Genomic DNA, 70,720 nt, shown 5'->3' with positions numbered 1-70,720 from the left:
CTTGTTCTGCATTTACCGTCTACCGCACGTAGACAGACACAGTAGAAATGAATGAGATTTTTCTGGGATTTTGTGGATTAGGGATTTAAGTAGTGGCGGAAGAGATGCATTGTGAGCAATAAGGCTTTCACTTCTCCAGATTGCCAGTTTTTAATTCACATGAGCCCCAAAATCGCTTACTAATGTGAAAGAAAAGAGGACGTGGGTTAGGGTAAATATGTAAGTTATGTTAGGATTGGGGTGGATTCATTTCTAGCTGTTTGCTTTCAATTAAAAATGATATATAAATACTGGATTTTTGACGAGGGAAACCCTTCTGTCAGCTCCTCCGACAAGTGGCTCAATTCTTATGGCCAGTGGCCAACGGGCGTGAGCAAGAATCAGACAGGGAGTTTTTAGGGTGGAGGTTATTTTGTTATGTATTAAGGTGCCCTCATGACATGGTCACATCATGACATCATACGTGACCAACAAGCCTAAAGGGAAACTTGGCAAACTACCTAGGAGGTGGTGCCAAAGACAAAGTTCACACTGGGAAACCTAACGGGAGAACTTTGCCCAGCAAATTAAATCTGGAAGCTGTGCCACCTGAGGGGGGACCTAGGGGCTGTAGGGGAATAGTGTGACCTGTAACAGGTAATGATCACTGGGATTGCACGCAAAAGTACGGAGTCAAGGGAGGAACAGAAACCATCATACTTCAAGAAACCTCGTAATGAGATTTTCATAATCTAATGACGCAAAACACACATGTAGTCCTTCATCCAAGTGCCATTATGATTCAGTATTGTGTACACATAAGGTGAGGCAGTTCTTTATGATCTAACTTGAGCTGCCATAAAGTGCATCTCGGGGTCTGATAAAACAAGCGTAGAGTGTCTGGCAAGTACCTAAGATATTCGGATCACCGATTTCAGATAAATCAGTAATCTGGGATGAAATATGCTCACTTTATGAGAGGCGTGCACAGGTTACGGTCCTAGTACAGCCTTGGTGTAACTTTGTGATAAGAGGCTCAGAAAACGATTACAGGACAAGGGCTGCACCCAATAATGGTTTGGTCCACTAATGATTCACCTGTGTCAACTTTGTGGTTGACCTGCTCGTCAACCAGACCACATACATTTTTCGTAAAAACTTAAATTTAGATCCAATGGAATGCTAAATAAACATTGACCTTTATGATTTATTCCCAGTTTAAGCGGGGGGGGGCACAGTGAGCGAGTATCCACGGCTCCATGATGTCCGCTGTAGTTTATGGTCATAACCTTGGTTGTCTTTGTGTTAATCTCCATATATCTCTAAGCCGTTGTGTGACCTCAGCTACTAGACGGAGTAAAAAAATCATCTCACCTGAGTATTTTGGTACTGAGTAAATGATTGCACTTGAACGTCTAAGCTATTCCTGGTAAAGACATAACGAACGTAGCCCCTAGTAACAAAACAACCATTCTTCTCATACTGAGATCGCCCTGCCCTCCACTCCACTCCCTACTGACAACTCACAGCATCTGAGATTCAAGAACCCTCAGGATGCCAAGAAGCCACATTCCAAGATGTAAAGTGATTTATTCGAGTCACACCTATTGTCCTCCCCAGGGTTATATTCATCTCCCGCCTGCCTCTTGAACACATCCAATTTACAGACAATGAGTAGAAGTAGTGGAACTTAAGCACGAACAAACAAGACCTTACACCTGATTTCAAATCTTTACTTAGCATCCAGAATCCGGTAACTTAATGACACAGATTTCCCGAGCACGCCTCGGCTTATAAAGTCACAATAAGTCAATTCAAGCTGCATTTTTTTTTTTTTTATAAGCTCTAAAAACTTCTTTGGAATATAAAAATATACTAAAGGTTTATTGAGCAATGGAAAAGGGAAAGGGTCAGCAAGAGAAAAGGTGATACACAGCAGTGGTGAAGGTGACAACACGGACACTGTATGGCCAGGGGTGTTTTGTGGCAGCGGACCCCCTACACAGTAAATTCCACCACCCCAAGCATGGTGCTACCACATAAGGAACTGCTTGAACATTGGAGCCCATCAGAAGATGGTGGAGAGAGATACATGCAGCTGTTACAGAATTTATTATATTACACATGAAATTTAGCGATTCTATTGTGTTCTGGATTTTATTTAAGATGGAATCCATCGCTTGTATTAGTAACTAGGTTTTTTTTAGAGTCACTTAAAAGTCTACAACCACACCAGGTCCACTGTAATGATGAATGAGATGCAATAATGTCTCTTCTCAGAGTCTCCATTTTTATGTGTTTTGTTGGTTGGTTGGTTGTTTTGCAATTCCACAAGTAGCCACCAGGGCGTCTAAACTTTAGGCAGCATTTACCCGGTGACCGGATCCTTTCTTTATAGATTTTCTTAGCATTCTATTTCTGTAAAGGTGTTTACGAGAGGGCTTGACAGGGAACATGGAGAATGTTGTCTGGCAACTCTGTTTTTGGGTGATTGATTACAGGGTTGCTTGACTTACCCCCTGGAATTGTTGCCAGCCCTGCCCTAAAGCTGAAGTGCATTGCTACATGTAGCGTGTTACGTTATATTGAGTATGGGGTACAGATGCTTAGAATAGGAAACTCAGGAACTCTGTGGGTTTGTCACAGGTGGTGGATCTAACTGTGTCCAACTCCACCATTATCCAGACCATCACCTGCCCTTAGGCCAACCAGACTCAGATCTAAATCATTTTATCTATAGGGGAACAATCTTTTTACATGACATGTCCATCAAGGGATGCATTTGTATCCAGGTAAACCAGGGTTGTACCCCATTACTGAATTACCAAATGCCCCCCCATCAATATATGTACGCGTGTGTGTGTGTGTGTGTGTGTGTTATATAACAAATATAAAATTCCATTACCCATAATTTTGTCCACCCCTTGTATGGATTATAAAATTGGAAAGAAAAATGTTTTAACACTTAATACCAAATTACCCCCATAACAGTCCATCTGTGGGGGCAATAGTACTTCTTTTTTATGGGGTAATAGCACAACAGATACTGTACAGAAATACTTGCAAATATATTTACAGGTAACTCAACATTTGCTGCTAATCAGAAAATGCTTCTTGTCACTCTGAATCCTGCTCTGGAGTCTAAAGTGTCAATGCAAGACAAGGGGGCGGGGCCGGCACGTACCTGTAGGTCTTAGAGGAGGCACAATGACATCACTCTGATGTCAGAATACCAGGGCTTGTGCAACCTCTGGGGATGGGAGGAGTAAAGGACAGTGTGAAAGAGAGAGAGTCAGCTACCGAGCACACTCTTACTGTACTGATTAGCTAGGAGCCCTTCAGACTGAAGGTATTACCTCCTTTTGCCTAAAACCAAGCAGCTCACTACTCTTTACCTTCATACCCCCCCCCAAAAAAAAAAGACCCTTCAATCCTACAACACCTGGATTTCTAGACAGCAACTGCAGAAGAAAAACTTTCCAAAGCTGCAGGTAAGAAACTCATGACTGCTGTATGTGCCTGGGGTAGCCCTGCTGTTCTCCCTGTAGGTATAGCTGGTTAGTAAGGGGTTAATTTACTTCCTTTCCAGAATTCTGCAGGAAAAAAAAATAAAAAAAAAGCTGTTTGAGGGACTTGAAGCACAGAGGCACGCAGTGTTACTATGTTTTTTATGTTTTAACTAAGTGTGGTTTTTTTTTTTTTAATACTTGAACAAGACCCTTACTTCACTCCAGGACCCATCCAGGGCATTGGTGGGGATTACAGGGGAGACAGTGTGTAAAGTTTCCAAATATTACAAGAAATAAAGAATAATAATAATAATAATAATAAACAGAAAGTCAGCGATTTATTTCACTTTTGGATCTTTGGGGAATTAAAATGTAGATATGCAGCGCTGGTTCTGCTACTAATGGACCAATACTGGTGGATTCAAGGACAGGGGCTACACAAATAATTGCCCTCATCTGCAAAACTGAGTGATGACCGGTTATAAGAGTTATTGGATTGGTGATTCAGAGAGGATTAGGAAAGAAAATCTATGTTCTCGGCTAGAAGCTTTTCTGGGACGAGATCAATGAAGGATGTATTATTTATCAGAAATTAAGAGATTCCTATATAAAAGTTCTAATGCCTAGTGTAAGAATAGATACAGTCGTCAGGGACATCACCATTGGTTGCTATGGCTACTGCACCACTTTCCCCACTTAGCCTCAGAATACCCATTACATGTAATGATTGGTTTCTATGGCGATTGCTCCAAAATATAGCATTTTGCTTGAAAAGCCCCAGCTTTGTGCTGTGGATCTTTAGTAAATATGGTGCTAATTTTTTGTATGCATTGTTGTTTTTATTGGGGGCTTGAAAACTAATGAAATATTCTTGGCTGTAACCGGTGCCGCAAAACATAACTTTATCAGAAGGGCCTGTTTTAATAGAAATGCGACGGCTTTTACCGTGGTTCTTAAATCGAGTTCGTTATCCTTGAGACATATGCTGGGTATTTAACAAGAACATCCTGGGCTGGGGGTTACAGAAACAAAAAAAAAAAACAAAAAAAAAGGGTTATATAGTCCAGATCTCCGACGTGCGATGACTGCCAGTGGGGTACAGAGGGTTCGGAAAGGGCTGCCGACTCTAGAACCGGGTATAGAGAGCATATTTCATGTTGAAAGACGTGTTCGGAAGCCATTCCGCCATCGCGTAGCCAGAACTCTTTAAGAACACAACGTTCATTTACATTAAACATTGAAAACGGCAGAGTTGGCTCAGACTCCAAAAACCCACAGTCTCCCGATCCACGCAGGGTGCCCTGGGGCATAATCTCATCCCGTGCCACCTCTACATGGTATTTACCCATTACTGAAATCAGGCATTGGCACCCTGGCCACCTGCCTAGCTTATGGCCCCCTGCAAGTGGCCCTAAACCGGGGGTCCTAACCAGTGGGGGGGCCCTTGGATAAAACAATAGCCCCAGCAACAAGAGAGCGTCAGCTTGTGACAAGACGTGGATTTAATTAAAACTTGTGAGTTAGTAATGATACTTTGTGGAACTTTACGAGACTTGGTTAAAATACGTAATTATCATTAAGTTTAATTAATAATGAATTCCTAAAACAAGACTTTGCTTGATTCGTACCCCATCACGTCCTTGGTTTTTCTTCAAGACTCACTTTGGGATCCGATGAAAGGCCATTGGACAGAGGAGGGGTTTCGGGACACTTGGCCAGTATCGGCCTGTCCTGTGCTAAAAAGCCATGGGTATTGTGACCTTTTTCCCAGGGCCAGGGTATTATCCGCCTCTAGACTTCTTCCATTCAAAGCCTTTATTTATTTTAGCCAACAAAACCTTTTAACGGCTACAAATGACACGGGAAGTAACATTGTATCAGCCTTGTAACAATAAGGCAACAATAGTAACAAACGGCTTTCATTGTTCGTGATCCCCTTATGTACATAGCTTAATATTACCTAAACCCGCTTTTAATCCGGACCCCGGTAATTAAAGACTTTGTTATCATTCCCATTATAATCCGTGAGAATTAAAGTCAATTTAATAAAAAAAAAAATCTGTAACAGCATAACCCTAAAAATATATCTATTAGAAATTGGTGTTTCTTTATTTCCATCAAATTATTCAATTATGCTAGTTTAATAAAATAAAATATAGTTTGACGTTCTATATTTCCTTCAAGATGGCGTTTTATTTAATCTCAAATCCGCATCCTATTGCTTTTTTTCTCTAAAGGCAGTATGATCAGGACTTGTCTCCTTGGGGTATCATTTCATTTCTGGGGTTCTATGAAGAATAATCAGCCAAGTGGGGTTTATGAGAAACGGAGTAGTATATCACCCGACTACCAATAATGGCTACTTCCGGACAGGGCAGGACTGGCCCGGTGGGCCGCTGGCTTAGAGCACTCCATATTCACCCGACCTGCGTGACCATCTGCTGGATATGCCCATTGGCCACGCTTACGTCATCAGGTGGCCACCGGCCGTAAAGCGCCGGTCTAATATAACAATTACAAAATGATTAATTTTCCATTAGTAGCAACTGACGTCACTGGATACAAAAGACTAAGATGAGACATTCAAGCCCCCCTTTAAATTGAAAGCCTTCTCCAGCTATGGACACGTCTCCAGGGAACAAGGGGTTAATAGTTATTTTCTGCCCCTGAATAAAACCCTCTTTCATGCCTGTCCTGTACAGGAGCGGTCGTAGACCGAGCGCACTCACGCCGCTTCAATTAAAGCTCTCCCCGATTGACAGGGATCTCCAAGCTCCTTAGGTACTAAGGGCATTAGAAAAGAAAGAGTTAAACGGACTCTCTTCTGGAAACGTTTTAGATCTATACATTGCAGGAGCAGATCTACAAATATGCGTAACGAAATAGCACTGGCTATACAATGCCATTTGTAGTAGTTTTTTTTTTTTTACTTTGCTGAGAGGGTGGTAGATAAGTGGAACGCCCTCCCTGCAGAAGTGGTAGAGGCTAATAAAGTGAGAATTTAAAACATGCAACAGGCATATACCTCCTGAATCCAAGATAAGACCAAGGACAGATTAAGGTTTGAGTCTTAAGAGCAGGAAAAAACGGCAGACTAGATGGGCCGAACGGGGGCCGATCTGCAGCGAAATTCTGTCTTTCTATATGGTGCAGAATGGTTATGTCATAAATACCGATTGCCATGGATACGGGCTATAAGTTTGTTTGCACCCCATCTATGATATCATTGTTTAGCACCAAATATAAAACTACTGTCATAGATCGATCTGCATGCGTTACAAGTCCTAGAGGTTAAAACGTAGCCGTTGTCTGCCATAACGCGGTGAGACCAGGGCTTGTGGATCAGAGCGTTATAGACAAATAAATAAAAAATACATAAATTAGTCGATGTATTTACAAAACATGCATACATTAAGTAGGCAGCGATAACACAACGCCGGGCGATCGGCTTCTTTCTAAGCCCTAATGAGACCCCGTTGGGATTTCGGGTTCCTCCGTTTAACGACGAGGCTCGGTTAATGACGGATCTGGAAGTTGTAAACATAAAAGGTTCAACAGGATCTTGTTACCTTGGAAGCAATTTTCCCCCTAAGGACGTTTTCCTCAACTACCCCCCACCATCCACCACCTCTTCGCCGCCTTCCTGTCATAATTCACATACGCAATCAAAACAGTAATAATTCATGCGCAGATACCAGATATACAAACACAACATATGACGTACGGGGGGGGGGGAAATCGATGCAAGAATAAAATCCACAAATCATTTAGCTGATGAAGCCCCATTAAAATAGAATAATCTCATATAGGTTCATTCACTAAAGGGAGAGTTTGCTGGAGAGGTGTGGGTTAAACTCCATTCATTATAAAGGGCCAACTCCCAATGAGCTTCTGCTGTGGAAACAGCTTGGCTGGCCCCGTATAATGGATAGTTATATCACCGAGATTTCTTCACATTTTCATTGAATTACGCGAATACCTGGAAACTTTCTGAAGGAGCTGACTCTTGAAATATTAACCCTTTAATAATCCATCAAGAATCTGCCCCCTCACCCTGAGATTGGGGCAAAAGCCCCCGAAACTCAGGGGGGACCCCTGAAAGCTTACATTGAGCCTACTCAGCCCCCTCTTGGAAGTATCGGCCCTTCATGACGCACAGTTAAGCGAAAGAGCTGAAACTACAGTAAGGCGATTTAAAAAATGATGCATGATGGGAATAGTTGTCTTCAGAGTCTGAGACGTGTTTTTTGCGACCGTGCTTCCTGCAGTCCGATGACACGTTTGGAGGAAGCCACGGATCAGACAAACAATTAGACCGTTTGTATTACCGGGGAAGCAGGTCGTTAAACGCCTGCTGCCGCTTTCCTGGCCTGCACAAATACAATACCGAACTAAATCGCCCAATGACACCGATACGGCGGACCCCCGTGATCCCGCACCCGCTAGTCATGGCTTATGGGACTGCATCGACTCGCTTTAAAGGTTAATTAGCGAGGCCTGGAAGCCGTAGAACTGTTTAAAACAGAACACCATGAGTTAGGGAGACATTCACTAAACGATGAGCTGTGATGTGATTAAAACGGGAAACGCGCATAATTACCTATGCATTAAAAATGGCAACCCTTGCAGGTCTCTCCATGTTTCCCCCTGCAGACTGCAGATTTAATACAGTGAATACAATAAAAATATTGTAAAAAATAAATAAAATCTTAAATTAATTTCAGATCCGGTGCCGATGACATCATCTACTTGCTTAATGTTTATAGAGAAATATATCATCATACTTGGGAACTTACCCAGATGAACGCAGAGACCTCCGCTGCCTGCTACCTGCCCTCCTTGTGGGGTAGTAATTAGCTGGGCCTGCCTCCTCCCAGCCCCTGAGTGGAGCAGCAGTGTAAAAGCTCTAGGAGAGCCAGACCGGGAAGTTACTGTTATTATTATTATCTATTTATTATGTGAGAAAAAGGGATACAACGTTAATTACAGAGAAAAACAAACATTAAAACAAAGTAAAAAAATAAAAAATATTGAATGTTACTTTTTTCCTGTTTTGTTTCTATACCCGGGAACTTTCTAAATGAGCAGACCCTGAGACTATTTAAATATTAACCCTTTAATGGCCCATCATGAAGATTCTGTGTAGCCCAAATGGCTCTAATACCAGTCCTCATGGAAACCTTGGCTTCTCATTATTATTATTTATTTATTTATATAGCGCTATCATATTCTGTAGCGTTGTACAGTGGGTAGACAGGACATAACGAGTAGTATATAACATAACAATTTTACTGACCGAAACCACCGGCCCTGCTCAAGCTTACAATCAAGAGGTAAACTTCAGTCACCTGCATTCAAGCAGGGGTTTTAACCATAACATACCGAGAGCAAAAACACGAATTAGGAGTCTTAGATAACGTAGAGCAGTCTCACTGTCTGGAGCCGACTAATTCATACTCTACATCAGGGGTGTCCAACCTGCGGCCCTCCAGCTACTGCAGGACTACATCTCCCATAATGCTCTTTCAACCAAGGACCCGGCAGATGAGTATGGAGGGTCAGATCCTGAGAGTCTCCATGTATGGCTGTTACCCCACCCAAAAAAAATGACTTTTGTGTGAAGTTTATTGTATTACAAATATGCCCCCAGGCGATAGATACGGCAGCTGGTAAGGAGTATGCTTAGTTGGTTTTTGTGTTGTTAGATTGCTTTCTGCAGGGAAGCCATTCCATGCATCCACTTCCCTTGTAGCTCCTTATCATAATAGGAGGCTGTGACCCTTACAGGAAAGCACTCAGCAGTTTCCCTGAGAACCGTGTTAGATGGAGAATGGCTTTTTCTTGTGATTGTGATATTTCTGCAGCAGAAACATGGGATTTGGTGGCAGGTCAAGACCCACTCAGCCCGTCTTGTCGCCCGTTTTTCCTGCTGAAAAGACTTTTATCAGTCTTTTGGTCTCGTCTTGGATTCAGGAGCCATATGCCTATCCCATGTATGTTTAAAATGTCCTAAACACTTCTGCTGGGAGGCTGTTCCATTGATCTAGTACACTCTCAGTAAAATAAAATACACACAAAAATACCAGCGCATATTGCTTTCTAGACATTGACTTGGTAAACAATAATATTCTAATAATAATAATATAATAATAATATTTTCTCTAGTCTAGAATATTTTCAGGTGATCGTTTATAGCCTAATAATATAAATAACATCATTAATAATAATAATAAATAAATAAAAGTGACACGGGTCCAAAAGTCCTTAGTGCTTCTGTATTTATACGTTACTAAGGGAAGTGGGCTTTAGGCTGGAGGGAACTGGAAATTCACAATAAACACCAGTAATGTCCAGTCAAGTGTTGCCGTCTCAACAGCTAGAAAAGTAAATGTTATTTTTAACTCTTTGGATCCAGAAGAGTGTTGTGACACAGATCTGTGGGCTTCCTAAACGAGAATGGCTTAAAAAAACAGTTTTTTGTGATTTATTGATAGCTATTTAAGTATGTGAATATAATGTATTTTATTTACATAATTTAACCTACTTTTGTGACTTTTAGGGCTGCAGAAGCCTGCGATCCCCTCACACCCAGCAAACATTCTGAGCTCCTAGAAAAGAGGGGGCGTCTTTCATCCAAAAGAGGGACTGTTCATCAAGAAGAGGGGCACTTGGTAAGTATGAGATTTGTATTTGAGTTCAGGGGGGTTGGGAGGTATGGGAATACAATGTGCAGAGGAGCTGAAAATGCCCAAGAGCTAAAATGTTGAACACGCCACAGCTGCCAGATGATGATGATGAGCAATATATTTATAATCTCGCACACGTGACATGCTAGAATCCCATAAACAATCTATTCCTAACATGAACGGAAACTTTACTTATTTGCTAAGAAACATGTGGTGCCTCCGTTTTTGAACTGACCCTTCAATATGAGGAGTATTCATATTTAAGATAGAACACTTTTTTCTTAACAATAGCCACTCCTTTCATATCTATTATTTTATTATAACTTTTTTATTTATAGGGCAACAGCAGATCCTATAGCGCTATTATAATGACCCAGAGTACAAAATTAACAGCCGTAAAAATGAATGAATTACAAAGACACGAAAAAGAGTCCCAAGGCACAGTAGCCCTGATCCTGCAAGCTTACAATCTATTGTATCTGGATGTTATTTTAAATGTATTTTCTCTTTGTTGGTATATATATATATATTCATTCATTGATAGAATATAAACAACCTGTTAACACGTGTTAACGTTTTTTTTAAAAGGATTTAAAAGGAGGTTCAGATAAGGGCCCATTATATGTAAAGCTTCATAAACAGTTTTCTTGGGCTGTCAATTATTTTTTAGGTGAAAGACACTTTAAACACTGTTGAGTAAACATGTCTTTACATACATTCCTATTGCCGTGTTTTCAATGTTCTTATGACGCCTCTCTCCTTTTTGTTTGTAGATCCAAACATGGCTCTTTTTAGGACTGGGTCTTGTCCAACATTGCCCTTCCTCACCTGCCTTTGGTTCATTTCCAGTGTGCCTCACATGGCCGGTGCCCAGGCACCTTCTGGGTGTGGACAGGACTTAAATCCTCTGTATTATTACCTCTGTGACCTGTCAGCTGCATGGGGCATTGTACTAGAAGCTATTACCAGCGCTGGCATTGTGTCATCTTTTGTCCTCATCATAGTCTTGGCAGCAAGCACACCCTTCATCCAAGATGTAAAGAAGAAAAGTATACTTGGAACTCAAATTTTCTTCCTTTTTGGAACCTTGGGACTCTTCTGCCTGGTGTTTGACATGATTGTCAAAAAGGACTTTGCAACTTGTGCCTCCCGAAGGTTCCTTTTTGGGCTATTGTTTGCCATCTGCTTCTCGTGCTTGTGGGCACATGGAATCAACCTAAATTACTTGGTGAGGAAGAACACAGGAATTCGAGGCTGGGTGGTGTTTGGGATAGCTGTGGTTCTGACACTGGTGGAGGTTATCATCAATACAGAGTGGCTCATTATCACCATAGTCCGGTCAGGCAATGCCCCAGTAGACCCATGTGCCATTCAGAATGAAGATTTTGTCATGGCACTGATCTACGTAATGTTCCTCATCCTCGCAGGATTTGTGACTGCCTGGCCAGCCTTATGTGGCCGATACGGTTACTGGAGAAAACATGGCGTCTTCATCTTGCTCACCCTCTTCATGTCCATCTGTATTTGGATAGTGTGGATTGTTATGTACGTGTATGGGAATCCCATTGTTGGAAACCCTGCCTACTGGGATGACCCCACACTTGCCATTGCTCTTGTCTCGAACGCTTGGGCGTTTATTTTATTATACATTATCCCAGAGATCTCCCAGCTGACCAAGCCGAATCTGGAGCAGACATTTGAGGACGATGCACCAAGGGGAGTTGGTTATGAAACCATCTTGAAAGAGCAGAACACCCAGAGAATGTATATGGAGAACAAAGCCTTCTCCATGGATGAGCCACCCTCGGGTAAGTAGCAAAGCAAGCAAACTATTTTCCTGACCTGAGTAGGCCCTCATTCCCACAAGGAGCAAAGGTCCCTTTACTTGTTTTGTACAAGTAACCCAGTGTCTAGGACACTATCTCTGCTCCTGCTCTAGATCATCAATAAAAGTGACCCCTGAAAGCCCTCTCGTGAGCATGAGGCCATCTCTATCAGAGACCCCCACCACCTTGATGTCAACTTAAAGTTCTGTACCTTAGGTTAATTCTTGTGTTGACCGCCCTTATAAAATATGCGTACACAGAGCTGTTCTATAACTATAATGCCAAATTAAGCCAAAAGTGGTCAATGTGGTTGATACTTATATACATGTCATCTTCTGTCAGCAGCCAAGCGGGTTGTGTCTCCATACAATGGATACGACGGACAAGTAAGAAACAGCATTTTCCAGCCGACGGAAATGACTCTAATTAAGAACATGGTAAGTGTCCCTTCTTTGGTCCTCTGGGTGGTGAAAGGTCTATGGTTGTCTGAGACCCGATCTGAGTGACTGCTCTTTGCGCTTTTTTGCTTTTTGGAAGGTTAGCTGGAGAGTGTTTTGTGGCTGTTCTGTGTGCAAACACCGAGAACACTAAGCGACTGTTCCCGATACATCATCTATGCGGCCAAAGAGGCAGATTTCTTCATACTCCAATAACACTGTTAGCTCTGTCTGTACATTGACTTCCCAGAAGCAGCCAATACTTCCAAGGCTTATGGCTCCCAACAATCATTCCCATCACTCATATCTCTTTAGCTATCTCTGTGTTTTGGAGTTTTACTCATTTAAAGACATACAAAGTTCTAAAACTCAAACAGAATTTTGCCCTTTGAAACATAATGGATGACGAGATAGACACCTGTAAAATATCTCTCTTTATCGCACAGAGTTATTTTCCGCTGACAAGGCTGATTCTAAAGCAGTTTCGTGTGTTAACACATCCCTGTCTTTCCTATCTCTAGAAGAAGAAGCTTTTAAGAAAATAAATAGCTCCTATAATCCCCAGGATTATTTCATGGTGGCTTGTATGCTGTCTGACCCGTTACGCGCAGGACCTCCTGCATTAAACAAAAAGTCTGAACTTCAGATTCCAAATGAGTCTTCTTTGTTAAGATAAGAAAGGCCGTGTTCAAAATCCCCGAAATAATGGTGGCTTTATGTTATAGAATGATATATAGCATGTGCTGTTTGAATGGAACGACCTACTGTCATGGTAATTGTCTATCTCTTATAGTTGATCTTTGTGGGTAACAAAGACTTCGACTCGTAGAATTATCCAACAATGGCCCTAAAGCTCCAGCTTGCTGCTTTAGTTAGGAGTCAGTGTTTTTAAATCAGAGTACAGAGATTCAGCACTAAATATATAACTTCAATAAAAACACCCTTTTAAGACTAAGGGATCTCCAAGGCAGACCGACCTTCACAAAAGAAGTAATACTTTCTAAATAGCAATGAAAACCTCAGATAAAGGTGCAACTGCACCCTTATTCCCCTCGTCAGTGACGTATTTTGCCCTAGGCCGAAATAGCCCTGGGTGGCAGGTCCGGTTTCCACTACTCAATTGGCCAGAAAAAAGGTGGTCTTCCCAACTGGCCCATTAACACTATGAATGGCTGTGCCAGGATATGACTTCATATATGTCATGAAGTCACTGCCCTCCCTCTAATTTTTATATATATATACCATGCAGAAAAGATGATGGCACTATATAAATAAATAATAATCATCATCATCATACAGATACCTATGTATTAGTATTCTAAAAAAAGTGCAGTATGTTTAGCGCAGGCAGGTTCTCTTTAAACGCTAATAATTATTTTTTTTATTTGTTTTTTTTTCCCGATTCATGGAAATGTTGTGCATTTAAACGAAATACTTTTCTCAGCTGTACATTTTCTAAATTATAGGCACCGGGCAGTATAAACGTGATTTATTCTCTTTATATATGTCTTTATCGGATACAGTTGGCTATGACTTGTCTTGTTCTAGGAAACTAAGGTTTTTTTTTTTATGTAATCTAGTTCGAAATTCTAATTTCTTAGCATTAGGACTGTGTGGGTTCTCTTAGAAAAGTGTGCAGTGGCATTCTACATAAAACACAGTACCTTATGTTTCTCTTTGGGGAAGAAACATTCCCAATTTAATAGCCAACGTATTTATTAACCCTTTTTTCTTTCTCTCAATAGCCAGATGTTCCCTATGATGTCATAATTCCCCGGGCCACGGCCAACACTCATCCATCAGCAACGATACGGGCAGACGATGCCTACAATGCACAGAGTCGACAAAACGCAAACAACGCATCCAATGATACACAGGTAAGATTAAACGCAATCGATAGAGGACGACCCGCATAACGTTAAACTAAGTGCATTTATTCAAATAGTTGCATTTGGAGCTATTTTTGTTCGTCAGTCTTATGTAATTATTCTGTAATATAAGAATTACAAAGGCTATGAGAACATTTTAATTAACGATGTGTTTTTGTCCTTTCCTCAGACTCACTCACCATACAAACAATGGTAAAATCCCACCGCTGCCACCAACTATGGGATCCGCAATGGACTTCTCCTTTCTTCTTCTATACAGATGGACCTGGGAAGGAAGCTAAAGCTATGGGGACTTCCACGCTCAGTTACTGAACTCACATAAGACTTCTACCAGAAAACCGTAAAGAGGATAGCCTTCGATGTTGGATTTTATAATAAAGATTCACATAATGAATATGCACAGAGCCCACATAACATTCAGACTATCTTATGTTTCTTCAACCGCAGGAACAAGTCAACAACACAACATGCTGTCAGCCTCTTGTAGGCTCATGTTTATTGATAAGAGGTCTTTCCCACGTTACATTTTTTTCAGTTTTATGCTTTCTTTGCACAGGAATTTCCAAAAAACAATGTCTTTTCTGTCTTTATAGCAGCAAGAGGGCTAAACGCTGCTACCAAAGCCTGAGTGCCTTTAACACAAATCATTATAAAAGTCCATTTATTTCACTTATACACTAATCACCACCCCTCTCTACTTGTTTTAAATTAAAGTGATGTAAATGTATATTTTTTTTGTGTGTATATTTAACTGACATAGCATTCTGCATGAAGGAATAAGTGTTGTTTTTACAATATGGCATGTTTGATTCTTGTATGAGTGAGCTGGTGTTTAAATTCACATGATCGATCTGCCCCTACCCCTTATCAAAATTTGGCAACCATCTCTTCGGGGACTAGGTAGCCTCTAGCCCTTCAGCTAGGAGATCTCATCTTTCTTAGCAGATGTACCATTAGTTGTGATGAATGCCGGGAGGCGAAGTCCGGCACAGACAAGATGCCCTAGGTACTTACTAACAAGATACACCTTGGCACTGAAAAACATGTTCTATTTAATTGGCCCCGAAAAGCTTGTGCAATTTGTACACTCCAGATGTGTCTTGTGGCTTGTTATGATCAACTTTGTCGTCAATAATAATAAAACTTTTATTTAAATTATTTTATTTTTACTGTCGCGCTTCTGGTAATCATTTCAAATAAAATCATTTTAATTATGAATTAAAAAAAAGAAAGAAGAACTGTGTATATGTTTATAAACCCTTCAAGATGCTTATAAAAGTATTTCACAACTTACTTGCCACCAAAAGCACTTTGCCAGGCCTGAAGAACGTTCTTGTGGAAATATGGCTAAGAATATCGAGGTCTTTGGCCAGCTGAACATCAGAGGAGCATCCATAATAGCAGTTTGTTCATGATACAAACAGATAAATGTTAACGAGTCAAGTAAAGTCCCCGTCCTACCCACGTTTTGGCCAGGATGTTGGCCAACGTGTCAGAACCATGTGAGAGTCATAGTTGCTCAGATGTTGTCCGACCCTGAGTTAAAGGGTTAAAACATCTGAGATTACGACATAGGATTAGTATCAAACAAGTAGGGGGTAAGAACAACATGGGGCATGCTGCGATTTTCCAGTTTATTGCTAGTATGGCAGGAGGTCTGCTTGTGGTTAAGGCAGTAAATGTGTTACAATTCTTTAGATCTTTAGTTTTATAGGTAACATACGTAATGTATGTGACGTCTTGCCCTGTGAGATACTACAAACCTTGGGCCACAGTAGCTTCTAGATAACTGGTTAGAGAATCACAAGTTTTGTTGATTCCACAGGTCAACTAGATGTTCATGAGAGCTTCCTCCTGAAATATCTAGTAATGAGAAATGGAAGACATAAAGTTTTATATTAAAGATCAAAAGCATCGATAATTTCATCTGTTGGAGGTACCATGGCTTAGTTGATGTCATTGGAATGGTAGACAGTATATGGCGGTCTTCCAGCAGTATTAATAGAGACAATGATATTAATGAACAGACATGGGGGACATTATTGTGGCTTCCAGGTTTGGAGAACCCTGTGATACCCTCATACTCAGCAAACATTCTGAGCTCCTAGAAAAGAGGGACATCGGGAGTGGAAAGAGAGGCAGAATGATTTGGGTCCCCGAAAGGGGACTGGACAAACCAAACAGGGACACTTGGTAAATATGGGACTGATTCTGCTTCTTGTGTCAGACACGAGTTCTATTCTGTGATCCCAAGATAGATTCCAAAGTTCTTAGCGGGCTGCTTGGGTTAATAATCTACTCACATCTTCAAAGCATGAAGACATCTCAGTAACATTAACATAAAGATTTGGTCCTTGGGAAAGAAAATAATGGCAAAAAGAAAGAAAAAAAATATTTATTGTATATGTATTCTTCATCTTAATCAAAGTATAATCTTTGAAAACACTTTCCAAATTTGAAAAATTTTCTTTTGTTAAATGCACAAATCATCTACACCCCATTAAAATGAATGGCAAAAGGTTCCAATTAACAAATCCGATTTGTCGCCTGGGTTACTTGATGCCCCAGTTTGTCCTTTGGAAGAAATTACGCAGAAGAAGAAGTTCGCATTAATAGAATAAAGCAGGGTTCCCTCTGGATACATGGATAATGTATCTCTTCATAAAAGATTATCCAGAGCCAAAGAGCAAATTGACAAAACATGTTGCCGTCATCGCATTATCACCATGCGCTTTTATCACGGAGTACGCTATCTGAATTTGGTAGTAAGTGTCGTCAGTGATATATCTATATGTTCTCACATCACAAGAACGTCTTATCTTTATTTACCATTGCACTGAAAATCACTCCAGTTCTCTTTATCTCTGTAAAGAGTAAAGGACTTTTGTGGAATTTAACACGTTTGTAATTACGTTCGGCAGTAGAAACGTCATTTTTACTGTTGGGCAGTTCCACGGGAAAATGGTGGCAGTGTTATGAGTGTTAAGTGTAAGCATGCGCAGACACAGGGTACATCTTACTAAAGAAGGCAGACCCTGGGTAAATCAGATAGGCCACAGAGAGCGTTGAATCAGCTCATGGATTACACTGTGATAAGGAGAGTAAAGCTGGTTGAGGATGATGATCATGGCTCATGTTGACGTTGACGTTGAGGGTAAATATTCAGGGCTATTTTCCAGGAAGAAAGGTGTCTTTCTCTTAAGCTCAACTAGAAATTCAGGTGTGGTCCTCAAATACTTAAGACCTGAGTATGAACGAGACATTTATCAAGTGTGGAGCTTGAGCTTGCACAACTATGAGTTGAATCAGGCGACCTTGTTACCTCTATATTACAAAATCAGCTCTCGGAATACTAGGATTGCGAAAACTGAAACTCCAGAAAAGTTGCCATGACATGAAGAAAGCTGAAATACAATATACGATATATGATATATATTAGTTTTTCTGATATTGTGTTCCATTGCATGCGGTTTCCCATATTGCCAATACACAGGTTACCCTTTTTTTTTTTAAGTCCATTTAATCCTAATGGAAAAAGTTAAAAAAAAATGGGAGATGAGTTTAAGGAGGTTGGGGCAGAGACTGTCAATAACGTTGAGTGTTAGTAAAAGTTAATGGACCGTGCGGTTAAATAGAGGCCATCTGCCAGACTTTGAGAAATCAATATTTGCTCAGTGGACACTTCATTTTATCTTTAGAAGATTAGATTTTGGAGGAGTAGAAAGTGGGCCTTTGGCATGGTGTGGGTCGTTGGTTCTGTGGAATGTCAATATAAACCTAGCATTAGAGATTACGTTTAGTTAGGAAAGTTAGGAATGTACGCTTACACCTTCATTGTGTTATTGTCCTGGGGCCTTTCACAAAAAAAACATCAAAACAGAACCTGTGGTACTATTCACTAAGGGCATGTAAAGACCCAATTCCACCCCATCTAGTACACAAATAAACGATAGTAAGCTTACGCGCCTTATGGACGTTCCATTGGAAGTTGATAGACACGGGGTTGACTTACTGGCCCTCAAACTCATCAATCTAAAACAAATCTAGGTACTATGTGAAAACCTGATGGAGAATCCCATTGAAGCTCACTTGGTTTTACCCTAGAACATCGATGAGACCTCTAATATACTATTCATAGAGGGATTACCCTGCGCCTGGCATGTGTACATATCAGCAGGCCATGGCTACTGTAAATGGAGTTTATATATGTTCTTCTACTTTGGTGCCCTTTGGGATCTTGATCCAGCACTTCTACATCAGTGTCGAGGGTGAGTCCCACCAAAGCCATGGTCCTTCTCTTCCAATGAAGAAAAAGATCTGCAAAGACTAGCAAATGTTCTGCCGTATACCACCCCAAGAAAACAATCCAGCTCTTCAGCCTTGTGCCTCCAGTGACCTCTCCATCCTTGGCAAACCAAATAAACAAGAATAGGAACTTCCTTCCGCTTCACTCACTCCATCTTACTAAGGGCTTTCCTGCTTGGGATCTCATTACCTCTCTGTTTCCGTAATAAAACCCCTTTTCTCACACTGGGAATGTTTATCTCGGAGGATGAATCTTGGCACTTTCGGGGAATGCTTGAGACTAATTTGGGACTCATTCTCTCGAATCCGGTGCAGAGTTAGAATAACAGCCATTTCTTGAGACTTGTAACAATGTCTCTTGTAAAGAACGTATCAGCATAATAATAATATCTTCTGTGCTTCGCTGATTAATTAATAAGCCAATAAAACTCTTGAGCCTCCAAGAATATTGACCCTTTACCATTCCACTATTATGATGTCATAACTTACCATATAGCTCTAATAGCGGAATTCCGAAATTGTAACAGATCGGTATCTTGGGTAACCTGAATTCAAGCAGGGATTTCACATACATTTTTTCATAGTATGAATCTAGCATCCAAAGCCCTGTGTTCTCAGCAGTGATTTGAGATAAGGTACTCAGGTCCATTTGTCTTACAGGGAATTAAAAATGGTGCATAGTACTTGAAGACAGCTTAGTTGATACAGCCCACAATAGTGTAAATTGTAACCAGTGGGGTAACCTCAGGTTCTGGCAGTCATCCTGAAGACAGACCTGGTGCCCATGGGCCGCACGCTTTGCCGGCTGGCTCGCAGGAGACCGGCTCATTGTTGGAATCGAGGGATCTCAGCCAGAACGGATATTCAAGGGCATTCAGGAGAAAAGCAGGGGAGGCTGTGCCAAGTTTAAGGATACACAGAGTAATGCGTACTGTGTGGACGCCCCCGCTGCAACTACAATTCCCATCATGCAGAACATCATAGATAATATAAGAATTTGTTTCAGCAACAAATTTGTTGTTTTGTTTATTTTTTTTTCATAAAATGCATTTACCCCGGACACCTATGGATTCTACAACCTGCTGCAGTGCCCATAGGTGACGTTATTAAGCACCACTTTTACACTTCGGCTTCTGTAGGAGAGCTCCATGGATCGATAGGCACAAAGAAACCCAAAGAGAACTTTGACGCACCAGATGATACAACAGTAACCCTAAGGCTTGTCAAGGCAGGCTCCCTGCTTTATTGGAAAAATTGGCCGCAGTTAAAAGAAGGGACTGGAAATGTAGAAAACGGGTGGTTTACATGCATTGTTCTAAATAAAACATGTACATTTTTTTTAAACTTTAGGTTAATCATTAGAGCAATGGATACAGTTAGCGGTAACGTACCCGTCTCTAAGGCTTTTTGGATTAAATTCTCTAATCTTTTCCTGAAATACTAATACTTTAGGCTTTCTAGATATCCCCTTAAACAGCATTAGGGGCAACTAAGGATACTTAGAACAGTATTGTGGGACCCGGAACAAACATCTGATGGGCCCCGGTTAGAGGATAAAATGACTGATGTTCTTGGGTGTTTTTGCTTTACATTCTAGAGACTGAAATCAAGGTTTAGTGGAACAGCACCTCTAAGGACTACCAGTTCTTTCTTAGGACCTAAACACCTGATGGCCCTTTTTCCTCCCCCGATGCCCCTCTTTTCTAGGAGCTCAGAATGTTTGCTGGGTATGTGGGTGTCACAGGGTTCCGCACCCCTTAAATTGTGTAAATAACATGCTTTCCAAAGTTACATAAATAGCTATTAATATGTCACAAAGTCATATAAATAGTCCCGTAATGCCCCGCCCCTAGCCGCGCCCCTATCCCGACAGCCTTAAAACAGAAGTGCCCGTCTGTGGCCGTTTTAAATGTTTGCACCGACATGTTACCGTGGAAATGCCACAAAATGGCACACATATCCAGCACTAATAAGTCCAGGACTGTGTTCCCATCTCGGAGTCTCATCTGTTAATTCTCATGCTAATGGCTTGTGGCAATAAACAGGAAATAATTATATTTACTAATGATGTGTATTCTAAGCCGTGATTAGACAGGCGTGAGTAATTACCACATACACCAGAGGAGTGTCTGGGGATAATAAAATAGCATGTTCTCTGCAACATGTGAACGTGACACATGCCTGACTCATGCAAGGAACGGCACTAGCATGTATTCCGGGCCTCTAGTTCCTCTTGATGTGACACCCAACATTGTGTGATGTCAAACACAGCTCTATATATATCACAAGGGCAGCAGCATGATGTCATAGTGCTCTCTGTCATGGGATCCCCACAGTCCCACACAGATATACTGCCCCACACAGCCCTGTCTTCAAAAGTAGGGGCTTCTCACATGTGTCCCATGAAGAGCTGGACTTCTTTAATGGGGGAGGCTTTGGGGAACAGGAAGGGGGTTTAAACATAAGGGACCTTGGGGAAAGGAGTGATTTTTTAAACAAGGGAGCCGGAGGAGTAGGCTTTTGTTAACATGAAGGGCACTTTGAGGGATTAACAGGATGATCTATTGAGGTTGGGTTGTGAAGACCAAGGCCAAGAAGTTTCTGATGGCGTCTCTGGTCATCATACGAGACTAGGAGTATAGCATGTCGGAGGTGCCTTCGATGGTCTTTATTGCCTAATCCCAGTCCTGTCCTTTGTTTCATCCCCAGGACCAGTAAATTAGTCTTTCTACCCAATATACAGTGCCTATCCACGCACATTAGACACACAGCCCTATGGAATATTTTATTAGTAGTTAATCATTTGGTGAGCTTGGTTAAAATGTCCCTTTTGTTTCCTGCCTGAGCACACACGGTGAGAATTCTGCCAGCATTGTCCTTGGGAACGAGTGGGAGGTGAGGGCCATTGATTTTTGGATTGCGTTTCTGAATAAACCTTACTCAGCCCAAATTTAATTCCCCCTGAAGAATTAGCTGGAGGCACAGAGCTGCCAGCTAATGAGCTCTTTGAACACAAAGTCTACAGAACTCCATAGTATCGCTTTCCTAAGACTTTGAGATCGGTTCGTGGGAGACTTAAATGAGGTTAATGTTTATATTACAGACTCATACGGTGCCTAGAGCCTGCATAGAGGATGCATGAGGCTGTCCTAAAAGACAGCTGGCATGTTACTGGGATAAACCGGACGAGACCCCCAAGCCAGTGGCTGCGGTTCCTGGTGGCCCTAGTTGTGCACAGGCCATAGGAGTCACCATATTTAATTTATTCCTCCTGGACACGTGAGATTCAGACACGGACGATCTCAAAGTGCTGCCCCCTACAGTACGCGGGATGTATAAACGCGCGGAAGGGAACCAATTACACGTCGCAAACTGCAGGGGGCGCCACTTAACCCATGCCGGTCAGAAATATGTGAAAATTACACGGTTGAAATGGTCACCCTACCCGGTATATCTTCCCCCATCTTACCCAACGCTGACGCTGAAACATGTGACCTTTTGGCCACGTCACAGTCCCGTGGACTCTTTGATGCCTTTGGGCACCTGCTCTTTAAATGCGATTCCACCTCCGAGCTCTGCTTTTCCCAAAACACAAGAACCCCTGGTTTCTAGGAAACGGATCCGCGCGTCTCTGCCGAATGTCCCTTGCTGTCACATTAATTTATCCGACGTGACTCGGCGATCGGCCTCCCGTTTGTTTATTTGTAGTAGAAGGTCTGCCTCTAATGAAAGTGCGTTAATCTCTGGCGTGCGCAGAAACTGCCCCCTTCCCCGTTTTAATAAGAGTAACTGGCTGCTGCTCAGGGACCAATTATCCCGTCTACACAAAGGAGCTTAGAACTTGCCCAAACAACATTAGTAATTAACCCATTGCTTGCTTAGGCCGGGTACAACAGATATTTTCACCGCTGGACTCATCGATAAACTCTTAAAGGGGTCACCAACACAGCTTTTAACGTCACTCAATTCATTTATTAAACCTACCTTTGTATTTGCCAATTAATGTTTTATTCATTTATTTTCTAACTCCCAAGTATCCCTGAGAGTCCAACTTTGGGACCAAACACCCTCTTTCCTCCCCTGATGCCCCTCTGTTCTAGGAGCTCAGAGTGTTTGTTGGGTATGAGGCTACCACAGGGTTCTACAGCCCTAAACCTCACAAAAGTAGGCTTATGAATTAAATTGTGTAAATTAAATATATTATTCGTCCTATGATATATAGTAACATAAATAGCTAAAAAAATAGGTCATAAAGTCAAACAAAAAGTCTTTGTAGTGGTAGCGCTAACCACGGCCCCTCTAAAATGTTAGGAGGCGTGAAATGTTTGGCGGCACTAAAATGTTACCTTTAGGGGGAGTATTAATGTATGGCGGGATATTAATCAGTTGGTAACACGTAGATGGGCATTTACGGGACACCGGCTCTCGGCCTCGCGCCTTAGTTCTGTAATGACAGATAAACATCTAGCGGCGAAGGGGGAGAACTTCCAGCGCATGCATTCCTCAGCCCCTGGCGACACAAAATGCCTTTGTTCTGGATCACCAGGTGAAGCGAGTCTACTCCCAAGGCGCCACTTAAAGAAAACACCGGGACATAGAAAAAAAAGCTGTTACAGAGAAAAAGTAGCATTCCTCCCATACCTGAGTCCAGGTCAATACAAGTGTCTACATAAACATGGAGAGAGAAGCCAGGACTAAGTCATTCTTGTATAGCCACCTTTACAATGAGCCGAAAAATCTCTTCCTACTTGATTCTGGTTCAATTAAGTCTTTACTGGGATCGATAAAACCTGTAGATTCAAGAAGCTGAAGAAATAGCTTTGAGGAGTTGGTGGGACAGAGTTGGTGGGACAGAGTTGGTGGGACAGAGTTGGTGGGACAGAGTTGGTGGGACAGAGTTGGTGGGACACCTGATGACCACTCTGAACCACCTGCAGATACCTCTTAATATTCCAAATGACTAAAGAGCGACAATGTTTAGGGCTGGGAAAGGGGTCTTATTGGGGGGGTTAGCCTGGAATCAGGACTTTACGGAGACTTCTTAGGTGACTTAATGACCTCTTGATAGATCTTTATGTAAGTGTGTGAGTCAGTTGGAAGGAGAACAATGTATCCCTTTGAAATAAAACGCAGGTATGTTGATAAGATGTCTGGTATTTCTTATGAACAAAAGCTTCTTTTTTTTGCTGCGGCTCGAGGCAAATCTACAACTAACGTCATGTTTTCAGCGTACCCTTTTTTTTTTTTTTGCATCAGTTCCATTTATTTAAGGCAAAACACAGATGACAGAAATACCTTAAAGGTAAAAGACTGCGATATTTGGGTGTGCTTGATATTTGAGCACGCATGACCTCTCCGAGATACACCCAGGTGTTTGTCTCTGCCACCTCTGCTGGAACTCAGTGCCACCAATTTACCACGCTTTCTCCAGGAGGGCACTACCTTCAAACGTATAACGTCTCTCAATGGTTTGAATACATGTAATTTTCTTTTAATTTACATTGATTGTCTAAAGCAAGATGTATAACCGGACATTATTTAGAACTTAATTGTCCTTGTCCGGTCAGCAGTAAAAGAAATATATTGTCCAAACTGGAAAAATGTTCCCTTTCATGGGAAAAGCTGGGGCTGAAACTGTGAAATGTTTTATTCGTGTCTCCTAGTGTTTAGAATTCTTAGCTGATCACTTGTGCTAATACAATATATTCAAATCCTGTCCCTGTGAGATGCCTGTTGAGGAACATCTCCATGGCATTATCGTCCATCATGGACTATTGGACCTAGGTTTAAACAAAATATTATTTGCACTCTCCAACAGCAGCGTCTACTGGCCAAGGATGGGTCCCAGCAGTTGTGTGAGGAACCAGAATGGGGTTTGGTCTTAATACCCCACTCTACCATCTACTGTCTACATGCCCCTCACCTGTCCTCCTCACCTGGAACGTGAGTTTAGTTTCTGTAAGCGTTGACCGGGACCTTGTCATCACTTGTGACTTATAACAAACAGACTGCTGTGGTTTCTGGGCAGCCTATACTGAAACTTTCCAAATGCAAACATCATCCTTCACCGGTAATCTACAGTTCCAAATGACAGATGGTCCCATTAGGTGCAGTGAATTAACCCTTCCCCTTAACGCTTTGGTGCAAAATTAACCCACATAGGAAGAATTCTACATAATGTAGTTTTGTGAGAGGTCCAGGATACATATGGTGCCAAACACGTCCCACGTGACCTTTGAACATGGTTGTGCATCTCTGTGTATCATGATTACCACCACATCCATAACTGTAAATAGGGATCCCCTTTACCAATAGTAAATATTTACTGAGGATCCTCTAAAGGGTTAATTTCCCCAACGTCAATGGAAAAATATCAGTTATACGGAAACTCCATCAGCAAACTCGTTTTTAACTGTCACGCAACGATAAGTGTTTAAAATTCTAATTATACTCGGCACAAACTTGGACAATGGGTGGTTTTTGAATCATCTCTAGTGAGTAACGTTTCGCATTTGTTTTACAATTCTTGGTATCTCTCAAAAATGCATCTCAGGCGTCCTAAATGCTGCAACACAAGAAGGACCGGACTGGGGATTAAGAGGAGATGCAGGCACTTATATATATATCTATATATTACAATCAGGGGCGGGTTGACCCAAAGGACAGGGAGGCAGTTTAACCGTCACACCAGTCCAAAATTCTTCACAAAGGCCCGGTCCGACTTGGGCACACAGATGGAGTGTATGTTAGCATGAGTGCGTGTGAGTATGTGTGTGGTAGCATGATTGTGTATGCGTATGAGTGTGTGTGTAAATATGTGTGTTGGTGCGTATGTGAGTTACCAGGGGGGCACAAGGGGCAGATGGGGCCGCGTGGTTTAGAAAAACATAGATTTCTTCTTTTATTCATTAGCTCGGGGTGTCAAATGTTCAAACCTTTTTGAAATCGTGTTGCCGATACGCAGGACTCCGGGCCTCACAGGTGTTAGGGGGACGCAGCATTTTCATAAATTATTTTAGGTTTATCGCGTGCCCACCCCAAACCACATCACTTTCCTTCCACAACCACTGCTCAATGGGGGCTTTTAGACATTAAAAAGGCGTCTCTGTTCTTCTAAGACTAAGAGATGGTTGAGTACTCGGATGTTTGAAAGCAACTCTCCACATTCACGTTACCGAGATCCAAGACGCTTTGGTCAAATGCACCATGGAAGCGGATACATTTGTATCATATGTAGGATATATATATATATATATATATATATATATATATATATATAATCTCTACCATAGACTAGACTGTCTGTGGACAATTCCGACAGTGCTCTTCAGCTTTCCTCCCACCCTATTTTGATGGAGACATGCACCTTTGTATATTTTGAGCTTAAAAACTTGCAGAACAGGTAATGGGTTTTTTTAAGTGTCTGATAAAACCAGCGAATACCTTCTCTTTCTCGATTGCCAACTGAATCAGGCCGAGCTTTGCGTCCTTTTTTTATAGTCGTCAAAACAAAAAATCCTTAAATGTCAACATAGAGGGGTTAATTATCTTTTGATTTATACAAATGCTAATGAGTTTGCAAACTTTGCAGGCAGATAAGCGTGTCACCTCGTAAGTAACAGCTTAGTTTTTAATGACCCGCGTCAGACTCCGTGGTAGCCCTATGATCATAATGTAATGTCTTTTTGTAATGTACAGGTGACGTAAACACGCATAAATTATAATAATAATCACAATCTAAGATCTGATTTCCATCATTCTGTCCGTAATGAGATAAGTAGACCCGTCGATGCCAGAAGAAGCATTATCTAGCTGTCTGAATGCTGGATTAATTAGCAACTCAAAGCAATGTTTAACCCACTAGGTTTCCCCCAAAAAATATACATGGACAGATCAATTATTTTAAAAAAATTCAATCAAAATCCAAGAAACAATCTAACACTTTATTACCGATACTAGAGTATCCAAATAATCTGCTGCCCTCTGATGGGTAATCTATGTTATCACAGCCAATTTTCCACTTCAAAGCTTCTTCGGGAGCCGAGTACACTAATACTATTATGATATAATACATATATATATACATAGACATATAATTATAATATATGTCATTATAGTATGATATACAATATATGGACAAAAGTATTGGGACATTCAACCTTTACATCTACAAGGACATTTTTGACATCGCATTCTAAATACACAAACAGCTTCCACTCTTCCACAAAATTTCGGAGAATACTGTGGCAAAGCATTTGTGAAGTCAGGCACTGATGTTGGGGCCGGCTCGCAATCTCCAATCTATTTAATCCAAAAGGTGTTCGATGGGGCCGGTTACATTCTTCCACCCCAAATTCATCCAACCATGTCTTTATGGACCTTGCTTTATACACCACTATATGGACAAATGTATTGGGACGGACCTCCTAATTATTGAAATCAGGGTATGGGTCCCCTTACTTCCAGTGAAGGAAAAAACATACTGCTTCAGCATACCAAGGACAATGTTCTGCTTCCAACTTTGTGGAAACAGTTTGGGGAAAAGCCCTTTTCTATTCTAGCGCACAAAGCGAGGTCCATAAAGACATGGTTGGATGAGTTTGGTGCGAAAGAACTTAACCGGCCTCAACCCCATCCAACACCTTTGGGATGAACTGGAAGGGAGAGCCAGGCCTCCTCATCCAACATCAGTGTCTGACATCACAAACGCTCTACTGAATAAATGGTTAAACATTCCCACATTAACATTCTAAAATTGTGGGAACCCAGAAGAGTGGAAGCTGTTTATAGCTGCAAAGGAGAGACCGACTTCATATTAACGTCTGTGTATTTAGAACGCGATGTCATCAAAGTCCCTGTTGGTTTAATGGTCAGGTACATACCAGCCATTGTAACCTGGTTGCTATAAGATAAAGCAATGTAAACATCACGTACGTGTTTAACCCCTTAATGACAAAGCCGTACATGTACGGGCTCAAAATGAATTGTTTTCAATGGGTTTAGGGACCGCCCATTGTCCTTAAGGGGTTAAAGAAAGAAGCAAAATACAGAGCGTTTCAGTGAACGTATCCCTGACAGCTGGCCGCTCAAGTACTTGAATAATTGCCACAAAGATATGGATACATATTCACATCACTGTAAATGAGTCTAAGTTACAATAGATAACAACTACAGGGTTATTCACTCTGCATTTATTGGAGGAGAAATGTAGAGGACAGTGGGTTCCCCGCAGATTAGAAGCTCTCATTAAATCTGAAGCCGAGACGGTGTTTCTCCTTTAAGATGGGCCAAACAGACCATTTTGAAACGTTATAGTTAATGCAGAACGTGCACATACGTCCCACAACAGGAGTACATTGCATGTCACACTAGCAGTATTTTCATGGTTGTAACTCATGCCAGAAATTACTTCATCATATAGCCCAACAAGTATTGGATCTCAGTTCCAATAAAACTACAGCTCTTTACAGAGTTTTGACTGGTAAAAAAAACCACTGGATCATATTAACTCGGCATGTCCTTTCATCAATGCACCAAAATGACAAAAGGTCACTTGGAACTAACATAAGATTGTCCGTTGTGCAATAAGAAGTGTTTGTGAACTGTCTTTCAAATTGCTCTAAAATGACGATGCAGCTTGTTGGCACTGGAAGTGCGGTTAAACATGGCAGATTCAAAGGCCAGTCTGTTGCATTTTTCTCTTCTTCATTTCCCTGTAAGCTTCTACAACCCTCTCTCGTTCCTCCAACAACAGTCTCTTCCTTGCCATGGACAGAGCAGGTACTTTCGCTGAAGCTGCATCTTTGTTCAAGAGCTTCTTCAGCAGAAGCTGTTTCTCCCCAGGCTAGTGGGCAGAACAGACATATTGGGTTACTATATCTACAATACTAACGTAATGATGTCATATATGAACAATGAGTCCAGCTAATAAAATAAGTTATTTCACTGAGATAAAGATTGTTTTCTATGCTCAACAGTGGTCTAGCAGGGGACCATATGTCCTCTCTCAAAGGGTGTGTTGCTAGGGACCTAGGCACAGAATTATGACATCATAGTCCATGTTCTGGCACCCTATGCCCTTGTGATCTCTTGGCTATAGAAAAAAAAACAACCTATGTACAAAAAACCTACTGTTATACCGGTGGTTAACTACATTTTTATTACCAAGCAAATGAGAAAACTCATTACACAATCGTTAATAGCCCTATGACCCAAGATTCTTTCGTTACCTTTGACCACTCTTTGCTCTTCCTTGGTTTTACTGTGAAAGATGGTGGCTCCATAGCTACCTCCCCAAACTTTATTTCATCTGTTAAATATGAAAACATAACATTATCAGGCACCATGTGAGTTGACAACTATATGGAAGGGCAGATGGAAGACATGTATAACCAATAACACCATGGCCGACACCGAACAAGAGGCCTTTAATATAATGTACAGTGGTATAAACAAAAAGATGTCCGAGTCAGCTTCATATACGAGTCAGAATTGTATTTTTAGAAAATACATTGTACAACGCAACCTTACCTTTGAAAATATCCTTCTCCAATCGACTTGCCTCCTTTTCCTCTTTCTTCCTTAAAACCTTTTCTTGTCTCCGCTGGTTGAACCTGCAGAACATACATAAATAGATATATTTAGAGAGACTAAAAACCGGCTGTGTCAAGGAGGCCAACATGTAGCTTACTATGAGTTGTTGATCTACAAATCCCATGATCCCATGCCAACCTATGGCTGGGCAAAAGATGCTTGAGTAGTTGAAGATCAACACCAGCTGGCAAGGTATGTTTTGGCTACCATCTAGATAGATTTATATACCATACAAACCGTTAATCGTGTAAAATAAAGCAGGAAGGATAAATGTAATGAGTGTACGGACAAACAGCAAATGCTGTGTATTGTAGAATCAGTTTTCTGCGAGGAAACAATATCAGCGGTCGGAAATCTACTGGGTCAGCCAGTCAACTGAATGCCATTCTAAAAGTAGTAAGATTGTTTTTCCATGAATGAACATACGCTTTCTTAGATTTCTCTGGTTTCCCTTCCTGGGTACTGTCTGTCTCTGTGTTGTCTTTTGAGATGCCATCTTTGGCGATGCTGTCTTTTGGGGTCTTTTTGGCCTTTTTCTCCAAGTCCAGCTCCCGCTCGGGCTCGCGATCTGGCTGGTTCTTACTCAAGAACATGACGTGTTTGGCTGCCCTGTCCATGCGATCTAAGTAAGCACCCACAGATTCACGCTTTTGCCTCTTAAACTTGGGGACTGGGATCTCGGTCTGGATCTCTGCATGATCTGGTCCTTGTCTTGCTGAAAACGCAAAATTGGGCGACAGTTAATAATAAATCTGTCGGATCAAGAATTCTGAGGCTGCCTTCTTACCCCAAATCACAGTCTTTTGTGACAAATACAGAAGAATAACCCTACCTCCCCTTTTCTTCCTCTTTTTCGTGGGTCTGTTCATTTCCATTTTGCTTTTCATAATTTCCCGCAACTTGAATGGGATTTCCTGCATGTCCACATCTTTTGGTGCCGAATTGGTCTTTTTCTTTACGTGGCTAAATACAAAAAGCCAAAGATTGGATTATTACAGTGTATTATATTAAGGAGCAATATCTTTACCCCGTCACAAAGAAATGTACATTATGTTTCTCAGCAGCTCCATGAAACAATGACAGGTTGAAATAGAACGATTACAATATTATAAACTTGTTAACATTCAATTGCTGTTCGAATAGCCATGTTTTTGCTCTATGCTTTAAAACCAACATAACAGTAAGTATTAATAACAGCGACAGATTAACACTTTATCGTCAAAGCTTCCCGTTACTAATTAACGTATGGACTGTTAAGAAATACTGCGGAAATTGTTTTATAAATAAAAAATAATAATAAAAAGGGGCTGTGAATATTATTATTTTTTGTTTTATATAGCGGCATCAAATTCTGTAGCGCTGTATAAAGGACAGACAGGCCATAGCATGTGGTATAAAACATAAGAATTTGTTATACAAATTTGTGACACAACAGATGAGGCGGGCCCTGCTCAAAGAGCTTACAATCTAGAAGGCATTATAGCGCAAAGTTGGATAAGTGGTGCAGTCACCATAGCAACCAAAGTGCTGCCACTGTTGCTGGACAATTACTTTGGTTGCTATGGTGATAAGATAACTTGTATTTCTATATAATCCTCTTATGTAGTCACTAATTAAAACTACCCAGCTCTTAACTGCCCCATTCTCCTGTTTTCCCCGGTCCAGGATCCCGAAGCCCATTCCCCGCACACACCTGCGCTGCTGCACCGGACGGCCGGGCTGTTCCATACTTTTATTGGGTTTATTCTTCCCCATAGTTTCAGCACCACGAAGCCACGTGCGCCCCACAGCCTCTTACTTCCGGCTGTTAGTCATGGCGTAACCCAAAACACCAGCGTTCATTGCGTTGTTGGAACTAAGACCCGCCTACCCCTCATGCTATTTGTCAAAGCGCTTGTCAGCGGTATCATGCGCCGCCATCTTGGATATGGGCATCACCTACTGCTAAGACGTATTGCCTTTTGCGGCGGATGTTATTTTTTTTTTTAAAGCATCATTTCCGCTATAGAGATCATGAAGGGTCAGGAGCTATGACATGTAATGAAAACAATTAGGGGACAAGAGAAGACTTAGCTCCGTCTGAAGCAGCCTCTGTCCCCTAAAGGATTCAGCGTTGCTATGGTAACTGGAATTGATGTAAATTGAGGCTTTCTGAGTACCACTCACCCAGCATTCATAGGGCATGAAGGATATGCAGTTAGAGTAGATGTGGGTTATAACTCCCACTATTCTCAGCCATTCATTAGCATTCATTATTTATCTCATAAAACAAAGGTATACTTTCGGGTGGATTAGTAAATGAACGGCTTCTGGAAATAAGAAAGGTTTGTAAGAATCATAATGAGAAAATGTAAGATAATCCACATTTCTCTCTTTTTTTAACAGCTGCTCTTTTGGATCCTGAAGAGACTTCACCGTCCTGCGTCTCCACCATCCAGCCTATATTTTTGGGCCAGAGGAGTTTCTTTGAGCAGATCCTTGAACAGCTCTAACGTAGAGAAGCCAGAATATTCAAGCCATGGACCCGACTCTACGGACACCGTCTCCGCGGACTCGCAAAGAGTCACAATCCCACCTCCACCCACCCACTGCTGCATGAGCGGGTGCCATAACTGCGTGTGGATCGCTTATGCTGAGGAACTGCTGGAGTTATATAAAGATGGAGGTGAACGGGCTCTCCGTGCTGTGGAGAAGAACATAGAAGATGAGACTCTTAAGATGTTCATAAAAATGGAAATCAAGTTCAGAATAAAAAAAAGATGAGACATGAAATCCTTACTTATAGCGACAAAGACTTACAAGGTGGACGGGTGGAAGGAACAATGCGTAGGTTATGTCTTGTTCCTGTTAAAGTGACATCTTCTCATGTTTGAAGATGTCCCATTTTGTTGTGAGCGAAATCCTTTAAATTATATTTATTTATAGAGTGCCAACAACTACAACCACTACTGGTACGAAGAAGAGGTCCCTGCTCTTCAGAGCTTACAATCTAGACGTTCTAGTTTGACCGGGAGTGAACTTTTAATGTGCCCGGCCAATTTCTTTTTTCCAGGGATGAAAGGACTTGAATATTATATTTCCACAATTTACCATTAATAATGTATGTTTTCCCATTGTACATTGCTGCGGAACAATAAATAATAATAACCTACTTCACTGTCTCCACAAAAATAAACATGGCGGATAATTTACTGGTTTGCGGGGGGGGGGGTGTTTGACTTTACTATATGAAGGTCCAACCCCAGTGAGCTTCTTCTGCGGGAAGAGCCTGGCCGTTGCCAATGTATAGTTACATCAATGAGATTCCTTCATCCATTGAATTATACAGGGCCAACCTACCCTTTCTAGAGAAGCCTGCCAGCGATGGCCCTTCATAATAAATACTGAAGTCAAGGATCAATTAACCCTTTAAACTTGGATCAGCGAACACAATGTGCCATTGGATCACAGGAGTGACGGGAGTGATAAAGGGCCTCTGTACACCTATAAAGATAAAAAATCAGCCGTTTCCAGTTACAATAGTCATTTTCAACATTAACACCAATTTCTGATCCATTTCATGTTATTTTAATGGACAAAACCAAGGACACCTCTAAGTGACCCCAAACCTGTGAACGGCAGTTTACGTTGAGTAAATTATTTTTTATTTCATGCAGTATCCACAGTTTGTGTTTTTTTATTTTGAAGTAAGACGTTCTTAAGAACACTGGAAAGGGTCACATCCCATGCTTCCCAGGTGAAGCTCTATCAGATTACCGTTTGAGATGGAGAGCAATAATCCTATTAGCCCTGATTCTCATAAATCCAGAGTTACAGAGGTGGAGAGGATCAGAGCTGTCCCAGGAGCGAGCGCGTGAAGAGGTGAATGCCACTCGCCAGATATTACTAAGGCTGGACATGTAAAATCTCTGGGTAGGGTAAGTGATAGCAAAACCTGACGAAGACATTTAGAAACTGCAAGTAACAGACTATAAAGTGTTAGTATACTTAAATATATGATCAGATAGTCCTCGCCAAACTTGGGGTACTTTGACGTGGTGGGCAAAGCAATTTGTGGCCAGAAAGTGGACGGAATACCCAATATTTATGCATTAGGTGTTTTCTTAATAGAACTCGCTGTGTATGATTTTAAATTTTTTTTTCCGTACAGATAACTATATACAACCAACCAGGATATAATTGAGATGCTTTTTCCCCGCCTTAACAGTCTAAATTATTTGTTGGCTCGAGGAATAATAATACCAATAATATGCAATTTATGTCGGCCCTGAAACAGGGGTATATCAAAAGCACGGAGACTTTTTTTTTTTTTTACTTTTACGTAATGTGAAAGATTAGTTAATGCATGGTTCATCCGATAATCTCCAGATCACGTTGCAATGAGACCAAGCTTTGTGAGGCCTGTGTTGGAGAATGGTTGGATCAGGGTTATCAACACAGTTGATGGATCCTCGTTCTAGAATTTCTTACCTTACAGATAAAACTGACAAAATGAAGGGTCTCTTCATTCATGCTTGACCAGTCCATGGGCCTTTTAGGCAGAATTCTTCCATAAAACCTCATATCTTGTAATACATTCACAAAACCTGCAAAGTGTCACAAGTGTCTTTCCTACAAGCATAGGATGTTCTTCAGGCTAAAACATACTGGTTATTCTTTTATATCTTTTATTAAAGCCATCCAAGACATTAGATGAGGCTCCTTTTGCTTTTCTACATATTTTTCTTAAAAAAAGAATAAGTACTGCTTATGTATTACTGTTAAATAAGCATTCAGTGGCTATTCCTCTAGCCTTTTGTCCCAGATAAACCAGATTTACCTGTGCAAATAATCAAGAGTGCTCACGGGGTGGGAAAGTTTCGGTAGGGTTTGAGTGTTTACATTGTGATACAGTAACAATGTCATTCTATTCCAGGAACAACATATTCTCAAATAGTTCCTAGTAATATCGTGATGGGGGTCATAGAGCGTGACCCCCCCCCAAATGTTGTCATTAGCACCAGGTACACGGGACTGCCTACGCACGGGGACTCCTTCAGTGGAGAAAGCTCTAGAAGAGGCCAGAGAGTTAGGGATTTGGTTAATTGATAAGTAGCTTTAGGTAGAACCATCTTGCTGCCTCAGCGAAACCTGCACTTAATCCTATCAAACCTGTGCCGTCACCAGTACGAGGCAGTGAAATGTATGTGATTTCAAACTAAGAAGATAAGAGATATTTATGTATTGAGTGAAATTTGACATTTTGGTTAAGTTTGGAAAGGTAAACGAGTGAAATGAAGAAGTAGAGTAAAGAGGATGAAAGTGAAAGCCAGTAAAGTACATGGACAATGAAATGAAACAGTTGGGAGAAACAGAACAAGAGTATAGGAGAAGACTTTTATGTCCCTTCACTAACCTCCATAATTTGCCTTTAGCTTCTTTGGGTTGTTGGAAGCTCGTTGGAAATCTGGCACAATTTTACCCCAGTTTCAGCTTCTCTAGGAAGCTCAGAATTGGTCTTCTCTGAGACAGGTTGACTGACCCCCTCACGAAGCACCAAGGTAGCCCTTTGGAGATAAAGGTTCACTAGACTTTTCATCTTGGGCCAGCGCAACCTTTAGAGAATAGACCACATTGTTCGGCCATCTTCCTGTTCTTGAACTTCAATGTTCAACACGGGTTTCACATCATAGAACACATCTCTCACACATAAGGTTATCTTTTTCCTAGACTTGATGCAAGTTAAATAATGAAGGAAATTTAATGTGTTTCATACCTATGGGCCCAACCAAACGGCTCATAGTACAGTAAACTAAAGGGACAAATCGCTCCAGACCAAAAAGTGTATGCATTACCATTAACCTTTGAGCCCTCTGACAGTAGCGTGTGGAGGTTTTGGAGGATGATGGGAGTTATAGTCCCTACCATCAGTATGATTAACTTATCCTGTGCCAAAAAATAAAAGAGGCAAACTAAATGGGTTGAATGGTTCTATGTTTCAGTAATACTTTTAAATATAGAAGGGGATCCAGACCCCGTCTGTGGTTGGTCACGTGCTCACAGTTGCCTTTGGTGTCCTTGGGTTAAGAGGATCAGGTTTGAGCCGAGTTAATGCCCGGGTCAACAGAGATTACCACTTCCCGGAGAAAGCTACGCTGAAAAAATGGGGTCATAAAAAACAACGCAACAGAAAAGTGAAAGATCTGAATTGTAGCAGTGCTTATATTTTCTGTGTTGTGGTTTTCAAATACCAGTTGCAGTATGTACAGATATGTTCTTGTTTAACATGTAACAAAATACATGTACATTTTTCTGCCGGCAATTCATATCGATGGAGAATCAAGAACAAGATTAGCTTTGGTTTCAAGATTATAAATGTCATGGCTTTACGCAGAAGTGGACATGGCAACTCTTAATACCTCCATGCAGTCTCTGGATAATGAATGTAACCCCAAAACAGCTTGAAGGTCACAGTTTGCGTAACCAGTATTAAGCCATCAAGAGATTGAAGAACATCTAGCAGATGCCTACTTAATGGTGATACTGCAGCCAGCTTCCAGACTTTGAAATATTATTTTCAGATTTAGCCAAAAAGAAAAGAAAATATGAATTGATTTTATCTCAAGGGGTGGGGAATGTCCATATCTGGAACTCTTAGGGCTCAGTTCTCAGTTTCAGGGTTTTTGCCCCAATCCCAGGGTGAAGGAGAAGGTTCTCTTTCCTATTCTAGAGTGCTATGCTCATAAATAAGTCTACCAACTGGTCCCCAGTATGTCATGGTTGATATCCCTTCTTAAATGCAGGTGACACAAGTAAGTGTTTCTTTAAATAATGACAAGTCAAGGTCTCCATGAGGGCCGCTATTAAAACCATTTGGATAACACTTTTGGTGTGTCACTGCATAGAATCATCAATATTCCATTAAAGGGTCTATGTCAAGAGTCTCAGGGTCTGCTCATTTAAAATGGTTCCCCGGTATGGCAATGTCTCACAATATATATTTTACACACTGGAAATCAAAGACCTAATGGGAATCTTGGTATACTGTTTGCATCAAAAAGATTGTGTCATCTCTTTTTTCTTTTATCATTTTTTCGACAGGTGGTTAGCAAGTTTTTCATACAACTGGCTCCCCCGATAATTCTGACAGCGAGACTCCCAAGACAGGAGAGACGCTACTCAAACCATGAACCTGGAACCTGCCAAATCTGAGATCAAACCAGCCACCCGTGTGACAGGTGGGCCAGCCACCCCTAGGAAAGGACCCCCAAAATTCAAGCAAAGACAGACCAGGCAGTTCAAGAGCAAACCACCCAAGAAAGGGGTCCAAGGGTAAGATGCAATCCTCGACAGAAACTATTTTCTATTTGCTCCTATTCTGTTGAGATCAATGGAATCTTTGTAAGGTTTCTTTGCTTAAACAAAGCTAAAGTAAACCCAATGCATTCCATGAATTAAACCATTATTAAACCCATCTTTAGATGGTTCATCAACATCTCACTTGTCTCTTTTTATCCCCATGCAGATTTGGAGATGATATCCCTGGGATGGAAGGTCTAGGAACAGGTAAAAATATTACATGGGCACCAATTTGCTATACACTAATAGAGAACAACAGAAGGTCCACAGTTATGGACCATCCTTCGCCATTGGTGTTAGTTTTGTATCCGAAAGAGCTCGTAACAAAATATGACATGGTTATATGGCATTTTAAATATTTCAGGGTCCATCAATGTTTTTAACCTTATGGCGAACATTTACTATTGTCTATATATTGGTTAAGGGACCCAGGTCTTAATTAATGGACTTGCTTAAGAAGCAAGGTGGTTTGGAGGCATCAGTAGCATAACATCCAACCTTGTTCTGTGTCCTGTCTACAGACATCACCGTTATCTGCCCTTGGGAAGCCTTCAACCACCTGGAGCTGCATGAGTTGGCCCAATATGGTATCATCTAGAGACCCCCGATCCGGTCTTTACCCAGTCCTGTTTCTCTGCCCCATCACTGCATGGAGATGTAGTGTGCATAGAACTCAATGAAAGTCAAAAGCACCCAAATCTCCACTCCTCAGATGTCTACGGGTCAAGCAGCCAGCTCTTTGTCATGGCACTGGCAGATACGCGCGTCTCAGTTCTCACTTCCACACATGTACGTGACCAGCTTGCACTAACCCGCTGCTCTGCTAGCTGATAGACAGTTACCCAAAAGTTTGAATGATATATCATGCCATCACGACATCTGGTGCTTAGGAAACCAATGCCGGCATGGAACCTGCTCTTTATATAATCTTAGTAGCTATGAAAATCCAAGGTATCCCTAGATCAGTAGACATTCGGTGATGAAATGGAATCTTAAAGGGATCGTCTATTAGAGTCATATTGATAATGTAGCAAAGTCAATGATTTGACCTTAAGTAGCTGAACCACATAGACCCCTTTTGTAACTAATCAAACCCCATATTGTTTCTTAGACTTATCTATCTGTCCTATTCTTGACACTCTTTGGAGACCTCTATCGTCAGCCTCATGTCAGTTTTTATATCCGTATTGAATGATCTGATATATTTTCAGGTTATTGTAGTTACTACATTTTGCTGACAGGCACAGAGATGTTAATACATGAATGGACCAGATATCCACGTTAAGATCACGCAGGTTTGATATATATTGTATTCGGGCCAACATGTGATTTTAAAAAAACTGAGGGTTTTTTCCACCTATTGCTACAATTTCAGGCAACAATATAGACCTAAAGAAAAGAGATTTTAAGTTAGTTGCCACATAGAAATGGATGATTCTATGTTGAACCCGCTCATTTACAAATGGGGCTATGTAGTGATGTCACACATGGGGGGGGGACAAACTTATTAAAATCATTTTTCTTTCCAGTTGCATGCAAATCAATGAGTAAAATCTATGCTTATATATTATATATCATATTATGCCCTTTATCTGTACTGTGATAGAGTTTACTTAAAAGTCACTATCACGTTTGGAACATCTAGCGTCTTTTCCTTGTAGCTTAATACACCGCCAGCTTGCAGTAAAATGAATCTTTGTACAGATTTCCGATGTCCTTGCTGCTCCCTCTGTCTCTCCCCCATCCCGACTACAAATCACCTGTAATCTGTTCATCTAATCCTTGCCACACAACTGTTTTGTAAGAAAGTATCACGTGTTGGTTAAATCCCGCAGTTAACAAAGGCTGGTATTGAAAAAAAAAATAAAAATGTGATACAAACCCCTTTTGAGTCGGATATTAGCTTTTGGTCATCTCGCAGAAACAAGTGCATGTAATAAAACAGAGATCAAAGTGATAATTCACTATAATAACTCCTGCTGGGCAGAACATCGATTGTACACTCCAGATTGTGTTACGTTGTTAAAACGAGATTGCGGTGCCTTTGTGAAATTGGTTCAGCCAATTCAGATGGAATGATACAACTACTCCTATCTACGTCTGCAAGGCAATCCACATCGTGCTTGGAAGACCAGGGGGGAAAATGGCTCTGTTCGGAGGTTCCCCCATAAAGCCTTTAGATGTAAGTGATACATTTGTTTTCTGTGTTGGTCTCAGAGGTCTTTTCTTTGGACAGACTATGCGTTCCATCCCAAGATAAAATCCCTGAGCTCCTGAAAGCTTTCATGACTCTACATCATCTTCTACGTTGGCCCAATAAAAAGCTATCGCCTACAAATTAAGACCGTCTACTCTTGGACCCTTATGGCATTTTCCTTAATAGGGTGCTAGTATAGTATACTTCACTCCATGAGTGGCCACGAAATACATACATTATGCAGGGCTAACTCAGCCCTTCAGAAAGGAGACATTTGCCACTGTTGGCCTTTCATGACGCATAGTTTAAAGGGACTGCCACCTTCTCAGCTTTTAGGAAAACTGAACTAACCTCTTAAAACCAGGCGTAGCTCGAGATTTTCACTTTTCGATCAGTGGAGTTGTTTTGAAGATGGTTTGTAGAGACTATTTTACATTATGGAAGTGGAGAGTTGTGGCAGAAGAGGACAAAGCCATCCCTATCCAAGTTATCTCCCTTTTTCCACTCTAACAATGGCTGCCGGAATGGACACAATACAGCTTAGAAGCAGTTAAGTGAAAGAAATGATTATTTATATAATATATATATATATATATATATATATATATATATATATATATATGAGTTTAATAAGCTGATAGAGGACAAAGTGTTATCTGCATGATTTTATTTATTTACACTGGAGAGGAGACACCATACGGCAATCTGATTACCCTATACATACATATATCGAAGGTCTAGAGAACAGCTGCATTCGCTTTACTCAGAGGAACAAATTGGGGGAGCCCTCAATTATGCAGCTGTGACTCCGTTTGCAAAAAAAGTAAAGAGAATAAGCCCTTTTATGATTCAATCATGAAAAATATCCAGTCACTGGCATTCCAGCTGCTATAAACAACAACCCCTATGATGCTTAGCAAGGCAAGCAGGATTAAAGGATCACAGGGTCCAAAAATACCGTCAGACATTCATTTTTTACATTTCCGCATCAAAGCTTTACTGCCATGAATATTCTTGCTGTACCCCCCCCATGTATATAATTGCTAATTATTAAATTAACCCCCATCTTTTTTCCCAACCATTGATGATTATTTTCCCCTCTGCCATCCATAATTGCACAGACCCTTTCATTGATCACGAAGAAGCACAAAGATTCAATGCCTGCTTTTATCATAAAAACGAGTCTCTTAAGGGTTCACACTTTAAAAAATATATAATGTTCCCAATTCCCAGGATCCACTGGCAGCGTCAAAGTTTGCAAGCTGCTAATATCAGCTGATTGTGACCCGCAAAGAAAGTGCTTCTCTTGGCACTTTGGGCACCCAGTTCCTACCACTGTAATTGTATCACCTTGATCTCCTCTAGGACCCTCTGGGCACACACAACGCATAATAGTTCTGACGCAGTTACGATTAGGAATCCGGCAGCGGTGTCCCAAAATTTGCGGTTCAGCCACAGAGAGAGTTGAGGCACGCACCCTCCCAGGTAGACCAAGTTCCCGGCCATTGTCTCTGCCATTCCCAGGACCTGGAATCCACATTGTGAGTTGGGTACCGTCCCATTCTCCACGGGGTCGATGCAGCAGGAATAGGGAACCCCGCAAGAGAGAACGCCGGGAGAGCTGCAGTTAAAATATCTGAAGGGAGAATCACACAAGATTTTAGTTTCAGACACTAAAACCCAGAAGCATTCAACACGAGCTGAAACATATCCCCTAAGCGTCATGGCGGCTCTTGGCCAAACCAAATGATCATGAAAGTAGAGCTTGTACAACTTTCATCTTAGCATGACCCATAAAACAGTAGCAAAGTATTAGTGATACTTACTGGTTGATGCTCCAGTCTTGATAGGACTGTACCCCACAACACTCCATTCCAAGCTGGATCTCATCCATGATAAATCTTAGATCAGAATCATCCTGGTATCTCGATACAGCCACCAGCATTGAACTTTTCACAGAATCTTTGATCTGATCCCTGAAGGAAAGCACAACAACGGCCGAAACGCTCTGGATGATTATGAGAGCGGAGATCCCGGCGGAGAAAAGTTTCAGGAGGCAAGAATTTTCTCTTAGGAAACCGACACAACCTGACACAGCAAGGACGCAAACAACCAGACCCAAAATGATAAATGCTAGCATCGGATCAGTGCCTAAATTGCCAATTCTGTCACTCATCAACGATTGCTTGTCTATAATTCCCCAGACTCCAACGCCCAGGATGGCAAAACCCAGGACAGAGAAGATGAAGTTGAAAAAGAACATGAAGTATTTAATGAGAGGTATGAACAAATTAGGACGATGGGTCAGTAGCGGTGGCCATTCCTTGATTGAAGTGAGGCGAGATTGCACAAGTTGGTCTGGAGGAGGACAATAACCAGAGGTACAGCATCGGTGTTCACCAGAACCTTGACCATAGCCTGCTTTCTGGAGATCAGCGGTACCCTGAGGAAAAAAATAAGTAAAAAGGTTCATAGAAGCGAAGTTTTAAATCGAAGATGTGCTTCAGCTCTTTGACCCGTTTCTCCTCCTCAATCTCTTTGTGGATAGGAGCATATCCTAAGGTCTAGCTCGGCAGCGGCTCTTGCCACAGGCTCCCCAACTACCGTGGTTAAAGAAGCCACCTGGTTACCTTAACAGGATGGTTCCCAGCCAAAATGGCTCCGGGAGGGGCTATAAAAACCACATTACTGAAAATTCTTACATGCAATATATTCCTATATATAAAATACTGGTTAACTTATTAATTTAACCATTTCATTGCCACAGAGTAATTGCGCTACAATCATATGGGGCTCCACCTTAATCAAAGAAATACCTCCACCCTAATCATGGCTATGGGTTAAATTATACACAAACTATGGTATGCAACACATTTGTTGTTTTTTTTTAATATATATATATCTTTATAATAAATATACGATACAGTTGCCAAGGGGCTCCCATGCTCTTAGATTGTTATTTCATGAAACTGCAGCAATTAATGGGTTAAAAAGGGGTTCAGGAACTGAAAACTTCTGATTCTAATTAATGTTCTAATAATATAAGAGGTTCTTGAAACATGAAGTCCAAAACGGAAATTACAGTATTCTTACGACTTGGCGGTAAAGCAACAAAAACTAAAAATAATTACAAAAATGTGAAATTAAAAGTTCTATAAAAGTTTAACCCCGTGGTTCATATAATACAGTGAATATCAAGAAACAGCTCAGCATTTTGAGAGTTAATTTCATATACATTGAATACGGCGCCTCTATAAGAGTTTTAAATATTTCTGTGCAAATCCCCCCGGAGTTAATTTCTAGAATGGTCACCTTGGGTATTAAGCTGCTGGATTCATTCGGCTCCTCCGGGGTCTTTCTGGAGAGTCGGAAGAGAAGCTGGAGGGATTTTACGCCCATCTTCCCGGGGTCTCTGTGAGTTTGTAGGGGTCTTGAGATTTCTTGAACCTACCCTACAGAGAATCAGCAGACCGGTCAGCCTCTTATCATGTGAGGGGCCGTATCTGACTACTCCATCTCAACTCCGTGAGAGTCTTAATTGTCTGTTAACCCTTCATTAGAAGAGTTTTTCAAGCATTGCGGATTGCAGCGAGAGAACATATTGTGACTCTTTCTGAATGCTTTAGGTATATTTTATACATTTTTCCCTCCCCGATGCCCCTCTTTTCTAGGAGCTCAGAGTGCTGGGTATGAGGGTATCACTGGGTTCTACAGCCCTAAAAGCCCCAATAATATGTTTATAAACAGTGGGAAATGGGTTTATATATTAAATTATGTAAATAAAACACAAGACCTCGCTCAGTTCCATAAATACCTAGCCACTGACCCTATCGAAACCATTGTTGGTAAGTTCAGCTGGTCTGGACATCCGCAAACAAACAAAATACTTTGTATCAATAATAGCCAAGTAAAATGATTGGTGGTGTGATTGGAGTATGATGTCATCTCACCGCCGTGCCCAATGAGGATGAAAATGACACGCTGTATATCAAAGAACGTCAGAAAATGTCGCCAATTATGATATACGGCTATAAAGGTTATTTAAACAGAAACCGTAAGTCACTCGCATTCAAGCAGAAATACCAACCATGGCACAAATAGGTTACCTAATGCGAGCGAAGACATGGTATGATGTCATGTATGATGTCATGTATGACACCATGTATGCGCAAGGACGCATGACAGCCCCAACTGCCAAAGTCCGGCCATTTTATATTCATTAAGAATATATGTGATTTATATTATTATTATTATTATTATTATTATCTTAATCAGTGGCATACTTTACTGCTGTTTTAATTCTGTCTCGCTAAAGTTATACAATGTTATTTAATAATGTAACACTATATCATAGTCTTTATGGAAACATGTTTTTAATGCATTAATCTAGTGTCAGATTTGCATTAATACATGCTAGTTCTCTTCTGTCATAAAACATACTGAATGCAGGGCTCCAGAATAAATTTTTCATAAATGACTCATCTGTTCATAAAAAAACATGAAGTTACACATTACATGTTTGCATATGTGTTTACTATAGGCAGGTATGTGCACATTGACAGTTAAGGAAACATATACGTTATTTCTGGTCTATATTGTGACATATTTGATATATTATTCTCATGGGGGAGGACTTTTACTGGCGCACCCAGTATCAGGGCGGAACGATGTGTCCCGGAACCTTCGCGCCGCGCCGTTTGCAGAGGAATAGCTTGCTGTCACACTAGTACACCCGAACCGGCAGGTTGCAAACGTCATTGGCCGGGGATCCCGGGAGTTACCGGCGGACAGCCACCAGAACTAAGCCGGGAAGAGAGGGAAATGGCAGAAAGTATTGTGAGTACCGGGGAAGAGCTTAGTCTGGAGAACGGGCAGCAATATCACCCCAGAGCAGTGACAGAGGCCCAGGAAGCCCCCACTCCCTGACACATAATAATGGCACAGTGTATATGATGTGTCATACTGCTGCATACACATTCTATACGTCATGATGTGTATAATACACGACTAGGTAGGAACATCCCTGCTGTGTTTGTGTTACTTTGGTGCTGGCTTGGAGGATTTAATGATTTCTTATCTGAAAGTAATTTAGTAAAAATAGAATAATTCCCAAGTATTAGGCAGCTACCTCATGCCAAATAATAACAAAAAAATATTCAATGAAATATGGAAGATGATTGGAGTAAGTGCCTCACAGCTTCTAAACACTATACACATTTATGATCTGCATATATTATATACTGTATATATAGATAGATGGATATTATCTTTTATTTATATAGAGCCAACAGTTTACGCAGCGCTTAATACAATACATATATTCAAGGGGTCTGACAAGACAAGAATTGACAGACTGAGACAAATCGATACATTAGGTAGAGAGAGCCCGACCCGCAAGCTTAAAATCTTATCTTTATATATCATATATATTTATATATATGTTCATTTATTTTTATTAAATGCTAACCGATGTACTTAGTGTTTTACAGTTTGCCGTATAATTAAAGGGAAGGTACAATAAGTGCTGTCGTATAATTTTTATTGTATGTATTAGGAAATGAGTGCCCTGGCCCATAGAGCTTGCAATCTAAGTAGTAGTAGTAGGGAATGGGCAAAGGTGCATATATATGAAACCATACAGAGTAATTTCTTAGACGTATATGTTGAAATAACCATAAAATATTATGCTTTATTTATTATTATTTTTTTTTTATAGATAATTCGTATTCAGTCTCCAGACGGAGTTAAGAGGATTACTGCAAGTAAACGAGAATCGGCAGCAGCTTTCCTTAAAAAGGTATTCTTTCTGTAACAACTCCTATTATGTTTTTATAGCGCCTGTGACAAGTATTTCTGGCATTCGATACAGTCGCTGGGTGAGTTTTGGCAAACCTTTTATACCGCTACAATTAAAGCTATTTATTTCTGTCGCCGCATCCTGATGGCCTCTAAAAAGTTATAAATAATGATACTGTGACCCGACAGCAACACGGTGATATGATTTATACGATAATAATAACATATTTATATAATATAAACATTGCTTGTCGTTATGCTATCTGAAATATAACAATATGGATTTATATGGTCGAAAAAGAACAGATTGGGAGAAACAGAAGTAAGATAGTAGATAATGTATTTCCATGTGTTATGTCCCATAAAAGAGGAACTTTTATTGTGATGACATCACAACAGCCATGTTAAACTGAGCTGGGTGTTTGTAATCCGACAAGGCTGACAAATCCAAGAGATGGGTTGGGATCAGTTTCTCCTGTGAGCTTCCTGAGTTTTGCAAATTTTGGCCACTGGCATTTTATTATATTATCTGTTTAATGGCCACCAAATAAATCCTGCAGTTGTTTATCGAGTAGAAGAATAGCCTTTGCTGTAAGAATATCGATCCGTGAAGTATGCTGTAATACCGACGTCTCTCTCTGATGTAAGCCGACCCACACCCTGCATCCATGCGTTGGTTTCAGTTACAAGCTCTTTGTTACATTTCAATACCGACACTTCATTTATTCTTAGCTAACTGTCCTGTAGCTGTACTGTTGATACTGGGGAAGGGGCCTAACAATTATACATTTGTTTGTGTTGAGTGTGTTAAAAGATTTTGTACAAAACATTTGCATTTTGTGTTTCTCCAGGTAGCAAAAGAGTTTGGTTTTAGGAATAATGGGTTCTCGGTGTATCTGAACAGAAACCGGACAGGAGAAATATCTGCTTCTCAAAACAAGTCGCTTAATTTACTGAAAATCAAGTGAGTTTTAATTTATGTGAATAGGACAAAATATGAAAAAAAAAATGCATGTGACAATCCTGTTTTGTTAATTGTGTAACCTATTGTCTGGGGTAGCCCCAGCTTGTGTGTTGTATCTCTTTAAGTGTTAAGGGCCGAGGAGTATGTTGGTCCCATACTGTCACCAAAAGGTTCACCTCACCGCCCTATGTCTGATGTGTTCTTATTTCTACATGTTTAGACTTGAAAGACAGCAGAGTCTGAGATGGAGCCTTTTGGTGGCTCTGCGTTCCAGCAGGCGCTATTGTTCATGGCACTTGTGACGCAACTCTGATCTAAGCACACAACTTCTTCATTGTTGGATTAGTGGCTGTATTCACTTCTCCAGATAAGCACAGTGTCCATACATGCCCAACCTTTACACATCTCTTGTGGGCACATCTACCTGTCCCTCATTTTTGTGTGCATATAATATTCCGTGTGCATGAATATATTTCGGGACTACACTGTAACACAACTCGCAATGATGTGTGCATGAAGGGAAACAGTGTTTCTTTTTAAATATTTGATGTCTTCTTGATTTCTGTGTATTCTTTTTTCCATGCAGACATGGGGACATGCTGTTCCTGTTCCCTTCAGCCTCCGCCGGACCCTCCAATGAGGTCATGGATATGTCCGCACAAACGCAGAGCGCTCGGCCTTCAAGTGCTCCCCAGGTGGTCGAAGATGAAATTGACCAATATCTCAACAAACAGGACGGAAAGATCTATAGGAACAGAGATCCACAGCTGTATGTACAGACCTAGTTGAGCTGATATGCTGTCTAAACTAGGACTGGCCAATATATGGCTCTTTCAACTCCCATAACCTTCGGCAACTTTTTTACTAGTTTTGACTGATTTTCTTTTATGGGAGGTATTGCAATGCATGACATTTTTTATTACCGTTTGACGTTATATACTTTTGGTCTGAGCACTGGACAAACAAGCAAGCCGTATGTTTTAAAAAGTACTTTAAATTGTAATATAGGCTTCAACAAAGAGCTCCAGAAAAATGTAGGTGTTTGTTTTGTTGGACTTTATCGTCTAACCGTCCCCCAAGAAGAATCAAGGCCTGACAAATACTGTGTAGTTTCTCCTTGTACGCTTTTGCTGCCCATGCCCCCAGCTGTTTAATGAGAAGCAGAGTTCTAGTTCTGGCATTAAAGCCGCAAGCAGTAAACAGGACTATGGATACAGTACTGAACACAATAAATGTATTTTAGGTTTACGAGTCAGTAAAAGAACAATTTTTTTTTCATCTGGCGATCTTTCCAAGTGCTATAAAGGTAGAAGAACACTTTTGTAGCTGCCTGCTGCGGTTGGACAGCTCACCAAAGCTTTTTATACGTTTCCAGCTGTGGGAACACACGGAGCCTCTTGTAATTATTCAATCCCTTTTTATAAATACGTCCAAAGGTGCAAAATGGAGGTGACTCCATAGCAATGCTCCGTTGGTTGCCATGTTTATTTCTCCACGTTTCAGACATTTGGCCGTATTGCTGTTGTGTCTATATTTATAATGTTTGTGGGCTATCTGTGCTCATGCATATATGATCCATGGCTTAAGGGGAGAAAACACTTCCAACTGTTCAATTTTTTAGCATGTTTCTGTTTTATCTTAACTTCAATTTTTTAAGGAATGGTTTCTGGTTTTGGAATTTATTTTTCTGCTTTCACGTTCTCGTTACCACTTGCAGGTGTCGACATGGACCGCTAGGAAAATGTGTGCACTGCGTCCCCCTAGAGGTAAGGGTCACCTTCCTCTCTTAAGCAACGCGAGGACGGGGTGGCTGGTTCCTCTGTGTTGTGTTGTGTTTGTGTATTAATACGTTATCCCGCTATGGCTTTGCCTTGCAGCCTTTCGATGAGGATTATCTGAACCATCTAGAGCCCCCCGTCAAACACATGTCCTTCCATGCCTACATCAGGAAACTGACAGGCGGCGCAGACAAGTAAGCAGTAAAACCATTTTAATATGCAGTATCGGAGTGATTCATGATATCCCTGTGTTGTTATAGCTATTAAAACATTTTCATTTTGCCGCTGTTAGACAAAGCCTGAGAAGTTAACTATTAATAGGCGATTGTACTCTCATTCTTCACACCAGGGCCATCCTTTATCACAAAGGGGTGGCTGCCCAGGCACAGGATGGTCTTTCATTCCCACTGTGCGAATGCCACCAGAAAAGCCTTGGAGATGTGGGTTTTCAGCTTTTTCTCACTAGCACTGGTGTGGTTACAGATACACTACGGACAGCCTTGTGCTTGTGAATACTATGTAAAGGAAACCATGATTATATCTCATTTTATCATAAACTTTGTTTTTTGTATCTTATCTTAGTTCCTTTATCATAAAGCTTCAGCTAACTGACAGTTGCATGAGGGATGTCGCAATCCATATCTTTAATGAAAAATATGTTCTAATGGGCAGATGGCGCATATCGGTAGTTTTGCCGACAAGGTCCCTAAAGTAACACCTATCTTCTTTCAGAGGCAAATTTGTGGCCTTGGAGAATATCAGCTGTAAAATCAAATCTGGGTGTGAAGGGCATCCACCGTGGCCGGAAGGGATCTGTACCAAATGCCAGCCTAGTGCCATCACTCTCAACAGACAGGTGAGTGCCGGGGTGTAGAGCTCTTCCACAGCAAGGAACATTTCCATGTTGAAGCTAGTTGGTGTTCTCAATTGGTACCTTGAGATAAGAAAAGTTAATTAAGCTGTTTGGATCAAGAATAGGAAGGTTAGGTAGAAGGGTTGAACTTGATGGACTTAGGACTTTTTTCAACCTTATTTACTATGTAACTATATGTAACTTACTATGTAAGCTTTGGCTGTTTCATGAGGTTTTTGTTACATATTATTTACATGTCTCTGCATTTCCGCATGTTCTGGGTATCTTATTTGCCTCTAGGAGTATAGGTTAGCTGTATGTTAGGTGATATGCAGATTGCATTACCTTCACAGTAGTAAATTAATGCGAATCTCTCTATAACATTAGAAATACAGGCATGTGGATAACATTATGTTTGAGAACCACACCATTGCCGACCGCTTCTTAGATTACTGGCGCAAGACTGGGAACCAGCATATTGGCTATCTGTATGGACGATACACTGAGCACAAGGACATTCCCCTCGGCCTTCGGGCTGAAGTTGCCGCCATTTATGAGCCTCCACAGGTAAGACCCTAAAAGACAAACTACGTTCCATGCTTAGCCCCCAGAATTAAAGGGGCAGTGTCAGGAAACACAACATTTTGTATACCATTCCTGTTTTCAGAATCCATATGATTATTACTTCCTATTAACTTGTTAAGTTGTTGGTTATTGTTGAGTGCTAAGGCCAGTCTTTGTAAAGACTGTAACTGAGAACTTCAGGACGTGATTAAATTTGAGTTAACGCTACATTAGCCACAAATCTGAATTTTCCCAAGGCGAGTTAGTCCCTTAATTTTAAACCAAATATCCCCATAACAACAACGCCTATTGCAAAACCAAAAGTACACATTATTGGTAGTTGTAATACATATGTATTAACATTTATGAAGTTGAGTGTTTCCCTTACACATGTTTACATATCGTTGCATCTATAGATCTCTGTATGTTCTTGAATTGTTTCTTGCAGATTGGAACCGAGAACAGCCTGGAGCTGCTTGAGGATCCTAAAGCTAAGGTGGTGGATGAGATAGCGGCTAAACTCGGGCTTACAAAGGCAAGTAGCAGTCACTGCTTAATGATGAAGGCTTGTGTACGACCCACATAGGTTATAATGAACTCCCCATGCGGAAAGTTTGAAAATGTTATTTACATTTTATTTATCGCAGTGTCCCTGCCATACAACTCAGAGAATGACTAATCCTAATGTTTGATGTCATTTTACACTGTGTTATGTTGAAGTATGGCTCTGGTAGTTATTGAGCATTATTTGTATTCCTCTGTAAAGGTTGGCTGGATTTTTACAGACCTGATGTCAGAAGACACAAGGAAAGGTACTGTCCGGTACAGTAGAAACAAGGTACGTGTGAGCACCTAGTCATTCAGCCTATCTTTGTACATGATCTGTTGAGTTGCATTACTTCAGCAAAGTCTCTTTCCAGGACACGTATTACCTGAGCGCAGAGGAGTGCATCACAGCCGGCTACTTCCAAAACAAACACCCAAACCTGTGTCGCTTATCACCAGAGGGGCACTTTGGTTCCAAATTTGTGACCGTGGTAGCCACAGGTAGGCACGGCTTCTCTACCAAGTCCTGTGGTGTCTTAAGGTGATGAACTAAAAACCGAAGCTTGTAGTTCTCTTTCAAGATAAGAGAACAAAATGTGATCTTAAAGGATCTTTATCAAAACTTTACAGCAAAGTGCTTTCCATTAGATTGTAAGCTTCGAAGCAGGGTCCTCTTTACCTAATGCATCAGTTCATGTGTCCGTTCTAGTTTTACCAGGCCTTTTGAATGTATGGACTATTAGAAGCACCGTGGAAGTTGTCATTGCTATATAAATAAGAGATCAGAAGAAGGACTGGCTTTATAACTGTTACATGTAAAGTGCAGTTTTAACACAAAGTAATTTTTAACTACTTAGTATTAATGGAACCGTCCTGCTTGAGTCAAGAATAACTCACTTTTTTTTATTTCTGTTTCAGGAGGACCGGATAACCAGGTGCACTTTGAGGGTTACCAGGTGTCCAACCAGTGCATGGCGCTGGTGCGGGATGAATGCTTGCTGCCCTGCAGAGACGCTCCAGAGCTGGGATATGCCAAGGAGTCCAGCAGTGAGCAATATGTGCCTGATGTCTTCTACAAGGTACGGTCATTCGATGGCGTTGGGCTTTCTGTCCTACAATACATTATAATCACATTTTTAAAAAGACAGATCATTATGGTTTGAAAGGTAACCAGATGCAAAACAAACTAGCTGTGTTACCGCAAACTGTTTGACTGTAATCAATATAACATGAATCATTACGATGGCCGTATCATGGAGCCTTTTAAGGATTTGGCCGTGTTAAGTTTTTTTTTTATGTCCCCAGCACAACGTATGTCTTTTTTATTTTAAGTTTGGTGTATGCCGAACTGCCGCTGATCATACAATTTGATTTGTTACAGGATATAGACAAATTTGGCAATGAAATCACCCAGCTTGCTCGGCCACTACCCGTTGAGTATTTGATTATTGATGTGAGTATGCGCACAATGCCCCGTGAAAGCTGCCTGATGTAAGAAAGAGAAATGGGTCATACTGAATAGGGGCTGTAAATGAATTGTGTTGGCCACTGGGCATTCAGTTGACACATTGTACTGGAGGCTTTGTGTTTTACCGACGGGGTAAGGTCATGTAAAAGATTGTGGGAATGAGTCAAGGGGTTCTTTTTTCCGGTAAAAGCCACACTGCTCATGATGAGATTTGTAGTCAACGAACAGGTGATTGGCAAGAAAGATATATTTGGGGAACTTCAAAGTCTGAAATAAGACACGATTTTCCTGTAAGTTTTAAGTACCTGTTGAAAAAATAGAAAGGCTCTCCTTTGTACCTTCTAGATTACAACAACATTCCCCAAGGATCCGGTGTACACCTTTTCCACTTCTTCCAACCTGTTCCCCATCGAAAACAGAGATGCTCTGGGTGAGACTCAGGTAATATCAGTGTTCCTATATTATTTTGCTTATGTCGACTTTGTAGCCTATCCAAGTAGCCGGCTGGTTCCCTTGTATTAAATAATTTCGTGGCGTTCGTCCCCCACCAGCCTGTGCTGTGGCAACAGTCTTCCAATCTATAAGCACTCCGTCTCATGACACCAGGCTAGAACTAGGTAGTCCTTTTAATATGAATGCATCTGATTTCTGGCGTGATTAAATAACAGGGCACCTGATTTGTTTCACCCCAGTGTGGATTATTTTATTTACCATTTTTTTTCTTTCTTTACAGGACTTCCACAGTTTGGCCAATTACCTTTCCCAAAACCCATCTTCAGTTTTCCTTGAGATCATCTCTGACTTCCACCTGCTCCTCTTTTTGGTAACCAACGAGGTGATGCCCCTACAGGTAAGTAGCCAGGCACCAGCTTGTTCTTGCACACAGCTCCTCTGTGAGGGTTAAATGCCAGCCGTTGCGTAGAATTCTTTTTCAGCGGTGCTGATTGTTACTCCAGCAGGGTAGTATGCTGCATTTGGTAGTAAGCAACTTTACTGCGAAAATAAAGTATTAAAGAGCAGTCCCAGAAATTCCCAGCCCTTCCGTGCTGCACCGGCCCCTGGATCAATGATCAGGGGGAGTTGTGTATCCCAAGCCAGAGAATGTCCTTGCAGTGTTTGCCAATGCTCGCTCAACAGGCAGGGATACTGGCAGGAGACCAGTCCCTATCGTATTTGCTGCCCATTGGCAGGATCCTAGCAGTTTGTAGTCGGAGCATGCGCGAAGCAGCTGGGATGACCTTGTCAGCCTGGTAATCAGGACCAATAAGAAGATTTGCACAGCCTCATGTCTCGCTAATGGTGGCTCGGAGAGTTAGATTGCACAGGTGGCAGCAGGTTAAGTACGTAGTTCCAGAAGAAAAACTGTCTCTTTATTACATTAAAAAACACAATATTCACAATTTCTAATCTCATGGGTTCCAACTTTCTGACTCATTCTCTCTGCAGGACAGTATCGGCTTGTTACTGGACGCAGTGAGAACCCGGGATGAAGAGCTGGCTCAGACGTGGAAGAAGTCAGAGCAGTGGGCGACCGTTGAGCAGCTGTGCAGTGAGTGCACTCTGGATTTGTTTGTGTATATTGTTTGTTTTATGGGTCTGGTAAATTTTTTTTTTTTTTTTTTTACGGAATATATTTTACCAGCCATTCTGACAATTGTTAGATTTAGATGATTTAGTCTGCTGTGAGCTGAAGCGTTATCAAGGAATTACGTTTGAGCGGTGTAACAATATAGATTTGTGTCTGGACCCTTTGAGGACACCTTTGTCCTTATGCTTTTTTTCTCATTCACCAGGTACTGTTGGTGCAGCACCGGCTGACCTGCATCCATATGGAGCGATTGGGGGACCCCCGCATGCAGCTTCGTCGGCCATGTGGTCCTGTCTGCACTGCACCTTCATGAACCAGGCGGGTACAGACCAGTGTGAGATGTGCCGGCTTCCCCGGACCTAAGGCTAGGTTGATCGGGGGCAGGCCTCAAAGATCTCCCTCGGAAAGCTGCCCCTTGCAGAAAGCGTCCAGCAAGTCCCCCGTCCCCTATCATGTTGCTTTTAGGGCTGAGTGAGGTGCCCTAGGTGCCGATTCCGTGGGTATGAACTTTGCCAAGCAAGTCAAGGGTAGTGTCCAACGCGTCAAAGCTTTATTCGCCCACAGACAGGGATACGCTGCAGCTGGCCCTCTCGTGTTTTGGGGTGCTAGCTTAACCCTTTGCACTTGTATTACTTCACAGCACTGTCTGCGTTTTGCAGTGACAAAAAAAAAAAAATTATAGCTGGAACATACCCCTTGATTCTAATGAGTCTAGTTTTGTGTTTTATTATCCATACAAAATCACATCTCCCCAAGAGCAATAAATGTTTCCACTTCCAGAAAGGTGCGGAACACACTGTTCTGGAACTTTGAGGTTTAAGAACCGCTCGCATCAATACTTTATTAACTCTTTCAATGTTCAAGCCTCTTATTTCCATGACCATGACACTCTGGCTCTCAAAAAGGGTTAACAGGGGAGCAGCCATATGAAACACCTTAAACTCTGGCGTGTATTCACCAACCCAGCTCCCTGGCATTTCTGTGCATTATAATGATCCATCTACAGAGAGCTTCCCCTGCAAAAAGGGCCGAGTTTGCCCTGCAGTGTGCATAGTTAATTTCTTGAAAGTCATCTTCGTGATGTTCCCGCAGGAGAAACTTATTGAGGCTGGCCTGTGACAATGTATTGTGAATCCAAAAAGTTGAACTTTTCAGTTTTCCTGAAAATTCAGGTTAGTGAATTTGACAAAAAAAAAAAGGGGCAAAAAATTAACTTATTTAGTTCCGGAGTTCAGTATTCTTGTGAGCATTTGGTGTAGTGAAAAATGCCTTTCTTAGGGATGCTACGGTAGAGAAGTACCATAGTGATCAGGAATCATAGGTGGGGGGATCCAATATAACATTAGGTGAGAGCTATTAAAGTATTTGGCAAGCGTCATTTGCCATTGAGAGCTCTACCATTTGACAATACAATATTAAAGAACAAAACTCGATGGAATAAATGCGGATGGTATTTTATTTACAAAGTTTAAAAACACAAAATCCTAAGCCAACATGCAGTATATCTGGAATTTATTTCACAGTAAGGCCCCATCCCCGTGGATTTTTCATTTATTAATAGATATATTTTCCGTTATTATGCCTCAAATGTCAACTTCATATGGCCATAGACTTTTACTGTATATACATTCACACCTTGTAGTTGCACAGTTGAGAAATGTGTACATACGTTTCTCACCCGTATGGAGCAAGGTAAACGTTCCTCAAATGTTGTAACTTTCACTGGGCACGTGGGTTTGAAAATATGTTGGAAGTACAACTAAAATTGGCAAATTAGTTTTAGGCATTTTGCTGGGACCCCTCAGGATTAAAACATCTCTTGGGTCTTGCATTGAAGAGCCATCGGCAATCACAGAAATCCATATCCTATCCTTCTGGGGTTCTAGTCCTACCAAAAGTAGGACATCTACATCTAGTTAACACTACACTATATATATATATATATATATATATATATATATATATATTAGTGTTAATATATAAATATAAATATATTCTCTGCATATCTGCAGTTTTGCTCTATTAAAATATAACCCCCATCAATGTAAACCAGTTTTTATTTGGCTCGGGGTTTTAGAGATGTCACGAAAGAACAAAATAGTACAGAATCCCCCTCTGACTCTAGAACAGTTGCATCCCCTTGTTGGTCTAACAGGACATCAGAGATGAGCAGCAGATATCTAGGTTCCTTATAAATAAAATATTACAAAATTAAGGTCTGGTCACCCTTGGTTGTAGATAAAGGTCCACTGACAAGGCAGAAATCAGTTGAGTTTCTTTACCCAAGCAACATATGTTTTGGGTTTTTTTGTAAAGGGATTATTGACCAAAGTCTAGAGTGCCTTATTGCCTTCTAATAATACCAGATATCCCCCCCAGCGTGCACTAGAGCGCTATCTATATAAATGTTTCCCAATATTTGTGCCCCGCTTTCAGGTAATCAGATGTCCTAGGGTGTTGACGCACTACCCACAGAAGGCTGGAGGGCTGTAGTTACCAGCCCGGGGTTAATATTGGCGACCACAGATCTCACCCAACCACCGTCTGCGTTATTTTGCTGCCAGTTGCTTGGCCCTGTGACGGTTCTCATTTTAGCGTTTTAATTAGCGAATCCACGAGATGCGACAGTAAAAGTAATTATTATCGGTTTGCCAGACTGTTTGAGGCTTGGGTCCATGGCAAATTAGCGTCTTGGACATTCTACAATATGTAACCTTTCTCCCGCAAAGCAATGTTGTGATGGGACTGAATTGTTCACCCAGAGGGTTTGGAGTGTAGCTTTGAATTTTTTTCTTTTTCTTAATAGGGGTTAAATAGGAGTGTGGGGCATATAAGGGTCAGAGATGGTTTATTCTGCCTCTGGTGTGTAATAAAAGATCTTAAAAATGGAAGTCTGTTATATTGTGTTATTTGTACTAGTCACCCAAACTCACCTGCTCCATTAATGTAAGCGGGTACCGGAAAGGTCTCGGTGATCTTCTCGTCTGTTTTTCAGGGGTATTCGTAGAAACATAGACGTTGCCGGTAAAACTATTTGTATTTAGTTCTAGTCAATTACAGAAAAAGAACATATAATAGGTTAAATCATAGATGGTGGCATTAATTGATATTGGGCAGTGATCTACGGCCAACAGACCCATTGATTTTCGGTTTTGGGATCGTCCTTTAATTGCCTAATGTGTTTGCAAACTGTTTTCAGACACAAAAGTGTTAATGCAGACAGTCATGCTTGCATTTGTACATTAAATTCATGGGTTTTCTACCATGTCGTGAAATAATGGGTTCCAGACCACCTGGAGGGAAAAAAAAAAAAAGTCCATAAGGGTTTCATTACAATCCTATCCTGGTCCTCACGGTTGTAAATTTCCCTTTTATCTTGAAGTTCCTGGGTGTGATTTACGAAAATAGATTTTAGGAGTCTGGATATGATGTGAACATATACACTTCTACGCATCTACTCATGGAACTCGTAGCTCAATCTGTTTTGTATAAGAGTCACTTTCTAGAAGGTATCTTCATCTGAGTGTCCAAAAAACTCACCTTTCCTACTTTTATCATTAGAAGTGTAAGCGGCACTCTGGTTCCAGTAAAGGATATATACGTAAGCTGTTGTGCCCCGTGCCTTATAGGAGACAAGACACCAGCTTATTGGCACCTAGCGGCAAACACAAAGGAGCCCAGCGCTTTATTATTATTTCTGTACTTGCTTTCTCGTTTTAAATGTTCGAGCTCCCCTTTCTGCCATGTATGTTGTCTTTTAAACTGGTCCAATCCTGACTCTGGGAGTTTGGAGGAATGTTTAAGATCCCTAGTTCATAAAACCATATTTCAAGATCATAGCCAACTCACATCAAGGCTGTGAAAAGCATAGTTTCTTGTTTAAAGAAATTCAAGTTGAGCCAAGTCGATTCCTGGGGGAGCTCAGCTGTCCCAGAACACTAAAATAATGGGGCTGCCAATCTAGAACAACGGCTTGAATGACGGGGAACGTCTGACCTGCATGACTAACTCGACTTGTGTTTTCGAAGAGCCACTTGTCTTGAACGCAAGGATGTCTGGGTCTGTCCTGGGCTGCCCTTGCTAACACCACAGGTGAGGTTCCAGAGATTGTGGTCACGGCCTTAGCTTTTTATAGCCATCGTGGCGACTTTTCCAGAATCTTCCATTGGCGAGTGTCTTTATGTCATGGTGTTATCTCTAGGTGGCTTCTGTTCTGTGACGCAGGCTGGCCCTCCATCTTATGATGCTGGCCGGGCACCTTAAACAGAGGTCCTTCGCCATTTTGTTCTTATGTGCCTTGGCGTTTCCTTATCTATCTAGCACAGTGGTCTACACGTGTTGACGCCTGATGCCTAAGTCACAAGACATATGACTATACTAAACTAATTAACCCTATTGTGACCGGGCCCAGGAGTCATATTAAAATGCACTACACCTACCTATTTCACTTTTCTACGGGTTCCTGATTTTTGGTGTGGAAATGTGGATTCTGAAGGATTAGTCTTTAAGCAACTCTATAGGTGATGAAATAGAACCCTGTGTTGTGTCAGACTGTCCTACTTACTCCAGCTTAAAATGCTCATCTTCTGAGAAGAGTACAATCTATATCCCACAACCTACATCATGGAATGAAGCCATCTCGCTTTCTCCAGACCGTTGACTTTGGCATACGACCTTCGCTACAATCAAATCATCTTCGTCCAAGGAGTCCCTCTCCTTCACTCTCATTTATGACCTGGGCCCCTTATCCCATTAGAGAGAGTCCTCCACCTATGGGTGCCTGCGATTTTACCCCTCATTGCTTATAGATAAATCTAGAACAAGCCAACACAATAAGTTTAACCCACATATCTACAGCAATATTAATGATATAATTTTTCAACTCTTTCGCCTTCGAATAAAGAGCACCGGAGGATGAAGAAATCATCGCTGGGGTAGGCTGTTTGGTTTATTTAAATCATAATTGTGGTGTTTAAGATAAATGAGATACATAAGTTAAAACTTCTTAGGAAACCTGTTTCTATTTTACGTCTGGCAGCTGGTAGACACATGGCCCAACAGAGGACTAGTCACCGACTAACTTATGGTCCATATGGTTAACACATTGATGGCAGGAGCGCACAATTAAATTATATATTTACGGCCAAGGCATCATAGTGCTGCACTTTACCTTTTATTTCATTATTGTAAAATAATTCCCAACAGAATTTAATGACAGAAAAGAGCAATTAGGCTCATCTAGTCTGCCCATGGCCCTACCTGCTTTAAATGACTTGGTCCTTGGTCTGGTCTGCTGTTCAGGACAGCCTTTTTACGATGCAGGCTTAAATTCCCACACTGCCGAAAGCCCGTTCCATTTATCCACCACTTTCTCAGCAATTAAATTCTTTCTAACATTACATATAAATCTTTGACCCTTGCACCCTGAAATAATGCGACGGTTTTTCTAAACAGGTGCCTTGTACGTATTGTCCTTCAAAAGTATAAAATGTCCCAACATCCCGGCCAGAATACCGATCGCTTGTCTTCTTAAATATATGTCCACAACCTACGGGCATCCCATTGAGATCATACAAGGGGCTGGATCCCAAAGAGAGAAGGGTGGAGAGAAGCAGAGTGAGAAAGCCTGGCGTCCGACAGCCTTAATTGACCAGAGTGGATCAGTGAAGGTGACAGGCAGGAGGCAGCAAGGCTTCATCAGGTAAAGAGTCCAATCTGTTAAATATTTAAAGCTCTTAGCTGTGTCTTTTCATCCTCACCCCTCTTCTCCCTGGGAAGGAATTCAAGGAAACCGAGGAAATAATGGCAAATAGAAATATCACAGTTTCGTTTCCAGTAGAGACGACAGTTGTGCAATAAGTAAACACATAGAGAAGAATTCCGGTTGACTGTTTAAAGGGCAAATTCCCCAGGATTATACTGAAAGGGGGCTTTTAACAAGGGGAGGGGAGAGGTAGGTGTTCTGATGTCTGTATATTAGGAGGGGAGAAGTGGGTGTTCTGATGTCTGTATATTAGGAGGAGGGAAGAGGTAGGTGTCCTGATGTCTGTGTATTAGGAGGAATGGAGAGGTAGGTGTCCTGATGTCTGTGTATTAGGAGGAGGGGAGAGGTGGGTGTTCTGATGTCTGTGTATTAGGAGGAGGGGAGAGGTAGGTGTTCTGATGTCTGTGTATTAGGAGGAGGGGAGCGGTAGGTGACCTGATGTCTGTGTATTAGGAGGAATGGAGAGGTAGGTGTCCTGATGTCTGTGTATTAGGAGGAGGGGAGAGGTGGGTGTTCTGATGTCTGTGTATTAGGAGGAGGGGAGAGGTGGGTGTTCTGATGTCTGTGTATTAGGAGGAGGGGAGCGGTAGGTGACCTGATGTCTGTGTATTAGGAGGAGGGGAGAGGTAGGTACCCTGATGTCTGTGTATTAGGAGGAGGGGAGAGGTAGGTGTCCTGATGTCTGTGTATTAGGAGGAGGGGAGAGGTAGGTGTCCTGATGTCTGTGTATTAGGAGGAGGGGAGAGGTAGGTGACTTGATGAAGAGGGGTCAGTGTCCAGATAGTTGTGTACTCATAGGGGTAAGACCTATTTATTGTGATGTCTGTGTATTTGGAGAGAAGAGACTTGCACGCCTCTGGTATCTGTGCATGAGAAGGGGCTGAGTAGTAAGTAGCCCTGGTACTTTGCGTGTCTGGATGGAACGTTGAATGAAGTCATAAACTCTGTACATGCTTCGAATGTTCCACGCGCAGATGTGCCTCCCTTCATATTGCCTCATGGAAACATAAAACCAGATGAAAACATGAGATGTTAAACACTAAGAGAACCATTTGCCAAGAGGAAGTTCACTTATTATATTGGACTTTTTATCCCATCACATCTGTTTTGTGGGGTTCCCATGGTCATCCTCCCAATTCCCCTATACACTCATCCTCTTCATAGCCTTTTTAAGGGCTTTTAATGTAAAAAGGTAGCATTTTAAATCACAAAAGAATTGCACCAAGAGAAGCATATTGAAAACAGAGAACCAGAAACATTCGCCTTTCAAAAATGACTAAGCTACTCTTGGCTTCACACAAGAAGCAACCAGGTCTTCAGGTCTTGCCTCCCAACTCAATGAGCCTGTAAATGTCAGCCTCTTTTGCCACAAACATTTCAGGTTCCATTATGGAGAAGACTTTCCTCTGTCTGCTGTTGACCTTTGCTGTGGGCTTCGCTTCAAAACAGAGACGAGAGCCGGCGGAATGGGACTACCGGTCGGAGGGTAAGGAGTGGTTGTGAAAGAGAAGATTCGTCTGTTGGCCACTGGAGAACTGGCCAACAGACCAGTATATTAAAGTATTAACCTAAATGTACTCAAGATTATAGTAATCTGAAGCCCATTACTTTATGATCTCTGATCATATTTCGCTTCTCTAAGAGCACCATTGTCCATGAAAGCTACACCTTTCAGCTGACTCTGTTGGAATGTATAGTTATACTAAACTCTTAGCACCTCGGGGCAAAATAACAGATTCTCGTGGTCAGAAAAATCTAGACCTGACAATTATATCCCCTTAAAAAATAAACATAACTTTCCCATCAAGCATCGCAAAGGGTCTTATGGCCAACTAAGGTTCTCTCATAGGTTCTTCCACGTGATATTTCAGGATCAGTTTAGTCTTTATGATGTCATGAGAGTTGGTGATCAAAATAAATATGTGGGTTTTTTTTTAATTCTTGGAAATTGCTACTTGTTTCTGGTATGGTGTAACAGAACACAGACGACCACTTTGTATTTAGCTACAGAGATTAAAATTGTACACAAGAGAAATTGTACAAGTGTCATACTGGGCACAGGCCATCTTCTTGAATGTTCTTGTTATACCTTCACTTGACATCCTCTAAGATATGAGATATCTGTCTTGATTGCTAGACATGTCCTCTTTTCTGTAGCTGAGAAAGTAAACATGCGTGGTTGCGCCAACCTGACCACTGTTCTGGACAACTGGAAATTTGCCATCATGACTCAATTCAGGAATTTGCTCCTTTACGATCATCACACTGTGCTTCCTGAATACGGAAGGTGAGTGCGTCTCCCATAAAAACTTCAACTCATTTTACTGATTTTAGGTGTTTTAAAGATACAGCTGATTTGTAGTTTTACAGATGCTTTATTTAATATAATTACTAGCTAGAACAGTAAAATTTTGTAATACTGTGAGGGAATTGAAACATACATGGGATAGACATAGGTTTCCCAAATCTAAGACAAGACGATACGAATGATGCTTAATAATTATACCAATGAATAGCATGGCTGGCTCGCCAAATTTAGAGAAGTCTTTTTTACTCCGATACCCAATAATTATATGCTAACGTCCTTCAATATCTCATATGTGTAAACCCAGACCTAGAGATGCAGAACGTGCATAAATCCAGAGAATAAATTAAACGCAACATAGTATTCCTTCTTGGTAAGAAGTTTCCACTGTCTAGTACAGTTGCAGTGGACAAACCAGTTTAGCTATGGACTGTCCTCTATGGTCAGTGGCAATTTACTCATTCTCTTCTTTAGGATTAAGTCTCTTTCTGAAGCCTTGGAGGACTTGTATAAGGAGTTCAATGCTCTGAAAGAACGTCTCGGGGAGCTGATCAGCAAATTTGATAGTGTTGAAGCCTTTATGGAAGACATGAATACTCGACAAGTTGCACCACCGAAACCACCTGCACCACCGAAACCACCTGCGCCACCACAAGAGTCCTCAAATGTCCCAACACTTATTCTAAAACCTGGGATCCTAGGAAGTGCAACGAATAGAGGTCAGACAAGAAAGGTTAAGAGGACCAGGGTAGCAGCCAACCCTTAGTAGAAAAGGAGGAATCCTTTATACTGTATCGAAAGCAATCCACCTCTCAGTAGCATTTTCCGAACTATGCCTTAATAGTAAAGCTTTTCTCATGGACTCAGTAGCTATTTCAGTTTGATTTTGACCAGTAAGCATTGGCAAGTTGATGAAATATATTGTTCATATGACAAAGAGCAGCTTAAAATGCACTATATGGACAAAAGTATTGGGATAACTGACCATTACACCAACAAGGACATTCTAAATATGACCTCACACCCTTTGTGAAGAACTGGAACAAAGAATGTGAGCCGAGCGTCTCATCCAACATCAGTGTCTGACCTCACAAATGCTTTACTGGATGAATGAGCAAAACACTCCAGAATCTTGCGCACAGCCTTCCAAGAAGAGTGGAAGCTGTTATAGCTGTAAATGGGGGACCAACTACATTTTAATGTCTATGTATTTAGAATGTGATATCATAAAGGTCCCTGTTGGTGTAATGGTCAGATGTCCCAAAACTTTTGTCCATATAGTGTAGCTACATAACAGTGTAGTAACATAACACAGTGTATACAACTGCCAACATGATATTCATCGTGACTCAACAATATAGTTTCAAAACCTCATTTTCACTGGATCTGTGTGTTTTCTAAGCCTTGCTTAGCAACCAGAAACAATATTGGTTTATGATTTAAGCTGATTTAACACTTTAATGGAAAAAGAAGTGGCTGCATCACAAAAACATTCCCACAATTGACATGTTTCCCATGATCTTATATTTCTGTGTTCTCACCTTCTAATTTCTTTTGGGTTAAGGTCGTTGATATCATAAATAAAGCAATTCTGAGCAAACAAATGTATCATTTTGCTCTTTTTAACTATAGTCCATACTGCTTACATAGATCTGATGAATAAGCTCTGATATATAAGCTTTATATTACCATTTGTACAACGCTGTGGAGTATAAAGGTGCTTTATAAATCTATAACTAATAAGCCATGTTTTATATAAGCTCATATTATTGTAGTATTCTTTCTGATTACACTGTTCATACATAACACAAGCCATATCTGACAATAGTGACTATGATCATGTGTTCACTGCATTTTACATGCCAAATAAAAGTATATTTGTGCAATTCATTCTTTTTTTTTTGTTATTAACACCTTAATACAGTGTAAATATATAATTAGGCTCAGATCCAGCTTGATCCTCCCATCACTTTCACAAATATTGAGGACAACTAACAGAAGAACCACAACACACGAACGGCAGATCACTACTTTAGTGACATGTGCCAACCAAAAGCTCCCAACTTCCGGGTTGAGCAGCTCTGAGAAGCCAATGAACGGCGAGAATCGTGTGCGCTACACGATTGGGCCGCGTAGCTCACGTGGTCCTTGGCTTCTGCTGGTGCTTAGCGGCGCGAGGAATTAGCAGAAGCTGCCATGGTAACGGGGCCTGGGAGAGCGGGAAAGGGGCATTTTACACCGAACTTTTCCTTAAAGGGTTAATAGTATTGGCTAATTCCCTTGTTATAAAGGCGCTGGCATGTGCCGTGGCGGAGTACAGTGGCGGTTCGCTACTGAATAAAGTGTGTGTTACGCTGACAGCGGTAGAAGTAACAGCATGCGAGGGCAACCTGTGGTACCTCTACTAGCTGTGGACTACAACTACCATGACGCTCAGCAGTGTGGTTCTGGAAGTCCACAGCATAACTGCACAGTGGGAATACTAGAGAAAACATACTTTTACAATAGTATATGCACTCCAAGAGGTTAAACAAGGGGGCACTTTTGCATTAAGGGGTGAAGGGGCAGATACTCAGAATCACGTAGACACCGTCCTATTTTACACCGTCACATCCGCCAGGGCTTCTATGCCTGTGCTCCTGGCAGCAGAGGTTGTCTACGCACATCGCGCAGACCATCCCCGGCAGCCAGAGAGGAGGATACAGGTCCCCTGCGGGGGCGTCCTCATGTCTGGCAGCCCGGGGAAGTCTGTGCTATACGCTGCCGGGCTTCTATGGTGGAGTACCGAAAGCTCATGTAACGCCGGTGCTCCTTCATAGAAGTGCTGGCCGCAGCGAGGTTGTCTGCATCGCACAGATGTCCATGGCTGCCGGAGAGGGGCATCTAGGTCCCCTGCAGCGCTGCGGGAGATCTGGATTCTCACCCTGCTGTTTGCCCGCAGCAGGGCTAAATTAAAAAGATAAACACCCGCCCGGAATGGCCATGTTGCTTATAGGCCACGGACCGGTGGTTGGGGACCCCTGTGTTAGGAGATTAGGACCCGTCACCCTCGGTGCTTAATCTAGCAGACATTACTAATATACAGTATGTACGGCTGTACAATCAGTCCCTGATTCTGGAGCCATATGCCTATCAGTGATTATTGGTGGATTGAAGGTTTTTGAATGCTATTCGTGACAGAGTTCCACTTCTTTTTTTTGGAGAGATTCATACAGAATTGACACCTGGCAGCCTTTGCCATGTCTTCGGTCCAGTACCTTGCTGGGTTCCACTGTCCAGCTGCAGATCTGTCCACGTGTAAAGCACAGGTGATCTCTGGGAGACAAACCTTCTACGTGACCACTGGCTCCAAGTTTGTCTACAGATATGATACAAAGAGGAAACTTACAGTGGTGAGACATGTTCATTCTCTTACTATTCTTATATCACATAACACTTTCCACCCATAGGTACCCATATTGTCCAAGTCTCTCCATTTGAGACTGAAACTCAATTTGTGGTTCTATCTCCTGCCTACTTGATTGAATTGGTAAACGCCAAAACCACAAGAAGTACATGGAGAAGGAAAATTCAAGCGAAGAAGAGCGGTTTCAGGTCAACCTCAGTGAAATTTCTAACCGTAAAGGTTTTATAACCATAAATTCCCACCAGATAAATTTAAAGAAGCCAACCTGTTCTCCACATCTTCAGCGTAGCCCTGAACTGTTGCAATATATCCAACCTAATTTTTCTGAGTTTAAATACCATCTATAAAATAATTTGAATAGTTCTCTAGTAATATACTTGTAATGAAAACACTATACATTCTTAAATATCCAGTAATTACTTTTTAACATTCCAAAATTGTAATTTGTAAATTGAAATTAATATTATTATTAGGAATCTGTGTTGCAGCTTCTGTTGAAGATAAGCACGGAAAGATGATACAAATTATTTATTTCTATTTTCAGGCTGCTTTTTTGTTTCCTGCCAAAGTCTGTCAAGTTGAATTGGTCTCATCTACACAACAGCTCTACGTCCTATGTGCCAAAAATGGAATATATTTGCTGGAACTGGATAAACAAGGAAGGTGAGGATCCCATGTTTTTTTGTATTAAGGTTTAAATGACATTAGTTAAACTCTCAAACACCCCATTCATCCTAGTTTACCCTTTTTAAGTGGCTCTGCCACCTAAAACAATTTTATAATAATCAACATATATTAAGAGAATGGTCTATTATGATAATGAATATCAAGGATAAGATGTGTTATTAAATGATATGTTTTGTGATGTGGATGACTGTTAAAAACTTATAAAAAGAACAATAAAAAAAAAAAAAAAAAGATGTTATTAAAAAAAATATTAAACTGGTAAATTGCTGAAATTGTACTAAGTAACATCAATCTTGTTTGCACTAAGGTGTTTGAAGGAACCAGGCTCCTCTTCAAGTGCAGGAAGGATGAATGTCGTCTCTGTTGGACCAGAATCTTGCTGTTTGTACGACCCCTCTGTTTGCACCATTGCTGTGGCCCATGATGTTTTAGTTACTGTATCTAAGTATCCAGACAAATGGGGTATCAAACTGAGGCCCATGAATGGCAAGCCCCCTACAATGGCTCCACTGCGAGAAATCGAATTATCATCCAGACCTTCACCGGGAGACATTAAGGGAATGGAAAATGCTTTTTTACAGCCAGTGCTATGTTGTGTTTGTCTATGGAAAGAGAAGGAACCGAGTTGTGATCCGTGTCACCTAGCATTAGAAGCTTCCCTATTCACCAGCTTGTTTGGCGTTGACTGCACGCTGCTCAGTTGCCCTATTATTTTCTGTGGTTTTCCCGATGGCCAAGTTGCATGCTTTCCTTTAAATGCTGCTGGATTTTCCAGACCTGGAAACCAGGAACAACCTCTAGTACCCGTAAAAGTCCTGTATCATCTCGAGCAGCCTGTAGTTTTCATTGATGCAACAAAAGCAGAATTTCCATCCACCGATACTGCTCATTCGGCTGAGAGTGCTGAACGTTTGGCCTCTGACTGCATATTGTTTATCGGACGAGGAGGACTCTTAGTGACCATAACTCGTTTGGCCAATACACAAGGTTCTGCCTACGAGTTCAGAGAATATCATCTGCAGGCCCCTGTGTCGTGTGCTGTTTCTGCCAGCTCCTGTATTTATTACAGCACCTGCACTGACCTCCTGTCTGTCGCTGTCCCTCCAGCACAGAAAGAAGTTGCCTCAAGGACTCCACAAAATCCCATACTGCCTTCTACAAGTCACAATATCACTCTGGTGGTGGCAGTATCACTGGTTTCCACACAAGGTGAGCTGAGGATACTGGCATGATATGTTCTTTGAACAGTGTAGTCTACATTCACCTTACATGAACTTTTGTGTTCCACAAACAAATAGTGTATGTATTAATATGTCTGTATATTTTTTGTCTAACTTCCTATTCATTCTCTTTCGTTCTTTCTTCATTTCCAACTTTTCTTCCCTCTACTTGACCCTTTTCTTTTATATGTTTGTAAGACACTTGGTGATAATCTTAATTATGGCAGTCGGCATTGCCACCTACTGATAGACTAGACATTGGTGCTTACCCAGCACTGTGAAATAAATTATATATTATATATTGTGTTTTTTTACTTTTAAGTGTTCAAGTCATATACCATCAGTGTTTATGTTAACTTGCAGGTGATATCGAACTTCTGGCCCTTTCTAACAGAGGACGACTCATGCTTTGTAAACTGTGTCAGAGAGAAAAAGCGGCACAAGTTAGAGTTTTGTGTACCAATATGGGTAAAAGGATCAAAACTTTGTTGTCCGGGATTGGCACAATATCAGACAGGTGAGCAAGGCATTGGTGCTGTGATAGATAGTAAGCTCACAAGAGCAGGATCCTCTTCTGTATCCAAAATTAACAATCAGAAAAAATTTGTGTTCATGGTATTGTTAAATTAGTATTTTACCTTCACCGTAAAGCACAAGACAAATATTTTAGGCACCGTAACTTGTTTAGAATCTTATTTTGGTAATGTTTCTACAATTATAATGGCATAACTTAAAATTATGGTTGCACACTCTACACTGCCTGTTCAAATGGTCACCATAAGAAAGAGATCATTTAGGTGGGTACTGTGATTTTTATTTTATTTTTCTCTATTATATTACATTATAATTTCATGATTCGCTTGCCCTAAAAAAAGCAGATATAATATACATAAATATATATGATAAATATGTAAGTGTTGTTTTTCCTCCTCAGGGTTTCTAAGCTAAGGACTGTCCTTGATCAGAAGACCACCTCGCTATTGACTCTTAACCAAGTGATGACACTGAGCCGCGTGGTGTTGTCGAGTCATCTGGCAGAGCCACCTGTCCACTGTGAGATTAAGGTGTCGCAGACCAGCATCTTGCAACAGAAACGTTTTATGGCATCTTGTATCTTGAAAAACAACTCAGACTGTGTCCTGGACAGAGGATGGATACTGTGTGTTTACTTACGTTCCGAGGGCTCTGACTCTAGTATTTCATATTCCTTCCCTATCAGAAGACTTCTTCCAGGAGGGACAACAGAACTGTGCTTCCCTCTACCCGCAGACAGCTGTGAAAAGCTTCAGTTCCCTATAAAAGTCTCATGCACATTGTTTTACAGTTTTAGGAATATTACAACAGGCCTCGGAAACTCTGATAACGCAGACCGATTTGTTCCCCACAAACAGGGGATTTGCTTACCTCTGGAAAAACGTATTATTGACTTTCTGCACTGCGTTCAGGTAAACCCCAAGGCTGGCCTTCCGTTCACTCCAGCCGCTCCCCAGGTGTTATCGTGGGATCCCGTGGAGTCCTTTTTGCTCTCATCTCCAAGAGGTAAAAGTAGTATCAAGAAATGGAACCATCTACCGGAGGATATTTGCAGCCTGAGAGTTAATTATGCAGCACAATTAAAAGCCACAGTGCGAGTATCATCCCTTTTGATAAGCCAGGCCTTACAGAATGAAAAGTCAGGTAAATGTCTGTTCTTCTCAGATGAATCACGAACACTCAGAGCCAGCGATGGACTCCTTCATTTCTCATGTTTATATATTTGCTCCAGGAGTCTCTGTCTGCTGTGCTGTGCTCCGCTGGCTATTCCCGGAACGATGGACAGGTACAGAGAATCAGGAGGAAGTGCACGGTGTTACCCCAGACGGAAGAGCTCTTGGTTTACGTGTTAGAAAGGTAATTTAATGTAATTAAGATCTTTGTTTATGCATGAACATCCCACCAATCTATGCAACGCAATGCACACAACAGGCTCACAAACTGTGTAGGAATTCATGGGCCTTTTTCTCTTTTTCAGGTGTCTGTGGGAGATCTTCCAGAAACCATTCCTGCCATTGATATCGAAATCACAAGCCCTCACCTGGATGCCTTAGCTTGTTTGCACATGGCAGTGATCAGACGCCTGAAGGTACAGGCTGTGGAATAAATAGGAGCTTTTCAATTTCTTCCATGTTGCCTGCCAATAACTGTTTGGTTATGTAAAAATATTTTTACTGTCACCATTTATGTGACATCATAATTGGCTTCAGATTAATCATCCTGCAGTTAAAATCTGGGTGATTTATTGTTCTTGCTTGTTTGTGCTCAACTACAGCATCTTTTTTTTAAACAATATATTGTTAGATATATATATATATATATATATATATATATACACACACACAAACTACTGTTCAAAAGTTTGGTCTTTTCTTGAATTTTCTCCTTTACTCCAGACTCTTGTCCTGCAACATAAAAGGAATGTTGGCAACGTCCCTGAACTGAAACTCCGAAACATCCAAGAACAATTTATTGCCCGAAAGGTAAGTGCCAGGCCAGTTCTGTTGTTCCAGTACCATTTACTTTACTCTTGCTGTAGCGCATCGTATAAGTCTCAGGGTGAGTTACACTTATTCTGCACGACATAGTGAAGTTAATAGTAACATTTGGGTGCCACAATCTGCTTACACTATATATTTATTTGATAGACATTGTAACATTCTAATCTCATAGGTATTCATAGATACAAAAAAACATGAACCCAATAACTTTAGATGCAATGGCATAACAGACAAAAAATATGTATGCAGTATTCAAAAGTATAATATTTCATATTAAAAGTTTGTGGATACATTAGTACTAATAATAGGACAAGCAAATATTAGTAGTTTACGCAAATTAAATGTTTAAAAAAAATGTCTTGGGCCAACAGTAACTAAAAGAAAGCAGATAAACTATATTTTACTTTATTTGTGGATTTCTCTCTTTCTCTAGATACATGTTATCACATCCTTATTATTCTTCCACTTCTTTTTTTAAATGTAGTTGGTTGAAAAGCCACTGGTTCTGTACAGGGGGAGTTTGCAGTTCCTTGGTAAAAGGAATGACTCGTATGACTAGTGATGTTTAAAGGGACCGTAAGTTGCATGGGGTCATTGACACATCTTAATTATTTCTCTCTAGTCATTGTTAAAAGAGGTACAAGCATTGCGGGACAGACTCTGTGTGCAGAAGGAACTTAACTTAGACACAATTCTGCACAGACTTCTGGACACCTACAGAGCGTTGCGTGATCCGGGGCTCCCTTTCGTCTAACTCAAGCTTGAGTGATGCTGTCTGTTCCTCGGAGGAGACGAACACTTTTCTTTGTGGAGATATATCAGGACCGAAAGCTTGGATGAGGCTAGACATCAAAAACGCATGCAGAAGCTAAAGTTAGCCCGCCACCTAGTGGTAGAAACAGGTAATGAGAACATGGAAAATTGCCTACATATTTTGCTACATTTTATTCAGTAAATAATCAGGAAAAAATATATAGTTTGGATTTGTCAGGTGCATATTTAGATGATAAGTTGCCCTTGAGAACACTTTGTTTTTGTTTTCAATTTTTTTTTGTCTCAATAAACCTGACCCCGCTACTGTCTTGACTGGTTCATTTAAAAGATTGTATACCCCAAACCCTAAATTATCCTTTCACATTGAAAGGTGATTTGTGTTGGGTACTACAGCACGATACCCTGTACTGCCCATGGGAATGCACGGCAGCAGCAGAAAGGTTACCTGTGCTATCAAACAAAGGCATTGTAGATGGAGTATACCTCATGTAAATACAAAATGCAACACTCATAGCTACAGAAGAACAAGCTTGAGGTGTTATGCTATGCGCATGGATGACACTTATCAGACATCACATAACTTTATATTCCATCAATATCACCCACATTACATAATCATTTTTTAACTGCTGTAAGAACATATTTGCACACCACAAAACACAGTGATTTCTTCTTTTTTATGTTTTCACCGCAGTATAGACGCATTGTAGAAATTATGGCAAAAACCTACGTTATGTAACAGTAACCTGCCAAACTGCTGTCTTGTGGAATGGATATGTTATGTATACTTAAGCCCCTTATTACGTCAATAACGAACTTGCAGGGTGCCAAGCCGCTTTTTTTTTTTTTATTAAGCAATTACAGCCTTTTATTTCTTAAACAAAACATAGAAATCTGGTTTTGGTGTGTTGTGTCAGAAAGTCTACTTTGACAATATCCATTATGGAATACGAAGTTACTGTGTGCTCCAATTAACAGGAATACTCGATGGCCGTAGTAAATCTGATGATCCTGATAATGTAAACCTCTAGGACAAAAGATATCTTGGGTGTAGCTCCACTGAATGTCACAAGTGCTGTTTTCCATGTGCAATCCAGAGCTCATTGATTATAGAATTTTTCGGTGGCGAGGCAATGCCCCGATCCATAATGCACCATTTAGCCCAAAGAGATCTGCGTCCACAGATGACTTCTCCTGGTTGGAGATTGTTTCGCTTAGTGTTTTTTCATTCCACACTTTCCATAATACACAGTTATGTTTTCGAAAGAAATCTCTTTCAAAGCACCTTTTTACGTCTCACTTATTTTAAAATGCAATATTGTTTTTTTGCAAACTTGGCTAATAGAATGTCTCTTTAATTTCAAATAAAACAATGTAATTTCAAGTAATAAGAATCTGTACTTACACCTTACTTATATGTGTAACAATAACCATCAAGATAAGAGCGTCAAACCCGTAGTTGTGGATGAATTGTCTTCTTTGGTTTTAAAAATGACACGTTTTAGAGCGTATTCTGCTGCTTACACGACACCTCAGCTATAAAAAGCGATGGCAGACATACATCATCACGTGTTTTATGTTCATGTTTTTACCATATGATTATTAGTTAAAATTCATCTTTATCAAGAAAGCAAATGACTTTAGGCTGTCAGCATCATGATGATTATCGAGCATCTAATATTTCTGAAACTAATCTGTTGTTTGTAAAATAAAA

General features: G+C 41.1%; 6 protein-coding genes across 7 annotated transcripts; 4 read left to right on the top strand and 2 right to left on the bottom strand.

Annotated features, from left to right (window-relative positions):
* The first annotated feature begins 11,033 nt into the window (after nt 1-11,033).
* Nucleotides 11,034-14,648, top strand: LOC149278721 (G protein-coupled receptor family C group 5 member C-like). Its single transcript, XM_089501803.1, has 4 exons — nt 11,034-11,982; nt 12,346-12,437; nt 14,183-14,314; nt 14,586-14,648. Exons 1-4 carry the CDS (start codon nt 11,034-11,036, stop codon nt 14,646-14,648), a joined length of 1,236 nt encoding a protein of 411 aa, XP_089357929.1.
* Nucleotides 14,649-28,304: 13,656 nt separating this feature from the next.
* LOC149278720 (coiled-coil domain-containing protein 137-like) lies at nt 28,305-30,979 on the bottom strand. The gene is made up of 6 exons (XM_089501802.1): nt 30,918-30,979; nt 30,057-30,187; nt 29,742-29,939; nt 29,162-29,248; nt 28,861-28,940; nt 28,305-28,475 (listed from the first exon to the last, which is right to left on the bottom strand). Exons 1-6 carry the CDS (start codon nt 30,977-30,979, stop codon nt 28,305-28,307), a joined length of 729 nt encoding a protein of 242 aa, XP_089357928.1.
* A 5,410-nt stretch (nt 30,980-36,389) lies between these two features.
* On the top strand, nt 36,390-37,160 carry LOC149278719 (rod cGMP 3',5'-cyclic phosphodiesterase subunit gamma). Its single transcript, XM_089501779.1, has 3 exons — nt 36,390-36,535; nt 36,729-36,769; nt 37,084-37,160. The coding sequence occupies exons 1-3, from the start codon at nt 36,390-36,392 to the stop codon at nt 37,158-37,160; spliced, it is 264 nt and encodes an 87-aa protein (XP_089357905.1).
* Nucleotides 37,161-37,933: 773 nt separating this feature from the next.
* LOC149278718 (tetraspanin-10-like) lies at nt 37,934-42,158 on the bottom strand. Its single transcript, XM_089501801.1, has 4 exons — nt 42,072-42,158; nt 40,586-41,202; nt 40,170-40,395; nt 37,934-37,951 (listed from the first exon to the last, which is right to left on the bottom strand). Exons 1-4 carry the CDS (start codon nt 42,156-42,158, stop codon nt 37,934-37,936), a joined length of 948 nt encoding a protein of 315 aa, XP_089357927.1.
* Nucleotides 42,159-43,580: 1,422 nt separating this feature from the next.
* On the top strand, nt 43,581-52,679 carry LOC149278717 (nuclear protein localization protein 4 homolog). Of its 2 annotated transcripts, none has more exons than XM_089501793.1 (17): nt 43,581-43,595; nt 44,476-44,556; nt 45,407-45,519; nt 46,106-46,288; nt 47,237-47,285; nt 47,397-47,491; nt 48,030-48,153; nt 48,538-48,717; nt 49,163-49,249; nt 49,481-49,552; nt 49,635-49,761; nt 50,179-50,339; nt 50,642-50,713; nt 51,074-51,169; nt 51,462-51,578; nt 52,175-52,277; nt 52,522-52,679. In XM_089501793.1, the coding sequence occupies exons 1-17, from the start codon at nt 43,581-43,583 to the stop codon at nt 52,677-52,679; spliced, it is 1,833 nt and encodes a 610-aa protein (XP_089357919.1). The 2 variants fall into 2 exon arrangements, with proteins under 2 accessions (XP_089357919.1, XP_089357918.1); XM_089501792.1 differs by having other exon boundaries at nt 49,635-49,762; nt 50,165-50,339.
* A 6,790-nt stretch (nt 52,680-59,469) lies between these two features.
* LOC149278716 (Fanconi anemia core complex-associated protein 100-like) lies at nt 59,470-68,986 on the top strand. The gene is made up of 12 exons (XM_089501799.1): nt 59,470-59,566; nt 60,238-60,367; nt 60,860-61,104; nt 63,835-63,914; nt 64,336-64,454; nt 64,786-65,687; nt 66,062-66,215; nt 66,633-67,375; nt 67,464-67,588; nt 67,710-67,820; nt 68,128-68,214; nt 68,855-68,986. The coding sequence occupies exons 1-12, from the start codon at nt 59,470-59,472 to the stop codon at nt 68,984-68,986; spliced, it is 2,925 nt and encodes a 974-aa protein (XP_089357925.1).
* Nucleotides 68,987-70,720: the final 1,734 nt, after the last annotated feature.

Source organism: Sceloporus occidentalis, unplaced genomic scaffold (assembly GCF_023333645.1).
Source record: "Sceloporus occidentalis isolate IW3139 unplaced genomic scaffold, rSceOcc1.0.p SCAF_182, whole genome shotgun sequence".
Lineage (NCBI taxonomy): Eukaryota > Metazoa > Chordata > Lepidosauria > Squamata > Phrynosomatidae > Sceloporus > Sceloporus occidentalis.
Note: the sequence above shows the minus strand (reverse complement) of the source record. Positions and strands in the feature narration are given on the sequence as shown.

Excerpts from the sequence above, each read along its gene's own strand:
- LOC149278719 (XM_089501779.1), top strand. The coding sequence starts at position 36,390 with ATGAACCTGGAACCTGCCAAATCTGAGATCAAACCAGCCACCCGTGTG. Across the intron at positions 36,536-36,728 it reads CCCAAGAAAGGGGTCCAAGG|ATTTGGAGATGATATCCCTG; the intron begins GTAAGATGCAAT and ends ATCCCCATGCAG. Across the intron at positions 36,770-37,083 it reads GATGGAAGGTCTAGGAACAG|ACATCACCGTTATCTGCCCT; the intron begins GTAAAAATATTA and ends TCCTGTCTACAG.
- LOC149278720 (XM_089501802.1), bottom strand. The coding sequence starts at position 30,979 with ATGGGGAAGAATAAACCCAATAAAAGTATGGAACAGCCCGGCCGTCCG. Across the intron at positions 28,941-29,161 it reads GGAGAAGGATATTTTCAAAG|ATGAAATAAAGTTTGGGGAG; the intron begins GTAAGGTTGCGT and ends CATATTTAACAG. Across the intron at positions 28,476-28,860 it reads AGAGCAAAGAGTGGTCAAAG|CCTGGGGAGAAACAGCTTCT; the intron begins GTAACGAAAGAA and ends TCTGCCCACTAG.
- LOC149278721 (XM_089501803.1), top strand. The coding sequence starts at position 11,034 with ATGGCCGGTGCCCAGGCACCTTCTGGGTGTGGACAGGACTTAAATCCT. Across the intron at positions 12,438-14,182 it reads TGACTCTAATTAAGAACATG|CCAGATGTTCCCTATGATGT; the intron begins GTAAGTGTCCCT and ends TTCTCTCAATAG. Across the intron at positions 14,315-14,585 it reads ACGCATCCAATGATACACAG|ATGGACCTGGGAAGGAAGCT; the intron begins GTAAGATTAAAC and ends TCTTCTATACAG.
- LOC149278717 (XM_089501792.1), top strand. Across the intron at positions 45,520-46,105 it reads CTTAATTTACTGAAAATCAA|ACATGGGGACATGCTGTTCC; the intron begins GTGAGTTTTAAT and ends TTTTCCATGCAG. Across the intron at positions 51,170-51,461 it reads ATGCTCTGGGTGAGACTCAG|GACTTCCACAGTTTGGCCAA; the intron begins GTAATATCAGTG and ends CTTTCTTTACAG.
- LOC149278718 (XM_089501801.1), bottom strand. The coding sequence starts at position 42,158 with ATGGGCGTAAAATCCCTCCAGCTTCTCTTCCGACTCTCCAGAAAGACC. Across the intron at positions 41,203-42,071 it reads CCAGCAGCTTAATACCCAAG|GGTACCGCTGATCTCCAGAA; the intron begins GTGACCATTCTA and ends TTTTTTCCTCAG. Across the intron at positions 40,396-40,585 it reads CAAGACTGGAGCATCAACCA|ATATTTTAACTGCAGCTCTC; the intron begins GTAAGTATCACT and ends TTCTCCCTTCAG.
- LOC149278716 (XM_089501799.1), top strand. The coding sequence starts at position 59,470 with ATGGAGAAGACTTTCCTCTGTCTGCTGTTGACCTTTGCTGTGGGCTTC. Across the intron at positions 61,105-63,834 it reads AGGAAGTGCAACGAATAGAG|GTACCCATATTGTCCAAGTC; the intron begins GTCAGACAAGAA and ends TTCCACCCATAG. Across the intron at positions 68,215-68,854 it reads AACAATTTATTGCCCGAAAG|TCATTGTTAAAAGAGGTACA; the intron begins GTAAGTGCCAGG and ends ATTTCTCTCTAG.